Source organism: Chionomys nivalis, chromosome 21 (assembly GCF_950005125.1).
Source record: "Chionomys nivalis chromosome 21, mChiNiv1.1, whole genome shotgun sequence".
Taxonomy (NCBI): Eukaryota; Metazoa; Chordata; class Mammalia; order Rodentia; family Cricetidae; genus Chionomys; species Chionomys nivalis.
This window is the reverse complement of record NC_080106.1, coordinates 28,808,548-28,880,636: the sequence shown is the minus strand read 5'-3', so window position 1 is coordinate 28,880,636 and position 72,089 is coordinate 28,808,548.

Genomic DNA, 72,089 nt, shown 5'->3' with positions numbered 1-72,089 from the left:
ATATAGATAAATTGCTACTTAATAGTTCTAGGCAGAAATCATTCAAGAAAAAGATATCTGATCCTTGAAGGTAACTCAGCTTGCCTCTCAGCAATAGATTGTTAGGATTCAGAATTTTAAAGTGTCAGTTCCTGTCTCTTTACTTTGCCTCTCTCTCTGCTCCCTTCTTTGCACTTCCTACTGTATATCCCTTTCCTCCTTTTTCTAATGTATGACAAAATGTCCTTCATATTTACTTCCAAACCAAAAGCTGTGAGGGAACAAAACTTGCATTAAAAGATTTTGAAATGGATAGCAACATTACTACTTTAGCTAAAAAATATATGTAGTAATTAAATAATATTAGCAATATGTGATGTGATCCTTGCCATGCGGGTTTGGGGGACAGAAATGGAATTACCTAAATATTCAGTAACACCATGAGAGAAATGAGTCTATAAGTGAGTCAGTGGTAACAGTTAACATAGTAAACTCCAGCATTACGCCATAGTCATGATCACACTAAGATTAATTCTAAAAAATGCCTATGTTAAACAAGTGATAAAGTATCAATAACAATGTATTAGATATATATTCAAACTCAATATATGTGTACTCTTTCCACTCATAAATGCTGTTGGACATTACTATTAGAATTTTGGTTGGATCTCAGGATTTTTTTTAAATAAGAATTTAGACTTTTAACATTTACAACATCTGCCTTGTGTTCATACCTTACTGGTTTTCAGCAACACAATGATGCATAGGGTAAAAAAAAATAATAACAGTCTAGGCAAGAGATGTGAACTGTAAGTCATGTGTGATGATGCACTCTTGCAACATTAGAACATACAAGTAGGAGGCAAATAATGCCAATAGGGTTAGGACATCTTAGTCTATATGGTTATTTCCAGACCACACATGGCTGTGGAGTGAGATCCTGTTCCAGAATGAGAAGAGGAGTGGGGAGAAATGTGAATTGTAATGGTCTTGGTCTAAGTTCTGCATTCAAGTTAGACATGTAAAAGTAAATAAAAACATTACAGGGATTACCCTGTAATGTATATGCATATGACACACACTTATATGTACATATATACACTTATAATGAATGGATTTGTTAGGTTGTTGACACAGTAGGTGCTAGGTTTTACAGCAATAGTTAACTGCAAACGAGACAGATAAGAAACTCAATGTTTCAGAAGTCCCAGGGCAGCTCTAAAATCCTTGGAAGTGCTTGAAGAGTTGAGGTGTTGAACCTACACTGAAATACTGAAGTTGTCATGTGAAGTCACCAGAAGAGTGTAGCCTGTAATTGACACACTGTCTCTCTCAGGAAAGAGGGAAAAGCAGCATGGATGCCGTCCTTTGGAAGGTACAACTCAGTCATCTTGGGAGGAGCACACACACACACACACACACACACACATACACACACAACACACCTTCTCTCTCTCTCTCTCACACACACACATACACACTCACATATACACACACATACACTAACACACTCGCTTACACACACATACTCACAAATACACACAGGCTACATCAGTCCTAAATGTCTCTTAATTCTGTCAAGTAGACAACAAGACATACTAGCACTGGTATAAGGGGCTAAAATACTTCAATAACACTTTGATTCCTCTTGGACATCTTGAACATGATCAAGTAGCAGATACATTTGGAAACTCAAGAGTGGATTCAGACTATCCTTAGGTTGGGTCCTGAGCCATCCTTTTTTGTTGCTTCTTAGAAACAGAAGACAGAAAATGAGAAACCAAAAAACCAAATATTGGATGTAAGAGAGAACTCTAGGCTCCACTTTTAGTACCTGATTGTTTGAGTCTGGAGTGGAGCACATGCCTTTTTTTTTTTTTTAACACAGGCTTATGAAGTCATAATGACAGACTTTATCAAGAAGCCACAGTGTGAGAAACTACAATACATGTCATGGCTTAAGAGCAGGCAAATGATTCTCAGGAATATTTCATTATACATATGCCCACCTCTAGGCAGTCACACTTTAACTACAGTGTTTTTTTTTTTTTTTTTTTTTATTTTTCGAGACAGAGTTTCTCCGTAGTTTTTGGTTCCTGTCCTGGAACTAGCTCTTGTAGACCAGGCTGGCCTTGAACTCACAGCAGTCCGCCTGCCTCCGCCTCCTGAGTGCTGGGATTAAAGGCGTGGGCCTCAGTGTTTTTATATTACTTTTCTTGGGTGTTTTCAGACTTGAATTATTATGACTTTTTATTGCACGTATATGTTCTCTAGTGCAAAAAGGGATGCATTTTATTTATTTTTATATCTATGCTTTTTAAAGCACTCTTAAGACAACACACATCATCAGTCACCAATAAATAGGTGATGAAAGAAAGTAATGTTTAATATCTCTTCTGATGATTTTTCAAAGAGACCAGAGGTAATAGACAAAGCCAGAAACCTGATTCAATCAGCATGAGGGCCAACAAGATAGCTACGATCCATTGGCTGTGTTATATATCAGAGATACATGTTCAGATGATATGGTAAAATATCAAAACACTTTGTAAAGAACCAATGAAACTGAGTAACAAGAAACATTTTAGTGTTTGTTTTCACTTCTTAATTTCTGAAGGTTGCCCTTCATCGGATTGTATCTGTGCAAAGTCCCTATAAACAATAGACTTAAATGTAAGTTAAGGGAAGGAGGATATCAAGTTTGCAGTAAATAGGTGTTTGGACATAAGGCAGACATCCAAAAGAGGCAGATGAATACACTTGCATGCATGTTTTCAGGGCTGTTTAGTATTATATAATCAGGATTTTTTCTCAAAGCTAAATTTTAGAAAGATTTTAGAAAGACTTGAAATATATTCATTTTCATAGTTTTAAATTTAAAATTAATCAGAAGGTGGTAAATATTGGAAAATCTATGGCTATGATCTTTGCTTCACATTCATATACGTAGACAATAAGAAAGAATTGGAGAAGCGCCATGGTTACTTTTGATGTGTCTGGGGATACGGTTAGTTGATTTAGTCCCTTTGGCTACTATTTTTAAAAAAAATGTTCAAGATTACCTGTTCTAAAATGCTGCCTGACAGGGAGTTTTGTGAGATTTACATACATGACAAGTGTTCCACACCACTTATTCTGTGAGTGCTTCTTAGAACGCTGCATTTATAAAGCACGTGGTACAAGCATCCTTGTTGCAGAATAGGGGTTAAGGGAAGACGCTTGCTTTATATTAGACACTGGAAGGCTGTCATCAGATATAGCTGTAAGAGAAGATGCTGTGGAGAAAAGCAGAGTAGTTTTTCACATAGAAGGGAGAGGCCTGATTTTGCTTGATGTCCTGAACTGTTTAGCCATAAGGGATCTTTGGGCCTTAGCTCATCGGGTTTGAGTCAGTAAGGAGAAAGGAGCATGAGGGTCAGAGTTAAGTATTTCAGTTTAAATTTCAGATTCCAGAGCCGGGTGGTGGTGGCCCACACCTTTCATCCCAGCACTTGGGAGGCAAAGGCAGGCGGATCTCTGTGAGTTCGAGTCCAGCCTGTTCTACAAGAGCTAGTTCCAGGACAGGCTCCAAAACCACAGAGAAACCCTGTCTCGAAAAACCAAAATAAATAAATAAAAATAAATAAATAAATAAATAAATTTCAGATTCCCCATTTAAGAGCTCTTCTGGTGAGCAAAGGTTTACCATTTTTGTGCTAAAGAACTAGCTGAAGTGCTTGCATGAAGGAAACAGGCCGATTTATAAGTATACACTGTATCAGATGGAGCCACCTAGAGTTTGTATGATCGTATCAGATTGACTCCCTCTAGTTCTAGATGGGCTTATCCATCTATGCTTGCTATCTTGTTTCCCAGATCTGGGCAGATTATGTAAACTCTCTGCCTCAACAGTCTCTTATGCAAAGGGATAATGGTGGTATTAGGTACACTGGTCCAAAAAAAAAAATGTCATATGTTATTGGTGACAGAGTGATTGACAGAAATGTTGGAATTTATGTTTTTATTTGGCAGCAATATTCCACTGCAATCTTGCAATCTTACCTGTTTAAAAGCACAACAGCAAACAAAAAGCCAAAAAATATATAGATGATAGATAGATGATAGAAAGATAGATAGATAGATAGATAGATAGATAGATAGATAGATGATAGATAGACAGACAGATAGAACAAAACCTTAAAATTACCACCACTGATAGCACCAAATCAAAACCATGGTATTTAATTCTGAAGTATTTAGAGTTAATATCAAGGCCAAAAGCCAATATTCAAGGCCAATATTAGTTTCCTCACCTTCATAAATGTGTATTTTATGGATTTTGTTTTTGCTTTACTTTATTTCAGTGAAGGGACATTAACCTTTCCCCAGAGCCTGGCAGAGAATCTGATTATTTTTTTTCCTCCAGAGTAATTTCTAGTGTTATCATGATCCATTCAGCAAACAGTGTTTGGCCACTTCAGAGGCATTTTTCCACTTCCATGTAAATGGTATGATTAGAAGTGAAAGGTAATCTTGAGTGCTGCCATGTTATGACATTAAAATAAAATAGTAATTCAATTGTTAGCCACCCCTCACAAATAACTATTCAATCCACTTGTGTTTAATACCTCAGTGTCCTTGCATGCCTTTCCCTTTTGAAACACAAAGCGGTATTGATTTCTCTTGATAACCAACTAAAAGTACTTTGAGCACTTTTATCATTTCATTAACTGGGAGCAAATAAGGAAAACAACAGGCAAAAAAATGAGAAACAAGTCGATGGGTTATTTTTATCCTTTTCCACACACAGTTCAAGCGTAAAACAGAGTAACTTTTTAAATAAACTTGAATGCTTTTGTGTTTGAAGATGTCTGGGTCATCATTATGAAAGGTAACAAGTCAGAGGGAACAATTGTGGGTGTAAATAGAGAGTCCCCTGCACATTTATTTGATAGGACTGCTGTAACAGAATACCTTAGACTGGAAAGCTTAAGCAGAATAATTTTTTGCTCATATTTCTGGATCCAAAGCAAAGATATCTACAAAATGGGATCCAGGTTGGATATTGCTGTCCTCTCCCCATGAGCTCAAATGCACTTCCCACTGGTTGTATGGTTCCTTGTGTCGCTTCTTCACATGGAGATACTAATCTGCTGAAATAGATTTCCTCCTTTAACAACATTCCGTAAACTTTATTAATTCCTAAATAACCATTCAGTCCATGAAAACATCTAGCATCTAGATGCCAAACACATGTATTTTAAGGTGTAGGATTGAAAAAAGACATGATTCAGTCCCAAGCCCTAGTATTAAAGCCAGTTTTGACTGGTCATGGAAATATCAGAAAATAATGGCATTGACCATTGGGAGTCTAATTTGTCAATCATAAAGGGAAAAACCGACTAGAACCATAGTTTAATACATTTTATGGATGGAAAACACAGGTCCTTATACTATCTGTATTTGATTTGACCAGAAAGAGGCATGTATTCCAGTGAATGATTCTGAAACCAGGCTCACAATTCCATTTTCTCTAAAAAGAAGGAATGAAAACACTAGCTATGAAGTGAATTCTAATTGATTATTTTTCTCCAGAAACAAATGGGCCCCGACCAGTGCACCACCACAGAGGAATGGTCCTGTGGGCATCTATAATACTGATTTGAAAGCCTTTTGGACTGATCCATGAAGCCTCTGTCATTGTTCTCACAGGAGCTGTGAGGACTTTATTTGTCCATTTTGACACGGATGAAAAAGATCCCGAGGTGACTGCTTCTTAAGCACTGAAGCTTGCCGGAAGCTGTTTCATCCGACCAAAACCTGATGTGCACCTGGCTGGTAAAGACCTCCATTTTCTGATGCTCATCAGTCTTTGCTCCAGTACACTTTCCAGATACTCCCACTAAGAATCCTTCTCACCCTCTTGGTGTCACTGATATCATACTTTGCCTTCCCAGCTTTGAGGTAAGAGTTTAAAAATATGATGTTCATATGTACAGTGCTTGAAGCTTGTGGGGCAGTGATGTGACTCATATCATGTCTATGACTAAGAGTTAGGACCAGGTGGTGGGTGATATGTTTGTATAAAAGAGGATGTAGCCATCCAGAAATATCTTTCCTGTCTAGTGAAAGAATAATGTAGTCCTAAATTTTCAAACTCTCTCAACAAAATCCCCCAGTAAGACAGCACCCTGGACCATTATTTCTAAACCACAGGAAATATTTTAAAACTTTGTATTGACTCTTGAAGAGTTTTGTACAGTGTTTTGATCATATTTCCCTTCCCCTAGCTCCACTCTTTTGTGTTGTTTTTTGTGAATGATAAGCTTCACATATACACCAGTGAACTTGCCAGTTTCATGACGGATGGTAGAAAGTAAGAGAAACCAGGGTCTAAAACAAACACCAGACTTACTTACAACCGGCTTACTTATAGCCGGCTGTGTATGTTCATATCAGTGTACTTCACCATATAAGTCCTATGTAGCCAGGTAGATTTTGCAGACACATCAAGCTGAAAAATACAACCCATTCATGTGATAGAACTGGTGGTAAATGAGTTCTAATTTCAGCATAGAGAAAGGCATTATTTTAATTGTTGTTCAGCATTCTGTTATGATATTCTACTAGATTTCTTGTTTATAAATTTCCATGAAACATTCATTCCCATGTAGACAGAGACTCCTCTTTCATTTCCTGGCTACCCAGACCTTAAATAACCACACAGAAACTACATTAATTAAAACACTGATTGGCTTATTAGTTTATGCATATTTCTAGCTAGCTGTTACATTTTAAATTAATCCTTGTCTACTAATCTATGTATTGCCACATGGTTGTGACCTACTGGTAAGGTTCCATCTAAAGTTCAGCATTTGTTTCCTGTGGTGGCTACATGGCTTCTCTCTGACTCTGTCTTCTCTCTTCTAGCCTTCAACTTCATTTTCCTGCCTAGCTCTGTTCTTCCCTGCTATAGGACCAAAGCAGCTTTATTAATTAACAAAACACATTCACAACATACAGAGGAAAATCCCATATCATTCCCAGCTAAAAAAAATATTGTGAGACATGATAATTTATATTCTGATAGGAATATCACACATAATCATTCTTAACCCTCCTGCATTCACTCAAGGAATTCTCTAAGAGCTGTGTCTTTCTTATTCATCCAGACAAAGTTCACTGAAACATTCCACTCTGTATTGTAACTGTTATCTTTCACTCAGACAACACAGCATCAGACTTTAGACAAATGATATTTACATGTTTTCTAGATGGCTTTTATTTCTTGTTTCTAATCATTTATAATAGATACATTAGTATTTTACTCGGCGACCCAGAGAGTAAATTTAGTTTAGCAGTAACACTAATTTTGTTTGCTAATTTTTTAACTGATATGAACTCCTTGGCATATGCAAAACTCAGGGATTTTACATACATACATACATGCACACACACACATATGTGCATGTATGTATGTATGTCTGTTTTTTTGAAACAGTTTCTCTGAACAACTTTGGTTCCTGTTCTGAAACTAGCTCTTTTTGACTAGACCTGCCTTAAACTTAAAGAGATGCACCTGCCGCTTCCTTCCAAGTTCTGGGATTAAAGGCCTGCACCACCACCACCTGGCTATTTCTCTTAAGATAGTAAACAGTGCCGGGTGTGGTACCACATGTGTTTGATCCCAGGACTGGGGGAGCAGAGGCAGACTGATCTTTATGAGTTCTAGGCCAGCCTTGTTCTAGGCCAGAGTTAGTTCTAGGACAACTGGAAACCCTTGTCTCGAAAAAACAAATAGAGAATAAACATTGACATTATATATATATATATATATATGTATATCCTTAATAAGTATGACCTTATTTTTTTCTTATAAACCAAATCAAAGTGAATAATATAACTGGAAGAATATCAAGTCTCTCAAAGATGTCTGGGTTCTAATCCCCGCAACCTTAAATATGCCATGTTATGTTATACTTTGTTAAGCTGTTCTATTCTATATTATGTGACAAAATGTGATATTATGCTATGCTATATGGTAAAGAGATGTAGTGAGAACTAACGCTACAGTTCAAGTGAAGTTCAAATAAATATAATATTCTGAATCATTCAATAAATAAATAAATAAATGACAAGTTTTCTGGGTCTGGGGTAAGTACTTACTAATAAAAGTATATTAACTGTAAAATAAAGGATAACCATGCTACAATCCACAGACCCAGAGAGGCTAGGTGAAAAGGGAAGCTCAAGCAGGGATATATTGATCTCCCTGGGAAGGAGAAATAAAAGAGACCTTCTGGGTGGACTGGGGTGGGGGGCATAAGAATTTGGATTGGGCTTGGGATGGAGGAGAGGAGAGTGCTAAGATATGACTGTAAAGGAGGGACTTTTGAGGTCAGGTAGAAGCCTGATACAAGGCAAACTCCCAGGAGTCTACAAGAATGGCCCCAACTATCTGGCAATAGTGAATGCATAGCCTGAAATGGCCATCCCCTGTGATCTGTTTGGTAACTACCCCAGAATTGTCATCAGAGAGTCTTCATCCAGTGACTGAGGAGATAGATTCAGAGACCCATAGTCAAACATTTGGACAAGCTCCTGGAAGCCTGTTGAGAAAAGGGAGGAAGGATTGTAGGAGCCAGGGGGTGGGTGTCAGACTTATTACTGGAAAACCCACAGAAAAAGCTAGCCTGGCTCATGGGAACTCAGGGTCTGAAAACACAACCAAGGTTTCTGTATGGGATCTACCAGGGCCCTCTCTCTATGATAGTTGTGTAGTTTGGTTGATTTGTGGGACTACAGACAATGGGAGAAGGGCTGACTCGGGTGCTTTGGTGGGCTCTTGGGAACCCATTGCTCTTGCTGGATTGCCTTACCCAGCCTGAATAAAGGGTAAGGTGTTTGGTCTTAAGGCATCTTGATATGCAATGCTTGCCTAATGCCTATGGGAGGCCTGCTCCTTTCTGACATGATGAAAGGGGTGGTAGATTGAGTGTGGTGGTTAAGGAAGCTGGGGAGTAGGAATGGGAAGAGAGGAGGGGAGCGGAGGAGGAAAGGGTCGTAAAATAAATAAATTAATTTAATAAAAATAGTAACAACAAAAAGTCACATTTTACTCATTGTATAAATTAAATGCAGAAGATTAATTATCCCTGAAACTTCTCTGTAATACAATTAAGTTGTTGCTTGGATTTGTTTTTTGTTTTTTTTTTGTTTTGTTTTTCTTTTTTTTAAATTATTATTGAAAAAATTTCTGCCTCCTCCCCGCCTCCCATTTCCCTCCCTCTCCTCCTACTCCTCTCCCCCTCCCCCATTCCTTTCCCACTCCCTCTCCAGTCCAAAGAGCAGTCAGGATTCCCTGCCCTGTGGGAAGTCCAAGGTCCTCCCAAGGGTCTAGGAAGGTGAGCATCCAAATAGGCTAGGCTCCCACAAAGTCAGTACATGCAGTAGGATCAAAACCCAGTGCCATTGTCCCTGGCTTCTCATCAGCCTTCATTGTCTGCCATGTTCAGAGAGTCTGGTTTTATCCCATGCTTTTTCAGTCCCAGTCCAGCTGGCCTCTTTTCCAACGTCAGGGATCTGATTCAGGCTCAGGCATGTCAGGCAAATGCTCTACCACTGAGTAACACCACCATTCCAAGTATGACTTCCTTCAACATGGAAGATTGAACCATTTCCTAATCTACAGTTAGATCACTGGGGATATGGAAAGGAACATACTTAAACCAAAACTTTACTTAAATGTAAACCTCTACAGTAATGAAATATTTATTGAATTGTGTTATTATTCAGTATCTGCATCTATGTTCCGGGATATTTGCATGCTATATTGCTTTAAATTATTTTGTTGTATGTAAAAGAGTTCATTTGGAAATTTCAAAGGTCCACATTTGATTGGCAGTAGTGACCAGATGGAAAATCTAAACAAATGTGTGCAAGGAAAAATGGAGATTATGAGAAACTTGACAACATGTACTTTTGAAAGAAACAAAATCTATTCACCTGAAACTGAACTTCACTGTGTAAGAATGTTGACCTAGTGTCCACAGATCTGGCCAAATCAGAGAATACTAGATTTTTTAATGAAATGCAAATTTGAATATGAAGGCTAATTCAATTTCTAAACACACTGGATGCATCAAAGACCGTGTCTATCCTGGTAACTCTGCATAATAAAGCAATCCCAAATTGACTACTTTCCAACACTAAGCTTTCATTTAGTCTGTTCGCTTATTTGTTTGCCTTTGAGATAGTAACTGAGGCAGTGTTCAGTGAAGTCAGTTCCTTTACCTTCTACTCAGGCTCAAATAAAGTGAGCACAACCCTGGGTGATAGAATTGGTTAAAGTTGTGGCGACTCTGCTACTCACAAAGCTATAGATATAAATATCTGTTGATCTATCTATGCTTTTTACATTGTTTAAAAGTCAAAGTGGCGATTAAGTAATTGAATCATTCATTAAAATACTTACCCCACAAGTGTAAGCCAGATTTGACAGTGAGGGGGTCTGAACCTCCAGTTATGGGGTCACGGAGACAGGCAGATCCTTTGAGTTCACTGGCTAAGACCTCGATTCAAATCAGCAAATTCTGGGTTCAGTAAGAAACCCTGTCTTGGGAATGGGATTTTACAGAAGGCAAAAGGACTGGCAGTATAAAGCCAATTACCTCAGTTTGGTCCCTGTTTCTCACATAAAGGTATGGGCTAAAGACAGACCCCCAAAGCATTCCTCTAATCTCACATGGCTGTTTGGGTACAATTTCACTGAGACATGCATGTGCATGCACACATACAATAATAATAGAAGGAACTAGAAGGAGATTCTGTTTGGAAAATAATGTGATGAGTTACCAAAGAGGATACCCCAAACTGACCTGACCTATGGACACTCTCTCTCTCTCTCTCTCTCTCTCTCTCTCTCTCTCTCTCTCTCTCTCTCTCCTCTCTCTCTGTGACAAAATAAAAATTTAAACAAATGATATAAAGAAATGCCAATAAGACAAAAATAGAAAAACAAAGCATAGCAAAAAGGTCGCAGAAAGACGTGGAGTCTGATTTAGGTTTGCCAGCTGCTTCTGAGCATGGAACATGTCCTGGAGTGTGGTTGATAAACCAGTGACACTCCATTGAACAAAATTGATTTTCATATTCCACGAAGGTATCAATTGCAAATCAACTCTCCATTAGGCTGGAAAGCTGTGTTCACTTCTCCATCTTAGCAGTTGTTTTTTGTCTGATTTGAACTTGCGTATGCAGTATATTTGTGTACACAGTGCATTTGTATATCATGGTCACTGTGAGTTCATATGTGTGTCAGTGGTGTTGGATCCGGAAAAAGCTGTTGATCTTAGAATTGTGTAGTTCAAAAGGATGGCAGAGTGAGGGATACGATTGAATATTCTTAGTGGGGTTGGCACTAAGATATTCAACTCTATATCTTACTGTAGTGCAGCTGCATGCTGTGCACAAATCAATGGGATTACAGGTATTCTTTCTTAAGAAAGCATACAGCATTCAGATGGACTTTTTTTTTCTTTTTGAGGCTCCAGAAATACAATAGTGACAAATCAGAGTCAAGTGTTAATGGAATTCATATAACAAACTTATGAAAAAGCTACAATGGGTTCCTGATGGAAGGCTGTCCCAACAGAAATGGCTTTCCTACTTTTGATATTGTTGCTTTGCTTACACATTCTTACCATATAAAACACACAGGTATTCTTTTATAAGTATCAGTTATTGATGGCAATGTAACTAATTAATATACATTTTTAAATAAAAAATAATCAGGACAAAAAGTAAATGAAATCACATAAGAATCTTAAGAGGAAAATCTTTATGAAAGACCCAAGAAAACTGACTTATTATACTGTGGATTATTACTTTACAGGAGGGATGTTTGATGGTAACTTCTTTTTCTCAAGATCTATTTCTTTGTTGTGATGTTCTATACATAAAAAAACTGCTCCATGACATTTTTATGCCATGATTCGGAAGAAAAATCCCATGAAAATTGTAATGAGTATGACAGTTTATATGATAAACAATGCGGTTATTAAGCATTTGAAACTGATATGTGGGAGGACAATAAAAGAGCTTGGAACTTTGGGCTAGAAAATTCATAGAATGCTGTGAAAAGGTTTTAATGGGTCATTCGTGTGGGATTTTGAGAGTCCAGAATGCCAAGGTAATTGGTATTTTTGGCTCATGATGTTTCAGAGGGTAATACCAACACCCCAAGGAAGTTGGCCAGATGTCATTTGTGCTTTATTTTGGGAAAGAATCTGGATGAATTCAGCCCATGTCCTGGAAATGTGAGTAAGGCTGTATTTAGAGGAAATGGATCAAATTGTTGACAGAAATTTTAGGGCAGAACAGCTTCCACACTGCCATGGTTAGTGATCATTTTTAAATCAAGGTTTATATGAGGAAGAACCCCATGAGAAACAAAAGCATGAACAATGTTCCATTTGGAGGGAAAGAAAGGAATTTAAGGTTACAGACAAGGCCGGTACTGAGAAACCAGTTGTACTTGTTAAAGAGATTACAATTACAGAGAAACTTCTTGCTCTGCACTTAGATGAAAGGAAAGGTGCCCTAGGTGTAAGAATCCATTCACTAAAATCTCTTGTCTAATGAAATTCCAAATCCATAAGAACTGAGATAGCCTAAAATAAAAACTCCACTGGAGGGATTCCTCTGCTTGAAAACAACCACCTGAAGAAACGTTTTCCAAGGGTCAGGTTGGAAGAGATCCAGAAATCAGCGCAACCATGGTCCAAGAGACCAGTCAACATTCCAAGCTACAAATTGAACTTGAGATCATTGTTCACACAGTACTGGTCACATAGATATGATGGGTCTGAGTGGGGGTTCCACAGAAGCTAGGGCAGAGGTTCTAGTAGCCTGAGACTGGACAGTTTATAGAGAGCAGGTTCAGATTCCTGCAAATAACCCTAGAATGACCACTGTAGGAAAATGGGGCAATGAACTCTCTACTTTTAATGAGATAGATCCCAGAGCACTGGATAATCCAGGACCATGAGAAGCACACCAAGGAGAACTGCATGCATAGAGTGGTGTCTTAACAGGTAAGCTGTGTGTGTGCTACAGGAAGATAATTGGAGGGGTGAGACTATCAAGCCCTTCTCTACCCAGATGATATCAGCACAGTTATCTGATGCCTACAAGGACCTTCAGGGTTTAGTGTTTGTCATGCTGAGTTTCAGTTCTTCCTTTATTCTGTCCCTTGCTCTGACTCATTACTTTGTCTTTGAATGATTATCGTTTTCTATAGAATTGTATGTTGGAAGTATATAACTGATGTTTTATGTTATAGGGACTCACAGCTACGAGATAGCCTGTCTCAGTAACAACACTGCACTTAGACTTTTGAACAGTGTTTGTACTATTAAATACTACACGGATTTTTAAGGTGGGACTGTATCCATGAATCTGTACAAGGAGCAGAAAGTTATGACTTAAATATGGTAGGTTAGGAAGTAAATTTACAAGAGGAAAATTTGTGATGGTTAGCATGAATTATCATCTTGCCAAGAGCCAGTATCATCTAGAAGACAAACCTTAGGCACATCTGTTAAATACTTTTTTGATTTGTATTAACCAAAATCAGCATTTACTTTCTTAAGTTGCTTTTGTTGAGCATTTTGCTATAACAATAAGAAAGTTGTCCCGTTATCTCTAGCAAGTCATATAATAATATGCCACTAAATAGAAATTAGGATAATAATATATATGTATATACATAAAAATTAATATTACTATCGTAGCATATTGATTATATTTGCTTTATATTATTATTATATATCACTGAATGTGTAGATTCCCTAACTTTTGAAATAATACAAATTATCAACTTTCTGGACAGTCTCATTTATACCCTCAAATTAAATTATTTTCAAGAATCATCAAGAAATAAAATTAAGTATTCATTGTAATAGAATAGCAAAAGGGATAAAAAGTACTTGACACCTTACTTCTGTTTCTGATTCTATTATGTGGAATAGTATTAAGAGTATTGGTATTAGCTCTTCTTTGAAGGTCAACACTGAAACCATTTGGCTCTTTTTGGGGGTGGGTGGAAGACTTTTAATGACTGCTTATATTTCCTTAGGTTTGATTGGTCTATTTAAATTGCTTATCTGGTCTTGATTTAATTTTGGTAGATGGTACCTTTCACAAAAATTTGTCCATTTCTTTTAGATTTTCAAATTTTGTCGAGTACAGGCTTTGTCCTAATGATTGTCTGGATTTCCTCATTGTCTGTTGCTATGTCCCCTTTTTATCTCTGATTTTGATAATTTAGATATTCTTTTTCTGCCTTTTATTTGGTTTGGATAAAGTTTTGTTTATCTTGTTGATTTTCTCAAAGGACCAACTCTTTGCTTCATTGATTCATTATATTGTTCTCTTTGTTTCTATGTTATTGATTTCAGCCTCCAGTTTGATTATTTCCTGCTGTCTTTTCCTCCTATGTGTGTTTGCTTCTTTTTGTTCTAGAGTTTTCAGGTGTACTGTTAAGTTGCCAGTATGAGATTTCTCTAAATTCTTTATGTAGGCACTTGGTACTGTAACTTTCCTCTCTGCACTGCTTTAATAGTGTCCCATAATTTTGAGTATGTTGTACATTCACTTTCATTGAATTCTTTTTTTTTTTATTTTTTTTTAAGTGGTGGCGCACGCCTTTAATCCCAGCACTCAGGAGGCAGAGACAGGCGGATCTCTGTGAGTTCGAGGCCAGCCTGGTCTACAAGAGCTAGTTCCAGGACAGGAACCAAAAAAAGCTACGGAGAAACCCTGTCTCGAAAAAAGAAAAAAAAAAAAAAACAAAACAAAAAAAAAACAAAAAACAAAAACTTTCATTGAATTCTAAAAATTCTCTATTTTTCCCTTGATCTATTGATAATTCGTTTGGGAGATGTTCATTTCATGAGTTTATAGGTTTTCTGTAATTTGTATTGTTGTTTAACTCTAACTTTAACTCATGGTGATCTGATAATAGGCATATGATTCTTCCAATTACTTTGTATCCTTTGAGATTTGCTTTGTGACTGAGTATGTGGTTGTGGTCAGTTTTAGAGAATGTTCCATGAGGTACTTAGGAGATGGTATTTTCTTTTGTGTTTGGTTAAAATTCTCTGCAGATGTCTGTTAGATGCATTTGTGTCATAACATCTTTTAGTTCCCTTATTTCTCTGTTTAGTTTCTGTCGGGCAGACTTTTCATCGGTGAGAGTAGGGTGTTGAAATCTCCCACTATTAATGAGTGGGATTTGATGGGTGATATAAATTTTAGTAATGTTTCTTTTACAAATGTGGGTGTCCACATTTGTAATTTGGGGCATAGATTTCTTCATCTTGATGAATTTTTCCTTTGATAAATTTGAAATGTTCTTCTTCATTGCTCTTGCTTAATTTTATTTTGACATCTATTTTGTTAAGTATTAGAATAGTAACACCAGCTTGGTCCTTATGTCCATTTGATTGCAAAATATTTTCATGACCCCTATTGTTTCTGAGGTAATGTCTGTCTTCAAAATTGAGGTGTGGGTTTTTTTTTTATATGCAGCAGAAGAATGAATCCTGTTTTCATATACATTCTGTTAGCTTGTGTCTTTGTATTGGTAATTTAGTCCATCAATGTTAAAAAGATATTATACTAGTGATTGTTAACTTCTGTTATTTTTTGATGTTTGTGGCAGTGTGTGTGTGTGTGTGTGTGTGTGTGTGAGAGAGAGAGAGAGAGAGAGAGAGAGAGAGAGAGAGAGAGAAAGAGAGAGAGAGTATTTTCATTTTTTCCATTTTGCTTGTGTGAGATTATCTATTTTCTGTGTTTTTTGTGGGCATAGGTAACTTCCTTGTGTAGGAGTTTTCCTTCTAGGACTTCCTGAAAGGCTGGATTTGTTGATAGGTATTTTTTTAATTTGGCTTTGTCAGGAAATGTATTTTTTTCTATCCATGGTAATTGAAGTTTTACTAGGTATAGAAGTCTAGACTGCCATCTGGCACCTCTTAGAGGCTGCAAAATGTTTGTTTGGGCCTTTCTGGATTTTAGAGTCTCCATTTTACAGTGTGCAGATTTCCTGGATGTTTTGTGTAAGGAATTTTTTTATATTTAACATTTTCTTTGACTGATGAATCTATTTTCTCCATTGTATCTTCAACATTTGAGATAATCTCTTCCATCTCTAGAATCCTGTTGGTGATGTTTGTGCCCCTAGTTCCTGTTTGCTTATTCAGTTTTTCCATTTTCAAAATCCACTTTGTTTGTGTTTTCTTTTTTGCTTCTATTTCAATGTTCAGGTCTTGAACCACCTACTTCCCCTGTTTGATTGTTTTCCTTTTCTTTATTTAAGAGATTTATTCATTTCTTTCAATTTGTTTGTCTTTTTCTATATTTCTTTAATGGAACTTTTTATTTCCTCTTTAAGGACTTCTATCATCTTCATAGAAGTTATTTTTACAGTCATTTTGTTTGTGCTTCATCTGTGTTTTAATGGTGAGGTCTTGCTCTTTTAGGATCAGTCGTTTCTGGTGATGCCATATTGCCCTTTCTATTAGTAAATGTGTTCTTAGACCTTCATTTACACATTGGGATTTGGGGTGGTTATAGTTGGGCGTTGATTCTTTTGTTTGTCTTTTGGATGGGTGCTTTATTCCCTTATTATTTATTTTCTTTGTTGTCTTCTGGCCTGAATGCCCAAAGGGTTCTGGTGATTGGAAGATCTTTAGGTGAAATAGAGTGTCTCAGCTGAGGTTTGAGGGGGTATGGGTGTTTTGATCCAAAATATCCTCCTGTTTTCCAACTGGTGTGGGCTGAACCTGTGCCTGTGGAGTCTGTTGGAGTTGCGGAGAAAGCACTGACCAGGGGATGGACATTGAAGTGGGTGAGTGAGGTGGCAGAGTTGTCTTGGGAAAACAGAATCCACTGGATGGCAGGAGTAGTAGTTCAGCCTGCAAGCAGACACTATGCATCTATGCATTTCAGAAACAGGACTCAGAGACCCTTGAGCTAGAAAAAAAAAAAAAAAAAAAAAAACATGATTTACTCCTCCCTGAGGCTTCATTGCCATGTAATGCAAGCTTCTCAAAGATGGAGGCAGCCAACAGTTCTTTTCATCTCTGAAGCCTATGAAACTATCAAGAGCCAGCATGGCATGATAACCATAAGGGTGCAGTAGTGATATGCATACCTTAGTGGTGCCAATACGTATCTAACAAGATTTAAGTCGCATTCTACAAAAGGGAGACCATGCCCCTGGTACTGGAAACCTAGTTAAGTACTCAGTAAAGCAAACTCAGGGTTATTGGAAGAGAATCTACAACCACGGATTGACTAAATCAGCATAATCTCCAGCAACAATTTAAAACCATTTGTCCTTAAACCCACTGATAAATGCAGTTGCCACCTTTCACCAAGGATATTTGATTTTGCAATAGGTGAAGAAGACCACAAAAGAAAACAACAACGAATTGAAATACATAGTTGTGGAACCCAGTTCCAATGGCCACATCTACAAAATACTCTCACCTCTAAGGCTCAGGGAACACTGTAGAATAAAGGTGAAAAGAGCCAGAGACTTGGGTACTTTCCAGTAATATCACATCTCCTAGAAGAAGCTACACACATAAAGTCTAATTAACATGTCTGGCTAAATGCGAGCCTATAAGGACGACAGCAATGATTACTCCCACCTGGACAGAGAAAAGATTCGGATCTTTTCTCTGATCCAAATCTTTTCTCTGAGAAGAACTTCAATCTCACACAAAGAACACTAGGTAATGAAGAAAAGCTGGGAAGAGTAGAGGTAACCTTCCCCAAGGAAGAGCACATAAGTTGGTTGTCAAATGCCTAATTGTCAGCCCTAAAAATATACATACAGTAGCATTACAAGAGCTGAATATGTGTGTGTGCATGTGTATGTGTGCATGAATGTATGTATATGTGTATGTTTATATATACTAACATGCTTTAAATAACAATTAGTTTTTATTTTAAATAAAGCAGAATTTGAATGAGAGAGGGTAGGGCTATGGGAGGATTTGGGGAGAGCCAAGCAAAGGGAGAATGTTGTAATCAAATTATGGTCTCAGAATTTTAAAAATTAAAGAAATCAACCAAGTAAAAATGCTTTTACAAGTAAGACTCCACATTAATAATGAAGAAGGGAAAGTGAAGAAAGAATTATTAGGTGTTCTCAAGCAATTATAGTCTCTGACTAGGGATTCTTTTACATCTCACTTCAGTTTAGCTGGTAAGTCTTAAATTATTTAATTGTGTCTCTATGAAGTGAATAAGGGAAAGGAAAATATGAATAGAGAACCAAAAATTATATATATATATATATATGTGTGTGTGTGTGTGTGTGTGTGTGTATGTACTTGCAGTCAAGTATATATGTACAAATCCTTAGCACTTGTACTGAGAAATTATCAAGGCAAAACCTAAATTTCTATGTCATTTTAATTTAATAATTTTTAATATTTTTAATTTATATAAAATCAGTTCCATCACTTTCTTCCTTCCAGCTCATTCCACCTCCTCTCAGAAATATTCCCCATGTTACCCTCACTCTCAAGATGATAGTCCTTTCATTTTTGATTTATTGTTACACATATGTGTAATACACACATACTCTCACACACACACATGATCACTTTGCATTGTATGCTAAACAAAGGACTCATCCCCTCTTGTGTAAGACTTGAGTCTAATTAGACAGCTTATGATTGCCACCCATATTTGAGTGACACTTTTTGGATTTTATTGTTATCTTGCCATGCTTATGTCATGGTTCACAGTTGTTATGGATGGGTAGTATTGTTTAATTGCTATATTTCCTATTGTGGTATGAATGAGAATGACTCCCATTGACTCATATATTTGAGTGATTGATCCCTTGTGGTGGAAATTTCTTGGGAAAGATTAGGAGGTGTGGCTCTGTTGGAGCAGGTATGTCACCGAGGGTGGGCTTTGTGCTTTCAAAATCTGATGCTAGACTCATTTTCATTCTCTCTCTCTCTCTCCCTCTCTCTCTCTCTCTCTCTCTCTTTCTCTCTCTTTCTTTCTCTCTCTCTCCGTCTTACTGATAAGATGGAAATGCTCAACTACTGCCCCAGTACCATGCCTCCAGGATAACATACTTCTCACCATAATGATGGTTATGGATTCACCTTCTGAAACTATAAGCAAGTCCCCAAGTAAATGCTTTTTTCTATAAGTTGCCTTGGCCATGGTGTATCTTCATAACAACTGAAGAGTAAATAAGACATTCCACTAGTAGCTTGTGTAGTATTTTCTGAACAATGAATGCTACACTATAGGAAAGAAGACTTTATGTTAGTTTCAACTTGAGTCACCTGAGTCTTGTGTCCTAACTATGTGATGTCTTTATCAATGGGCACTTACTCTCAACTGCTGAGATACCAGCAAGGGTTCAATATATTGTTTAGAGAGTAAATTGTGTTACCTTGGCCAATTCTTTAAAATAATGTTTCTCATGTCCATTACTGGGGTTTTTGTTAATCTATGGTTCCTATGGAACTTGATAGCATCCCTGATGGGTAAAAATATTTGTTTGTTTAACTTTAACTTTTATTTTTGTTGTTGGCATGCATGTCTGTGCACCAGATGTGTGACTGAGTTCCAAAAGATGACATCAGATTCCCTGAGAGTGGAGTTAAACATGATTTTGGACTACCATGTTAGTGCTGGCAATCAAACCCAAGTCATCTGAAAGAGGAAACAGTGTTTTTAACTACTGAAATAGCTCCCGAGTTCCATGTACACATGCAAATTTTACCTCCTCTATGAAACAGCAACTGCCAAAATTCAGCAGGGAGCATAAGAGTCCCACGAGTCACTCCCAATTTCTAGACTGACTCTTGAAAAGTCAAGTCTTGTACAAGCCAGTGCAGACAAGTGTAGCTAGCTCCTAGAAGTAGGGATTGCAATGTCTGTGTCACATTTGGACGTTAGCAATCTAAGAGACCTCCTTGTCTTTTAGACCTTATATTCTTTCTCCTCCTCCTAGTGTGATATTCCCTGAATTCTGGAGGGAATAGTACAAATATCCTATTTAAATTTTAACCACATAACCACTCCCTTATTCTTAGCTAAGAGTCTCTGCAATTACCTCTGTCCCTAGCATAGAGAACATTTTCTCTCTAAGTCTGGGAATAGCAATTTTCTCTGTGGATAAAAAGAAGCAGACATTTAGAAGGACCTTTGATGTCATGCTAGTTTAGGTAAACAGCAGTCATCAGTTTTTGACAAGGTTTATTCTCTCAGACACTTATTTTTCTTTCGGAATGGGCTTCAAATTACAATCCAATTACAGATTAGAAGGTGGACTACCCTGCCTGGTAGTTTGGTATTGTAATTGATATGGTTCATCACTGGATAAAGCTAATGACTTTCGCTCCGTAGAAGTCTGTGCAGCATCTTCCAGCATTCTGGAAACAAGATATCAAGGAGGAAACTTTCACCTCTGTTCTGGCTTGTTTTCTTTATATCTTGCAACTGAGGTGTCTAGTATCATAAGCATTAGAATTTATCAGTTAGTTATTGTAAGCAACTAAGAGGAATGAAAAGAAATGATATTAGTTGGAGACCTATGGGGACTTCCTTATCTAGAGCTTGTGGTAACATAACCCATATCTAGCATTGGGACTTCTGTGTAATGCCTAATTGTTTCTATAGGCAGCATTACACAACTAAGCAATTCTATCTCCTTTCTAACTCTTTTCATAACTTATGTGGTTTCCTTGCTTGATTTTTTAAGCTATGTTTTAAATTTATTTCTTTAATTTTTTTGAGAGTATAATTACCTCATTTACCATTTTCCTTTTCCCATTCAAACCCTCCCATATACACCTCCTGTACTCTTTTTATGTGAACACATATCCTGAAGGAAACTGCAGGAACCAGGAAAACAAAAAGAGACCATTGTTCGGTTGAGGGACTTGAGGGGCAATAGGCAAAGAATAACAGGATACTAGTGATCTGAGGGGATAAGTAGGAAAAATAGAAGCCCTAAAAAGATAAGATGAAGAATTGAAAATAAATTAGGCTTTTAAATTTGCTTTAAAAATGTAGGTTTCCGTGTTTGTTTTTTAAATATCTTTCATTTTTGTTAACCACCTCCATGACCCTGGTGGCTCACCCATCTCCTCAGAGACATTCTCACCTATCCTTGCTGCACCCCATATTCCTGCATCTTTCATGTCACCTATGGTCTACTAACTCTCTTTACCTAAGGCATCCTCCTTAAATGATCTCTTTCTCATTTAATGGTTGCTGTATGTATTTTAATTTAAACATTTAGATTGTAGAGTCATGCAGCACTTATCTTTCTGAATCTGATTACATTTTGATTGTCTTTCTTAGTCAGCATAATGTTTCCAGTTTTCTCAATTTACCTTAAAATTGCAGAGCTTATTTTTCTTTATATGTGAATAAGTTCTTTTCTGTATATATACCACATGTTCGTTATCCATTCACTGGTTAATAGGCTGTTTCCATTTCCTAGATCTTGCGGACAGAACAGTGAGGATGTATCTCCATAGCAGAAGAGGTATCCTTTGAGTATATCCCAGAGGGGTAAGGTGAAGATAGCTGTGCATTTTAATAGTTATAATGTTAGATTTTTGAAGAACATCCACACTGATTTCACGAGTGTCTGTACCAATTTTGTAGCTCCACGACAGTAGTCATTTGTGCTGTCATTTGATTTTTTGGTCCTAAGCATTCTAAGTACAGGAAGGTGGAGTCTCAAGCAATTTTAATTTTATTTTCATGATGGTTAATGCGTTGGCCACTCTTTACTGTGTTTATTAGCTATTGTATTTTCTCTTTGGTGAATAAGCCTGAATAGGGCAACAGATTCCTAAGAGATTATTATGTGAATAATATTCCTTTATTTGCATTAATTTATTCATGTATTCCACTGAGAGAAAAGTGCACTCCATAATTTTTATTTTCTAAATATATCAATGATTTACAAGTCATTTTCTTAGGTCTAATCACGATTTGAAGAAATAAATAGCAGTCAAGTTAGATATTGAGATGTACCAGAGGTGACATTAAGCATATTCTGTGAAACACATTTTGTTTTAAGGAAATGGCCGTATTCACCTAGAGCAGGAAAGACTGGTTACACAGCTGTAGTGGTCTTCAGATACCTTGAAAAGCTGTCAGTGAAATGCCAATATATATATTTTTCTCTGCTTTAGCAAGGAAGCAGTGATCAATGGTTGACAATTTTAGGAAAGATTCTTGGCATAGGAGCTTAACACAATCAGCAGTGGAGAAATAAAAGATAATGATAACAGAAAAGGAGGATACCTTTAAGACTTAAGAGACTGTGTCTATGGTAGAAAAAACAAAGGAAATCTTGCTATAGACATCAGAGCCACTGGTAGAAGTTAAATCTAGGATAATGAGTGCCAGTGTTTGAGGCACAAGAAAATGTTCTTACAGAAACACATAATATCTCTTTCTTTTGTTTTAATCAGACCTTTCTACTATGAGACACAAACCTCAGGACTGGGAAAACTTTGCCAACAAAACAACACTACTTCATGACACACAAATGGTAAGAACATATAAGGCTAACTTTGCGTAACAAATGTGCCAAGAATGAGCAACATTCCCTAGAGACATTTTTTTCTTTTTAAAGATAAGAATACACTTAGCTTGTGAAGATGTTTAGAAGAGCATTACAGGTTGATGGGAGAGCAAGTGTAGCTACTTGATGGTAGATAAAGGCTAACTGCAGGTGAATGGCAGAAAGGTACGCAGTAAACCTAGAGCATAGCTTTAAAGGAATGTTGGGAGCTTAAGGGTGAGGCTCTGAAAAGGGAAGTCTGAAAATATGACAAAGAACCAGATCGTTGTGTGCACAATGGCTTGCACATCATTGTTCTAAAGCAACAGGTGCTCATTGAAAAGAAATTTCTAGGGCAATTGTAAATTCAGATTATTGTTTTGAAAATATTGTTCCAGCTGTGCATGAGAAAGAATAAACTTAAGAAGCAAAATAGAAATAATTATAGGTCACATGTAATTTTCCATTACTATTCATTAACATACTTCATGTTGAATTATTTATTTAAAAATATAATTGAGGTAACAATGTAGGTAGTTTTTGTAAATTACAACATGAACAAAAATAGAGTATTTTTTTTTCTGTAAGAGTTTTACAGGTTTTATGTTTATGTAATGGTGCCACACTTCCTTTTCCATCCAGTTAGTAACCAAAGATAACATACAGTTGTTCTAGTGGTTTACTTAAAAACTAGGTTTCATTTAGTTAATGCTATAATATTAGGTAGTCAGAATCCCTTCTTTTTATAGATCAGCAGAATATATTTTATTTCAAGATCAGATGAAATATCAATCTACTTTAGCAATATTTTAAGTGTATATTTTTATTTTAGTTTGAAAGTCAAATGCTTATTTATTTTAATATAATTCATTGAAACTTAATAACCCAATTTTAATTCATTATTTTCCTTCCAGATTTTTTCACTCCAAAGTTTACTTTTCTGGTAGAAATCTTGTTTGAGCAATATTGAAAATGTGTGTAGAATTTAACATAAAAAATATAAGAACATTGGATTTTATTTTTAAATTAAGGTGTGGACAGTCAGTGGTGTTATCTTTCTTTTAGATAGCTATATAGATCAGCATGTTTTAACAAATCACATAGTTATCCAAGTTTCTTATCTTCTTGCTTAGCCAGAAACAAGTACTTGTTAAGGTCCAGTTAATTTTTATGAGTTATTCCAATGCCAGTCCATGACACCAGGCCTTGTCTTCAACATAGAAAAGAACTTATTGCCCTACTTACTTTCTGGTACTATTGGAGAGACATGAAATTGAAACCTTTTGAAGTGCAAACTTCCTGTAATCTATGAGGGTGACCCAAGTGAGGACCACTGGTAATAGAGGATAAGAAGACTGAACTAGGCATCTTTTGTGGGCTTCCAGTGGTGGTACTGGGTTGCACTCTGTTGAACTGTTCGCAGAAGAGGTCTCACGGAGATCCCCAAACAACCCAGGCTGGTGCGAGGATAGAAGGTCCCTCTCTGACATTGGAACCTCATTGTCAAGGACAAAATTCATAGAGAACGCTAAATGTAGTGGTTGAACTGGTGCCTACATGGAGCCTTCAGCTATACAGTTCAGTCTTTTTGGTCTGGGAAGATACTCTGTAGGCTATGGAAAAAAGAAATCTAGATGTGACCCCAGCCATAAAACGATAGACCTACAATCTGTCCTACCTTCAAAATGTACTGGGGTAATGCAGGCACAGAACTTCTGGGAACAGTCAAACAATGTTTGTTTTAACTTGAAGCCCAGTGCACAAGAGGTGGCCCCTGCACTACACTTCCAGGATAGCCAGGAACTAGATACTGGGTAGCCCTGAGACCTAGGATAGAATCAAACATACTTGGAAAAAAATTAATTGAATGATTCCTAATAATATTCTGATGTACTCGTAAGTCTGAAATTTGTTCAGTTGTCATAGAGAGGCTTCCTTTAGCAGCAGACGGGAGCAGATACAGAGACTCACAGGCAGGCATTATTCAGAGAGAGAGTCTAAATTGGAGGACTCCATCCGTTTTTTTCTCCTCAGGGAATCATACAGAAGAGGGAAAGAAAAGAATGTAGGAGTCAGAGGGAATGGAGGAAACTAGGAGAACATAACTCGCTGAATCAACTAAGCAGGACTCATATGGACTCACAGAGATTGAAGCAGTAATCACTGGCCCTTCATGGGTTTTCCCTAGGTCCTCCAATTATATGCTATGACTGTTAACATGATAGTTTTGTGTGAATCTTAGCAGTGGAAATGGGTGTATTGCTGACATTTTTACCTGCTCTTGTGCTCTTGGAACTCTCTTCCTTCTTCTCCTGAGTCACCTTGTCCAGTCTTGATATGAGGGCTATTGCCTTGCCTTATTGTATTGTATCCTTTTATTTTATTTTATTTTATTTTATTTTATTTTCTGTTTGGCTTTTCTCTTTTGGAGGTCTGGTTTTTTTTTTTTTTTTTTTTTTTTTTTTCTGAAGAAGAAGGGGGAATAGATCCAGGGGGAAAGGTTGGTGTGTGTGTGTGTGTGTGTGTGTGTGTGTGTGTGTGTGTGTGTGAAGGAGAAGGGCTGGGAGGAATGTTGGGGGGTTATGGTCAGTTGGGAAGTATTGTACAAGAAAAGAGTCTGTTTCCAATGAAAATTTAAAAAAGAGAGCACGAGCAAGGAACTCAGGACCGCGAGAGGTGCACCCACACACTGAGACAATGGGGATGTTCTATCGGGAACTCACCAAGGCCAGCTGGACTGTGTCTAAAAAAAGCATGGGATAAAACCGGACTCGCTGAACGTGGCGGACAATGAGGGCTGCTGAGAAGTCAAGAGCAATGGCACTGGGTTTTGAGTCTACTGCACGTACTGGCTTTGTGGGAGCCTAGGCTGTTTGGATGCTCACCTTACTAGACCTGGAAGGAGGTGGGAGATCCTTGGACATCCCACAAGGCAGGGAAGCCTGACTGCTCTTCGGGCTGCTGAGGGAGGGGTAGTTGATTGGGGGAGAGGGAGGGAAATGGGAGTTGGTGGCGGGGAGGAGGCAGAAATCTTTAATAAATAAATAAATAAGAAAAAACTTGGAAACTTATGTAAAACATGAGGTTGTTGCTGTTAATATTTGTAACTCCAATATGTGATCCTTGAGGAGAATGTTCTAGAGGGCAATGCTCTGTCACAATATCACAATGCTGTTTAAATACATGCTCATAGGACTTCCAATTCACATTTTGTATAGTAGCTTTTTCTCATTTTCTAACTAAATATTTTTACAGGTTAAATATTTCTTTATCTTTATAGGTCATGTCTACTTGCTGTTAATTGGCAGTGTATGTCAAGCTCCATGAGTGTCCCCTGACTATCTGGGACAGTTTTGAACATCTAGTCATCAGAGAAACTTCTGGTAGTATATGGAATTTAACTAACACAGACACCCCTAGTTGGTTAATGTACAGAGAAGAAAATATTGTGTAGTGCTCACTCCTAAATTGGACCTTCATATTTCACTGCTATCCCCAAGATTCAGGGATCTTTGTGGATGATGGGACAGGATAAGGAGATGTTCAATAACTTTGAGGACACATTTGTTTTGCAGAAACAGTAAGACAGAGACACTTATGAACTCACAGTAACCATGACAGCAAAATCCCTGTGTAAGCTCCAGTCAGACAGATTCTCAGAATCAAAGGGGAGGAGTAAGTACATAAGCCCAACATGAGATGAGGAGCCACTAAATATGTAACTGCTACTAGAAAAAGAGAATTAGGTGGTTGGGTTTTTTTTTTTTTTTGCATTTTGGTGTGTATTTTTATGATGTGACTGCTGGTAGTCTAACCACACCTTAGAGCTGAGCAACTCAAATTAGACTCAATGAGGAAGTAAGCAATAAATAAATAAATAACCTCAAATTGGTTGGAAAAGAATGGAACAGTAGATAGGATGGTGAAGAGAGACGTTGTGAGGAGGAGGTATAAACATGTTCAAAATACATGGGATAAAATTCCATATATTAATAATAAGAAATAAACAGAATATTAATAAACACAGCAAAACATTTAAACTTAAAAACTGCAATAAAAATAAACAACGTAGAATTTAGACTCCTAATGTTATTATTATATTTCTACATTTCTTGTATGTTTCATTATTACTGTTTTTAACATACAAAGAAAACATTCAACTTTCTAGAATTAATCAAAAGAATCTAGGAATATATTAAGAACATGTTTTTTAAATCTCAAATTAAGCTACTGTGGGGCCCAGGTCATTACTCTCTGACTCTAACAATAAGTTGATTGAAAAGCTGAAAACATTACTTCCTAGGAAGATAATCCTTTGAGGAAAACTTACCATTTGTGAAACATTCACTCAATAGAAACAAATCTTCATTACTCAGAAATTAGGCTATGGATATTTATGATATATTTGTAACAGGATGAACTAAAGAAAAATAAAATCATCTCAACTTTTATTGAAAAAACTAAAGGAAATTTTTACATATGGAGTGTTTTGTTACTTTTTTGGGTGTCTGAGTCCAACTTCAATAAGGATACCACTTACCAGCATGGGAGCACGTGCGCGCGAGAAAGAGAGAGAGAGAGAGAGAGAGAGAGAGAGAGAGAGAGAAAGCAGGATGGAGAGGAGGCAGGAGATCCACTTGCTTTGGTGGAAAGGGAGATGTTGGGAGTGGGCACGGTTTGTCTCTTAAAAGGACAGGGTACCTGGGTGACAGACCAGGCTAGCAGATTACAACATTCGTGTCTTTTTCTTAAATAAAATAGAGGAGAGTTAGCCATAGCAGGCTGAAGGAATTGGGATGGCAGATTCTCAAGACTGCTTCCTACTTATTTGTGGGTGTTGAAGTTTTTCTTGGAAGACTGAGATAGCTGGGTGCTGGTCACATCTTGGGATAGCTGGTCACTTTACTCTTATCCAGATTTGTGGTGTGGAACTGTCTAGTGTCTCTTGGACATGACAAGGTGTTGGCAGAGAAGAGGACAAAGTTAAGTTTAGGAAGAAAAAATAATTTCAGGTCCAGAGAATTGATAGGGGTAAGTCTAACCTGTTTAAGGTGGATCCTTTAATTTGGCTCCCTGGAACTCACAAGAAGTTCTTGAGTTTGTGAAAACATAAGTTTTAGACACATACATTCTATAAACACTGGCATATTTATGCCAGTATGACAGTGACAGATTTTTTTTTTTTCGAGACAGGGTTTCTCTGTGGTTTTGGAGCCTGTCCTGGAACTAGCTCTTGTAGACCAAGCTGGTCTCGAACTCACAGAGATCTGCCTGCCTCTGCCTCCCAAGTGCTGGGATTAAAGGTGTGCGCCACCACCGCCCTGCAGTGACAGATGTTTTTGTACAATGAACAGTATCCTTAAAACTATGAAAGGCAGTATGAGAGAGAGAGAAATTCGATAACTTGCATTTGTCCTTAGATCTTTATAACTTGTAAGTACACATTTTAATAACATGCATTTGTATAACTTAAAACACCTTTTCTTTAGAGCATATTGTGGCGGTTTGTCAGGAATTTCGGGATCCACCTACCCCTGGACCCAGCAATACCAGTCTTGGGAATATACCCAAGAAATGCCCTATCATACAACAAAAGTATATGCTCAACTATGTTCATAGCAGCATTGTTTGTAATAGCCAGAACCTGGAAACAACCTAGATGCCCTTCAATGGAAGAATGGATGAAGAAAGTATGGAATATATACACATTAGAGTACTACTCAGCAGTAAAAAACAATGACTTCCTGAATTTTGCAGGCAAATGGACGGAAATAGAAAACACTATCCTGAGTGAGGTGAGCCAGACCCAAAAAGAGGAACATGGGATGTACTCACTCATATTTGGTTTCTAGCCATGAATAGGGGACATTGAGCCTATTATGCGTGATCCTAGAGAAGCTAATTAAGAAGGTGAACCCTAAGAAAAACATTTAGGCGATGAAAGGAGACAGAGACAAAGACCCACATTGGAGCACCGGACTGAAATCTCAAGGTCCAAATCAAGAGCAGGAGACAGAGCACGAGCAAGGAACTCAGGACCGCGAGGGGTGCACCCAAACACTGAGACAATGGGGATGTTCTATCAGGAACTCACCAAGGCCAGCTGGCCCAGGTCTGAAAAAGCATGGGATAAAACCGGACTTGCTGAACATAACGGACAATGAGGACTACTGAGAACTCAAGAACAATGGGAAACTAGACCCGGATGGAGGTGGGTGGTCCTTGGACTTTCCACAGGGCAGGGAACCCGGATTACTCTTAGAGATGATGAGGGAGGGGGACTTGATTGGGGAAGAGTAGGGAAATGGGAGGTGGTGGCAGGGAGAAGGCAGAAATCTTTAATAAATAAGTAAATAAATAAATAAATAAATAAATAAAAGGAGGTTATACTGAAATTTGTTTTGTGAAGTTGTTCTTTTAAACTGAGAAAACCTCTCAGCTGTCAAACTGTATCAGAGACCTCTGAGAAGGATAAAATTTTACTTGAGAAGGTATTGATTTAAAAGATGACAGGGAACTTATTTGATTGTCTACCTAGAGCCTTTCCTCAGGGTCCTCCATGGTCATCGAGGGTCATATTTGGTTTCGTTATGTAGTACCAGGCCTGCGAGGTTTTAGAAGATCTTGTGGATTAGAGTATCCATAAGAAGACAAAGCTTCCCCAGCCTGAGCAGCTAGGCAGCTGATTCCATTTGATTGTCCACATTTGGAGATCTTCAGTTTAGATGAAAGGCAGTTTCTCAAAGTGGTTAGTGCTTTCACAGATTGAAGTGAATTGTGGATGGATGTTGTTCTGTTCCTATCTGTCTTCTTTGGAAGAAATAGAGTGTTGCTGCTAGGAGTCAACCTGTCTCTCTGTTATAAAAGTCTTTTAATAATTAAGCATTTAAATGCCAATTTCCCCAGATCTCTGAGGAGTTTGGGCTGTTTATTAGGTAAAGATATGTTATAAATACAGCATAGTATCTGCCTGGAGAGCTGAGTCCAAGCTTGACTGTACTGGTTTTTAACTCAACAGGTGAGATTTATACTTGTGAAAGACAAAGAAGAAAGACTGTTTGCAATAGAAACTTCGCAGTAGAACTGGCAATAGTGGAGAACAGCTTAATGTATTTTAAAGTAGGGTCAGATTGCATATACAGTATTTTTATAAGAGACTTAAAAGTGATAGGTCATGTAGCTGGCTAGGGGTAGGACTTCACGTGGAGAACCTGCTGGCCATACTCTGTGGCTAAGGGAGGAACCTTCCTAGTCTATGGCTCCTTCCTTTGTTAAGCGTAAAGAAAATGACAGCAGTCATGGTTAGTCACATGGTGTAGCTCTTTAAATTTAACCATCTGCTGGTAGAAGTTAGAAATGTCAGCCTGTTTCCCACAGGTGAGGCAAAAAATAAACAACTGGCTCAGGCCATTATTAATTTGTCCACAAGATAATGGAGGCTGAGAAAAGGTAGTCACCTGGGAGTCACTAGGCTGAAAGGGAACAGTGTCCTGAACAGGATCCACAGATCGAAGGGAACCTGGGCCCCAAAATCGAATGCACTGCTCAGTGAGTGCAGTGCCAGGGGGAGAAGCCCAGAAAGGGCTGAGGGGGAAGCCTGTTCTCTTTCAAGTTCACCAGTTTTATGCCTAGTCATGGCCTCTCTTCCTATCTGTCTGCCTATCAGGGTATCTTTCTAATTTCCAGTTCCTTAGTTTAACCTATAGTTCTTACATATTTCAAAGGCCCGATAGAAATACTATATTGCATATAAGGGAGGAGCTGACACAAGGCAATATTGAAAGTTTTGCTGACTTCCTTAGCAAATCAAGTATAACCTAATATACAAGACAAATATAATTTTATATTGATTACAGGGAAATCTATTGCTGAGAACTACAGAAATTTATTAGGTTAAGTTGTACATCTATAAAATGAGCTTGGCTAAAATTTTACAGAGAGAAATATATAATCATAGAATTCTGTGTTTGAAAATATTTTGTGCTATATTAGTACAAGTGAAATTCACTAAATCAGTGAATTAGATGAGTGTGACTCACTCAGAAAGCTATGCATATCTCAACAAGCCAGAAATATGGAAGTATAAAGAGAATGGAGGGAGATTCTGTGGTTTCTATTTTCTTGATACTGTGTGGAAGAGAATTTGAATCAATGTAGTCAGGAGCTTGTGCTGAGAACATAGGGGGAGTAAACAAGAAAGAGTGTGAGGGAGCAATCTAAGGGGATTTCCTGGATTTTGTATCCAAAGATGTAATTCAAGTGGAATTTATGCATGCCACATTTCAATCTGGCGTAATCCCCACATATATAGGTAATTCAAACATTGTAAATTAATTATGTCCCATCTAGTACACTTAGTTGGCACTGGTGTCTAAAAGAAATTTTTTAATGATTAAAAGTGGGCTTTATTCCCTCAGTAGTTTTTAACTATTGGTTGGATTAACTTAGAAAATGAAAACAAAATACTTGCCAGCTTTCCATCTCTTTATCTACATCTATCTTTGAATTAAATTACAAATCATGAATATTTATATTAATCTATTATCTATGTAGGTACCTATCATCACTACCCATCTATCATGTTTCATCTATTTTTTCTAAATGTATTATTGTTCGAAAATATCTCTACAGTTATTAAAAACAAACACTGTTTATCAAAGTACCTGTGGGCTTACTATAAAAACTTTATGTTTACTTGGTTTGCTTCTTATCTTTATTGGACAAGACATTTTAGTGTCGTGGGCTTGATTTCATGTTCACAGACAACTCTTGAGCTGGCTTCCTCAGATGGCCCTCCAAAGACAAGTAGTAAAATGCCAATTATGGTTTATTTTAAAGGACCATAGAAATAAAACTGCATTGAGGAACATTCAAAGATGCCAGTGAGTTCATTTTATGTTGGCTCTCTACTACTGGGAATGAGGCGTATGCTTAACAGTAGTTTGTTTTCCTAGTAAGACTCAATTAGAAAAAAAACAAATTTTTATTAGCAAGTAGTTATCAACCAAAGATAGGTTTTGGGTTAGGGATGGGGGCCTGTCTCAACTTCTCTTCTCAGCCCTAGTACCCCATCTAGTACAGAATCATGTAGGCCATGTGCATGCTGCCACAGTCTCTGAGAGCTCATATGTACATCGGTCCAGCTATATTTAGAAGATCTTGCTTCCTTTGTGTTGTTTATCTCCTCAGTTTCTTACACTCTTTTTGCCTCCTTTTTTATTTTTTTATTTTTTTTTGCAGTTTCCTGAGCCTGTAAAGGGTATATTTGATAAAGACAACCCATTTAGAGCTAAATATTTCAAATTCTCTTATTTCCTGCTTATTACCTGGCTATAGATCTCTATATTTACTCCCTTCCAATCTAAGATGTTTTTCTGATGATGGATAAGAAGGTATTGACCTATGAGTATAGCAGAATATCATGAGGAGTCATTTTATCACTACATTTCTTTGGTTTTACCCTACGTCCCTGGCATTTACTGTCTCGGGTTCTTTATTAAAAAGCAATGTCATAAATGGGTTATATCAAACTATAAGACCCTATTGCTGAAAACTATACCACTCATTGAACACAGAGAAGTCAAGCCGATGCCCACCTAGACCCTTTAGTCCTGTGGATTAGTGTTCATGGTACAGGAGAGTACTCACATTTTCCCTAAAGAGAAATGCAAACACCAACCCAGCTAAAAAACCTTCAACCTACAGTGCTAAGAGGCCTGTAAGCTAAGCTTCTATAGTAGTGGTACAGTGCTTTGGGGAGTAAGTACCAACATATGATTTGATTTAAAGCCTACTCCACATGATAGAATCCATCCATGTTGCTTATGAGACAGTCTCTTATTGGCCTAAAATTCACAAATAAGCAAGACTGACTGGTCAGTAAGTCCCAAGAAGTCACCTTTCTGCTTTTGCAGTTGCTTTCCCACATGGGTTCTGGAGACTGAGCTCAAGTCCTCATGTTTGCAAGGCAAGAACACTACTTATTATTAAGTCATCTCAACAACTCTTATAGGAGTCATTGATTAAAGTAGTAACTAAGGTAAGGATCAGAAAAAAATCCTATGGGAAAACATTTAAGAAAAGCAGTGCCTCAGGGATATATATGATATTTAGCTCCTTGTGGGCACTTCTGTCTGGCTTATAAAAAGGTTTCAAGGAGAATGTTCTGGGACACAGAGTGCTATATCTCTATTATTTGGATGCCATGGGTATAGTAAATTTCAAGAAATACAGTCAACATGTACAAGATGTCCATTATATATTACACTGAATTTTTGACTCTTTACTATGTTTCATAACTGATTGCTTTCTTATTGTCCCATAAGATTTGAGCAAGCACTAGGACACTGTAGCCTTACACTCTTTTTTACATCTCAAACGTATTTATTTTAATTGCTGTTCCCATGTTGTTCAAGCTTGGAACTTTTAAATCGAGTACACACTAAACCTGTCTCTCACAGATATCATGCTGTATTAATCTCAACTATTTTACATAAGTTTAAGACCAACCTGAGTAAGAGCATAAAAACCATGATTTTTTTCTTGATTTTGGTTTTAAAACAATAACAAAACCCATGTAGCATCTCATTCAAAATACTATTCAATGTAGATTATACTCAAGTTCATTTGCTTACAAATCTTGACCTTTCAACAAAATTTTTGCTTTTCCTTTCAGTGTCTTCCTTTGAAAACGCTGAAGGTTTTTTTTTATGTTTATTAGTGAGGACACAGCATGCCTGATTTGTGTCATGCCTGTCAGTAATAAGATACACCATCCCGTCAAGAGGCCAAGAAGCTGTCCAAAAAGCCTTTAGAGTCTGTCTTTTCTTGTTTTCTTCATTTCAATATTTAAAAATTTGAAATCTCTTTTTTTTTTCTCTGAGACCCTGAATAAATTAAATACATGTTTTGGATTTACATTCAATGTGGTAGTTGTACATATTTAGAGCACAATCTTTTATTTTCTTTGTTTTTACCTGATTTAGTTTTTGAGATTATGATATAATTACATTGTTTTTCCCTTCTCTTTCTTCCCTTCAACCCTTTTATTACCTACACTTGCTTGAAGGCAGAAGTCACAAAATAATCCCACACCAGTTCAGAATTATGAATAATAAAGGGTTATTTATTTAGGGGAAACTTACAGATCACAGTCCTAGATAGCAGTCTTCTGCACAAATGGGAACAGAGTCTAGCAGCTGGAAGCAAGAGCAAGAAGCAAGAAAACAAGCACATAATTTACAGCTGCATTTACAATATAAGAGAACATGCCCAAGTCAGTTGGTATCTTAAATGCTATTGCCTGAAGGAGCAGAATGATCTCCCACAGCATCTCCCCCCCTTTTGCTTAAATAAGAGAGTTCCAAAGCCAATACAAAACTATATACACTAGGAACAGATATCAAGTATAATTAGAATTACAACCAGCATAAACTATATTAAACGAAGAATGTATGCTAAATGTTTTAACAAACATCCTATTCTAAAGAGTCTAAGTCTTATACTGGAAATGACTTGGCTAGATCATAAGAGGACAGAAACCATGAACATTGTAAGTGGCTGAGATATGAACATTCATAGCCCTAAGGCCAGTTGTGCCAAGAAGAAAAGAAACTCCAAGTGGAATGTCTTTGGTGCTCAGCATTCTCTCGGGAATAGATTGGTGCTGTCAGGAGCAATCATGTCTCATGTCAATAGAACCCTAAGTTATTTAAATGCCATGTTCTACAGATCCTTGAAGTGGTTAAAGATTGCCTATGTAGACAGAATACAATCTCTATGTATCTAAAGAACCTAACTGATCTGACTGTATGTACAACAAACATGAACAACTATTGACCTACAATTTTTAATACCTATATAACTTAAAGGCTACAACTTCATGTCAGAATATTAAATAATCTGTAAATAAATGTGCAACAAATGAAGACAATGACCTCAAAAATGTAACAATGTATAAGTATCTTGGTCCGAGGTAGGAATAAAATATAATTCAATATGAAAATATATCCTAAACCTTGTTATCAATATACAAAAGGTCCTAAACAGAGGAAGTAGCATGCATATATACAATCTGACAGAATAACTTTGCATAGGCGTACAAATATTGTAAACAGAAAAAACAAATATTATTTGAACTTGTATCAATATGCAAAAACTATACCAATGTAAATTATCCTTAAATAATAACTGACAAGTACTCACTCTATTATCCACTATTATTATCCCATTTTTAAAAAAATACAAACATAGCTTTCACCCCAACCCTATATCTAATACAAGTAATAATCAACAACCCCTACATAGTGTTCCCAACCATGAGGACAAACTTTTTCGGGATAGGGGACATGTTACATTATACTTCCTACTTACTCAAGTATATTATATACATTCTTGGGTCTTTGACGGGGTTGAAGGCTAGAGAGTTGTAGTTACTTTCCTCTCATGACTTGGCCAAGTTATTTATTATACATGACTTAAACTCATTAGGATAGTATAATTATTGAAACATTTACCACACATTTGTTGATAGATATATTTGTTATTATTGTATATAATTTTGTTTTAGGCTTAGAACTCTCTTATTTAAACAAAAGGTGGAGATATTGTACAAATTCCTAATGCCAGTAGCCTTTAAGTAACCCGTCCACTTTGACGTGGCCTCTTAAACTATTTATGTTGATGTAAAGTACCACATTTGGCCACTTTTCTGGCTGTGGGATCTGGTTGCTTTCCCCATTCCAGCAGAGGATTGCTATCTGTGAGTCTACCCCTAAATAAATAACCCTCTATTATTCTCAATTCTGAGCTAGTGTGTGATTTCTTTTAAGTGTCCTTTTTCACTTGCTCTCTTCCAAATTCCTGTATTTTTATTAATTATTGTTACATGCATATTTGTATGTGTACATACATATATGTGTCCAAATATAACTTGCTCAATATGTACAATGTTACTAAGAAACATACTGCCTTTTAGTGGGCTGCCATATGCATAGAAATATTATTAAATACATAAATGAAATCTCCTCATCCTGTAAAATGTCACTTATATGTATTTTTTTAAAGCTGACTGTTTAATATTGGATATTTCTTTTAATATTTACCATTCATAATTTAAAAGATGTGTTTCTTACCATTTTCTAGGAGAAAATTAAGGCAGAAATCAATTCTTGAAGTGTTATTGAGAACATGGCTTCAATCCCTCTTCCCAATATGTGTTTTATTTAAGATCTAGGTTTTTTTTTCCTGAGAGATTTTTTTTTTTTTTTTTTTTTTTTTTTTTAGCTTTTGATGTTGATTCCTCAGACAAACAAACTCAGGTAATTTAGCCTGGCTAGCCTTAAACTCAATGAGACCTTTTTCCATAGCCTCACGAATGCTGGAATTAGAGGCATAACCACCATGCATAATTAAGTTTCTTAATTGAATTTTTACATGAAAATTAAAATGCTTTCTATCACAGATAAGTTTTTTGTATCTAATGAAAAATGATAGATATTGTGATATTATTTGGAAAGCCTTTAATACTTTACAGTTTATCTGAAATATTTATGTAACTGTGACACAATATCACAGTCAAACTAAGAAGACCATCGAGACTCATGCATACATTCAAAAAAGGATAGTTTCAATATTTATCATGAAAATTCACACTTTGTATCTTATTTCAGAAACTTATGTAGTTTGTAAAACAGTTTTCCTTCAGATAAAGTTTCTATTTTATACTTAGTAAGCCATATTTGAGTGAATAAAACATTGTACTTCTTCCTAGGGATTAAACAAGGGTAGAATTAGTACTTAAAATACTTTTTTTTTCTGCTTGTATCTCACACCCCTGTTTCTATAATAAATATTTTCAAGAGCAAACTATATTTTAATAAAAATTTTGTCTTAAAAATGCATTACTGAATAGAAAAGTACTCCAAAGAGTATATACTTCAGAATAATACTGATTTTGAAAAACCTAAATGAAATTAATATTACAACAAAAAGTTTAATAATTTATTTCATGTATCATTTGGTGATTTTTTTTACTTTTTATTGATTCTTTGTAGATTTCATATCATGCATTCTGATACCACTTATCTTCTTGTTTTCTCCCATACATCCTCTGACCTTTCAACTTCTCCCCAAATCAAAACTGTATGTAAAAGAATAATCAAAAACGAAGCAAAACCAAACCAAACAAAACTAAAGACTGAAGTGGGATTCCCCTCTGTATGCTGTGAATATCTTTTATTACCATTTTTTTTTAATAAAGAAGATGCTTTGGCCTATGGCATGGCAGAATATAGGTAGGCCAGCAAACTAACTGAATGCCTGGAGAAAGAAAGTGAAATCAGATAGATGGCATGCAGCTGCTGAAGGAGGATGCCAGAATCTTATCAGTAAGCCACAGCCTTGTGGTGATACACAGATTAGTAGAAACGGACTAATTTAAGATGTAAGATATAGTTAGGAATATGCTTGAGCCAATGACAAAATGTTTGTATGATTTCCTGGGTCTGGGTGGCCAGGAAATGAAAGCACAGTCTCCGTTCACAAAAGACAACAACCACAGCAAAGTAAAAGAAGAATCTTGCCATAGAGACTGTAGTGTGGCCTGTTGAGGCACATAGTTTACACTTTAATCCTTTCATTTTTTCTTACAACTGTTCATTGCCCCAAGTCTTTGGTCTGGTTTGAGACCTCTGGTTTCCACCTGTAATGGACTCTCACTGGGGATCCTCTTGGATGTTTTCTTATTGTCCTGCGTCAAGGAGATCCTACTGTTTTGAATTTGTAGGTTCCTCCCCTTAACAGGCTCCAACAGTTCATAGATGAGGCAGATGTTGGGGTGGGCCAACTCATAGCTCTGGTTATGGTCCTGGGTAATAGCTGGTCAGCTAGCTAGCTTTCCTTCAATGCCACTACCCAGGTGAGCTCTCCAGGCCTGCCTCAGCTAGTTTACTCAATGCAATCTGCAGCAAGGAGTGGGCCAGTTCTCCTGGTCTTGGGCCTTCAGAACCAGGTCATTCACACTCTCACCACCAGGGAGAGCTCTTCTATTTTGCCAGGTGAGGTGCAGGGCCCTCTCTCCCAGATTGCTGTAGGCAGCATATGAGGGGAGAGGGCAGGTTCAACTCTCCTGCTATCATGCAACTCAGAGCTCACCTGCACCCCTCACAACAGGGTCAGCTCTAATGGGCTGCCCAGGCAGGTGCCTGCAGGGTCTTCTTTCCTTTGTGCTTCACCTAGTGAGATGTAGGGGTAGTTCTTTCACTCTCTGACCCCAGTGCCAACTCTCTTGTTTGCAGCAGGTAGGAAGGGCAGAAGCAGGAGGGCATCTTTCCCACACCCATGCCACCACATCAGCCATGGTAGGACTACTGAGATAGATTATTTAATGATTATCACAATTATTTTAGTTGAGAAAGTAAATTTTGAAATCAGGCTTGCAAAGAAAATATGTTGATTCAGATCCTAAGAAAAACAGCCAGCGTGACAAAAGCTGAGGGCAGACAGCCACTATTCCCCCAGTTCTTAAATATGAATTCTATTATTGGAGACTAGATAGGATCGTATGCATGGATATCAAAAAGGGAATAATTTACCAAAGCAGGTGAATTTTTATGAAGATTCAACTTCTGCATTCTCCAAGAGCTTTATCTGAGAAAACATCATGTGCAAAAAAGCTCCAGAAAATAAGAATTACAGTAATCCAGGCTTGAAAAATCAGAAGCACTTATGTGCACAGGGAAACCTTTTGTTCTGATCTGTACCCTTTCTCTTCCTGGGCTTATTTCAGGATAGAACATGCACAACAATAATAGCTTCAACCAGAACAAAGAATCCCAAAGGAGATTAAAAATTAGAAATTTATTAAGTATGAGTCCACACATATTTTGCTAGTTTCAATGAGAACAAATTATTATAAAGACAAGTATCTCAGTCACTTGATACTACCCATAAAGGAGATATGTTATTTATTCAGTAGTTTAACAGCAGTGAGCCACCAAATGGCTGCTACATTCCTGTATAGTTTGAAAATAAATTTTTCCACATATTTTATGCCAATATATTTTCATCCTGAAATGCTCAGGTGTGTTTGTGTGTCTTTGTGTGTGTGTTGTGTGTGTGAGAGATAGACACACACACACACACACAGAGAGAGAGAGAGAGAGAGAGAGAGAGAGAGATTGAGATTCTGTAGTTGTATATAGGAAGCTAGGGTGGCAGGCCATGGGTTTATTTGGATGCTTTGAATGTATTAATTTTCACAATCATGTAATCCCATTTTTGAGCCAAATAATATGAATTGGAATTAAAATATCTGTGTCTATTATAATGTTAACTCTTTTTCTTTAGTTAGGAATTCTACCATCTGACTGTATTTGTTTCCTATCAGAGTGAAAGTCTTGAACTACATAATACTAGTTTCCTTTAACACATATCATTTTATAGTCCCTTTATTAATCTTTAAATGCTGGTACCATTTATAACAGATTCTTCTTGGATAATTTAAAATAAATCTTGTCTCCTGGTAGCATGGGCATAACCTCCTCTCATACACACTCTTAGTTTCACCTTTTATTACCTTGGCCAAAAGGACATCAACATACATCATGTAAGCACAGACATGAAGGACAGAAGGACATCAACATACATCATGTAAGCACAGACATGAAGGACAGAAGGACATCAACATACATTATGCAAGCACAGACATGAAGGACAGAAGAATATCAACATACATCATGTAAGCACAGACATGAAGGACAGAAGGACATCAACATACATCATGTAAGCACAGACATGAAGGACAGAAGGACATCAACATACATCATGTAAGCACAGACATGAAGGACAGAAGGACATCAACATACATCATGTAAGCACAGACACGAAGGCCAGAAGGACATCAACATACATCATGTAAGCACAGACATGAAGGATCCTTCAGGAAACGTTGTTGTGGAGCTACAGTGTAGGAAATCCAATTAAGCACAATAGAATCTTACACACAAGATAACCAAGGCAGAGAAGCTGATAGGTAGGAGCCGCTATTAACACAAGATGTGATTCCTAGGCAGGGGCCATCATTATCTAATAATATCCTAAGAAATAATCCATTGCTATTTTATGACAGTATATTTCAGGTCAGTTTATCACAATCCAACAGAAGGCTGACACACTTTTGAAAAAAAGGTTCACACAAATGAAACACAAAAATACTTATGAAATGAAATAATCAAATGAAAATATTTCCTATAAGCAAAGATTTTTGACTTCTTAGAGCTGACTTTGCTGGACAAAATTTATCACTGAGGGTGACTTAAGATTTCACAACCCACACATAATTTCTATTCCATTTTCTCTGCTTGTAGTTGTGTTTCAAGAAGTAAATTCTCAACCTCCTGCTCCAGCCTCCAAGCCTCTCCTCTGCCAGCAGATCTCTCTATCTGGAACTGTATATTCAAATGAACTCTTTCTTCTTTTAGTTGGCTTATTCCTGATATTTTATCACAGCAATAGAGTAGCTGTGGTAGCTTGAATGTATTTGACTTCTATAATCTTATAGGGAAGTGGCATGATTAGGAGGCTTTTTTGTAGGAGGTATGGCCTTTTTGGAGGAAGTGTGTCATTGTGGGGCTGGAATTTGAGGTTTTCTATGCTCAGGATGTTGCTGCCCAGGGGGTAGGTTAGCTTTCTATTGCCTGAGAGATATAGCACTCTCAGATTCTGGTCTAGGAAGTCCTTTTTTTTAATGTGTTGTTTTCACTTGTTAATCAATAAAGAAACTGCTATGCCTGATAAAGCAGAACTTAAGTAGGTGGAGAAGACAGAACTGAATTCTAGGAGGAAGAAAGCAGAGTCAGAGAGAGCCACCATGGAGCTGCCAGGTCAGACATGCTGAATCTTTCCCTGTAAGCCACGACGTCATGGTGACATACAGAATAACAGAAATGGGTTAAATCAAGATGGGAGAGTCAGCCAATAAGAGGCTAAAGCTAATGGGCCAAACAGTAATTTAATTAGCACAGTTTCTGTGTAGTTATTTCAGGTGTAAGCTAGCTAGGCAGCCAGGACAAACAAAGGGACCCTCTTCATGCAACAAGATTCAACATTGCATATCTGCTTGAAAGCTGCCATGCTCTCCACTATGATGATAATGACTGAACCTCTGAAACTATAAGCAAGCTATCCCATTTAAATGTTTTCTTTATAAGAGTTAGCACGGTCATGAATAAAAACTATAAGCAGTGAAACCCCAAGACTAAAACAATAACCTAATGATTCTTATTTGATTTCTACAATGTGAGAACAGAAAGAAACCCTTAAATTCTTGTTTATGTTTATGCTGTTAGCACTTAGTGAAGTATCAACTGTGCATTGCATTGTATGTCATCTATAACAAATGACCCTCAAACATGATGGACGATATACTTATCAGTAAGTCATAGCTGTTTCTACTTAGAGATTGTAGCATAAGTTGTCTGGATCCTCTGTTCTAGAGTCTCTCTGATAGCATGGAACCATCATGTAGGGAGTGTTGTGGGTTTTATTAGACATTCATGTAGCACAATTAATAAAAACTCAGAGACAGATATTGGGGTACAACCTGAAGACCAGAAAAGAGTAGAAGCCTGTCACTGGCTCTCACCTCTATCTCAGGCTGAAAATGGTGATCCCGCCTCCAGGAAACCTCAGAATGATTTTGAGCCTGAGAGCTCTCTCATCCCACTTTATAATCCTCTCTACTTTTGGCATTAAGGGTGTGCACCTCTACTGCTTGGTTTCTATGGCAAACTGGTGTAGCTACTGGGATTAAAGGTATATATCATTGTTGCCTGGTTTGTAAGCCTGGCCAGTGTTGTGGCTTTTTACTTTTTGATCCTTATGTAAGCTTTATTTATTAAAATACAGATGAAATGCCACTATATATTCAAGTGGAATAAGATATGAATTTAAAATCTTTTAAGTTATCATTGGAAAGATTCAATATTTTGCAGACTTTGAGTATATGACAATGATTCCTTGCCATGTGAGATTCTCCAAAATGACAAATTTATTGAACAAATCAAGGAAGAATAGGTAAAACACTAATTAGCCCAAGCATAAGATGGATTCTTCACTATTTTGTAACCTAAATTTGGAAAAGGTGCCACATGATATTTATTGTAGATTTCCAAGGGTACCATAGCAAATATACAGGACATTAATACCAAGAAAGAGAAATCCCTGAGAGTCATTGTTGAAACTGGATTTCACACTCCCAAGTGTCAATGCTGAATATATTTGAAGAGATATTGAATGTTATATGTAAGACTGCATTTACTCATCAGAGAAGATGCCAGGTTGTGCTACATGGTAGGGCCTTTAGCTTGGAATAACAGCTGTCCTTGTTTCTGAAGCATGAAATAAAATTAGTAGTAGATTGGTTTGAAAAGAAAATAAAAGCATGCACTTGAGCATGCTAATCCCATAGTTATCATGGTATACTTAAGATTCAGATAGTATTCATAGAACCTGGTTACTTTTACTAGGCTCATCAGATAGAATGTCTTGTGATTATGGTGACCAAGTTATAAGGATGATTCATTTTCCATATCTAGATTCAAAAAAGAAAGAAGGAATAAAAATATTGAATTGTATATATATTATTTTTGATATATATACATATATATCCCACACGTGAAACAGTGAAGGACAAATGAATATATGGATTAGTAGAAATATCTCTCCTTACCTCAAACAAAATGGTCTCGCTTACAAAGTTTGTTGAGCCATCTGTCCAAGAGCTTTGAAGTGACCCAGACAGCCTAGTAGGTAAGAGTACTAGATACAGATGCAAAGACAAGCAGAAGTACAATTGCGCTCACAGTGGCCCCTATCTCCACAACTGTTCAGGTTAATTGCTCTTTGGGGAAAATTGACCAACTAACTACTTTGAAACAAAACTACTCTAAAACCAATCTCCTCAAATGAAAAAGAAGTCCTCTGACACAAAGGCATTTCTGAGAGTCAACCGCAGAGGAAAATCTAATGATCTGTAAACCTTCACAGCTGTTGACAGTTGTGCTTGGCTATTATCGGAGAGCAGAATGAGAGAAAGTGTGATATTTAAAATGAGTTTACAGAAGATGAGTATAGTGCATTTAGCCATTTAAATGTCACTTTGGCAAGACGTTTTTACCATTTTCATTGGATATAGATAGGCAACGATTCAGACTTTTAGCTATATTCAAATCATGACTACAATGCTTAGAAGCTATGGGAACTGTATTGAGTCTCTTAGCATTCATGATCATAAGAGTTTCCATCTGTCATACTGGGATGTAAGTAGTGACAGATTTCTGTTGGCCACTCAAATATCCTTTCTGCGAAATATTTTTACTCCACGAAATGTTGATTTATCACAGCCCCTTTAATGTGAATCTTAGAAACCTATGCATTGCCTCTTTTCTTGGTGGCTGATACTTCAAGATCATACAATTCATAACGATACAACATAGCCACATGACCAAAAATCATTTCCTTAAAAAGTAACGCGCTGTACATCAAGACATCAAAATTATTCTTTCAATGTCTCTAAAATTAACCAATTACTTGTATGGATTGAATGCATGTCTAACGAAAGAGTAGCAATTGTTCTATTATAGTGAGTCATTTGTCTAACATACCAAACACATTTTTTGAGGAATAGGAATTGTGTGAGTGTGTGTGTGGGGAGGGTGTTAATGTAATGTTCTTATTCTAAATTTTTTGTATACATTGTCTTCATGGTATCTACCGTTTTTTTTTCCATTTTGTATCTTCACTATGGCAGCATTCTATTTTGTTTTATTTTATTAAATACATAGTAATCATATTTATTCTCTGAAAATTGCACATGCACACAAACACACACAACACACACAGACACTGTGTTTTGATATCATGTACATTCCACTACCTCCTTCAGGAATCCCTAACATTTCTTCTTTCCTACTTAATTTTCTGTATTGTTATTATTATTGATCTGCTTATTCTAATTAATATTTTCCAGTTGTGCAACAGTGTGGGGCTATCCAGTGGGTCATGTCAAAACTATCAAAATCCACTTCTGCAAACGAATCTCCTTCCTGCCGCAACCATAAATTATAAATAGCTCCTTAGTTTTCACTAGGACCCCAACAGGTTCCCCCCATTCCTCTAAAAGTTGAACTGTCTTGATTTGGCTTAGGTCTTGTGTAGTCATACCATGTAAACGGCCATGCCATTTGCATATGACAGCAGTTCATAGCACTCTACTCTACACCCGCACTGCGATGATGCTCTCTGAACCTCGGGTAGAGGTAGGTTGACAAAGATGGCCTATCTAGAGCTGAGCAATCACAACAACTTACTTGTAGTCCCTTGACCAGTTTGAGTCTTAACTACTACCCACGATAAAGAGGAATTTCTACAGCTAAGGTTCAGTGTATCACAAATATGTGAGTATCAGCATAAATATGTGAAACAATACTAGTATGATCCCTCCACCCCCGCCCCGGACCTATGGTCTCCTAGTCAAGGCCTTTGTCCAAGTTTACTGTACCAGCCATGAAATTTTTCCTGAGGAACAGGCCTCAAATCCAATCAGGAGCAGTTGGTACCTTTATAATCATTGTGATATCACTGGACCAGCAGGTATGAATTTCTTTGATTGCCAGCATTGTCGGATTCATCCACAGAGGACTGGATAAAGAAAATGTGTTATATATACGATTGAGTTTTATTCAGCCTTATATAGGAAAGAAAGTATGTCATTTACACAAACGTAGATATAATTAAAAATAATAACAAGGAAATTAAGTCAGTCTTAGCAAAACAAATATAGCATGTTTCCCTAATTTATGGCTCCAAGATTTTAAACAGAATATAAAAATTATGCATTTAAAAATGAAATGAAAGTGGAAGACAGGATTTAGTTAGAGGGGCATAAACATCAGGATAAAGGGAAGTATGGAGACTATGCGGGGAATATGGATATAGTGTACATTATTACTATGAACAATAAATATAAAGTAATAAAAATGGAGTCAAATTTTATTAGAAAAAATTCTCACTTTTCTAATCTATGTATTAGATTTCATTAAGTACTATACACACTGAGGCTTCATTTACCCTGTTGTCTTCTATTCCAGAGACAGATTGGGGGAGGGAGGGAGAAAGTAAGGAGGACGAAAGAAAGGGGTGGAGCCTAAAACTCTGGTTACTGAATGTCTAAGAATTAATAAGTCTTGATCATCGCTGCTATTGCTAATATTCTGAGTGCACCATTATTCGCCCTCTATTACTGTGGTTGCTTTAGTTTCCAGACTGCAAGCTTATCTTTGGAGTTCTGGTTTCCTATCTTCTCTAATTGACCTATTTCGAAATTCTAACATATAAGACAATAAAAAAAATGTTGGCAACCTGAAAAGGAGGAATTGGAACTATGTTAATAATCTGAAACAAAAAATGTCACAGGCTGAAATTCAGGTGGAAGCACCGTTAGCCTTCCTTCATTAAAATCTTAGCATAATGATTAAAAATAATTCCAATCCTTATTACAAACTCCGTAGTTTAATGGGATCCCTGACACATCAAGCTGGAGCCATGAACAATGGTTTCACATTAGATTCTAAGTTCTGGAGGAGGAGGAGGGTGAGCACTCAGGCCTGATAGTTCACTTGCTTTTCAGGTGTGCTAGTTACAGCACTCTCTCTTCTTAGGAAGCATGTCCCAGTTGGATGATACAGCCATGTTTTGCATATCCAATAGCCAACATAGAAATATTTGCAGCTGAGAAAGACAACACGTCACAGAAATGCAATGGTCTCTGGGGCTTGTTTTGGCAGAGACAATAAGAAACTGCACATAAGCAACTCTCCAAGCCAACAATGTGCTCATTCCTTTTTTTTTATTGATAATTATCTTTTCCATATCTGAATAAGCTTACACTCCTGAAGGTGTAAAAATATGCCCTGGAGGTATAGCTAGCAAAAATTAACACTCCACCGCACATACTAATTAGAATTTAATTAGGGAATTAAAAAAATGCCGAGCACATGTTTTTGCAAGTGCATAATCACTGACTTATTGCTTGTAGGTTTTCTACATATTTTTCATTGTAAATATCCAATTATAATTGTCATTTAGGTCAGACCGTAAAACTCAAAGTCTCACTCAGAATAATGAGAATTTGTTTCCTTAAGCGTAATGTCCTCTAGGATAGATTTTATATCTTTTAATTTACAGTGCGGTCTATGCAGTTTCTTCCTCTGGCATTGAATTTAGGTAGTGCTTTCCTCAAGAAATAATGTATTAGTTTTCAGCAAAGCCGCATGTCTTGTGTTTACAACCAGGACATATGGGGGGAAAGTGACAATCACAGTCCTGTTCTTGCTCCAGAGAGGTTTCTCACAAACAATGTCTGTAAAGTCACCGCTTCCTTTTCATACAAGCTGCTGCCTGTGGGCCTCCAACTCGCACCAAACTGTTGGGGTGATTTATAGCAGATTTGTTTTGACCTGTCCCTGATAATGTTCAAATTAAAGTCACAGCTGGAAAAGAAAATAGTATGTGTCATGGATGTCTCATTGAAGGTGCAGAAACTGTTCCGAGTTTGATTTGTGACCACAGCCACAAGCTTTTAAAAGCTGCCCAGTTGATGTGGGATGATGCCTAGTGCTGATTTCTTAATCACACCACCATTATGGAAATAATAGGTTTTTGCTGTAATAAGCAATACTCCCACTTGGACAGGATTTCAGGGCCCTTTTACAGCCACTTGTAATGACCACTGAACTGTTTGGTCTAATGAGTGAGAAGACTCCAACATCTTTATTCAAAAGTCACTAATGATAATTGCCACCTATCACCTCATTCTCCAGAGCCCAGAACATACCTCCACAGAATCCCATTAGCAACACGGCGGGGCCACAGTCCCATCTTCCTTGTATCTCATAATTAGGTCTAATTTATATCTGATCCAAGGATGACTGTTGTAATTTGTGTGAAATTCATCTCTTCAGTTGTGTCTCAATTTCATTCGAGTCTACATTTTTTTCTTAAATATTCTATTGAAAAACTAATAAATATGACCAGTGACAAAATGGTTAGCAAAAATCAATAATGGTGTTTATGTATACACTATAGAGTTAAGAGTAAAGAATAGAGAGTAGAGTTGACCTAACAGAAGTAGTTTTTCATATCTCAGCAGATGTTAAGCCTCCAGGAGTGAGTTTCAATGAGACTGGGTGCTTAGGCACTAAAATTAGAGAGAATAGGGTATAATAGGTAGATAGTTGGTTGAAGAGTGTGTATTAGCATTTGTGAGGATTATTTTAGTTCAGCATTCCAGTGCAACTCTCTCTCTCTCTCTCTCTCTCTCTCTCTCTCTCTCTCACACACACACACACACACACACACACACACAAACCAGCTTTTATTACAAAGTGATAGGTTAAATAAAACCTAAAATTATGATAATTATACCATTACTACTACTACTACCAATAATAAAAGTTAATAATAATAATAGACATTATTATATCCCTCTTACATACTTTTACATTCTATGCAGAATAGAAGGTTTTCACAGTTCTTAACATCAGTGCATATCTGGGATTCCTTTAAAAAGACATCAATAAATCGATGAAGATGCTTAGTGGGGTGTTTGGATCTTGATAAGTACTTATCAATAAATAGCAAAAGATGCTTTAATCTTCCACACATTCCTAGTTTTAGCCACAATAAAGAAAGTGGTTGATCCAGAATCCAAGAAGTGAGAATGGCCTGTAAACAGGAAGCACTGTTTGCTGGAGACACTAAGAGTGTTTATCCACTCTTTCTTATTTATCTTCACTAAAAATGATGAAGAAAGATTATATTTCTATTTAGGAGTTAAATAAAGTATATAGGCAGGTGGTGGTGGCACATGCTTTTAATCCCAGCACTTGGGTGGCAGAGGCAGAGGCAGAGGTAGGTGGATCTCTATGAGTCTGAGGCCAGCTTGCTCTTGGTCTATGAGAGCTAGATAGGACAGGCTCCAAAACTACAGAAAAACCCTGTCTCAAAAAAAAAAATAATCGATCGATCAATAAACTAAAGTATATAAAGGAAAATCAATCTTAGAATTAATAAATGTTAAATAGAGCGAGACAAAATACACCATCTAAAAATACTAAGCCTTATCTGAAGAAGTCATGAAATACAATCAGGTTAAGCCAAATGTTTAAGGAATGACTCAGCATGAATATAGGGAAGCAATAAGATATTTGCGAGCTAAAGCTGTCATTTGTCAAAAGACATCAGAAATAAGAATGCCTCACTTGAAGATATAAACAGAGAAACTAAAACTGACATAGAGGTGTAGGAAATTAATCTTTCGAGTATATTTGATATTGACCAGACACAAATTAAACACATCCATTTTTTATATTTTTAATATAACAAAAGAAAAAGTGAATTTGTAAATCACTTAATGATGTAAAAGGAGCCACATAATAGCATGAGTTATTATGGCAAGAATATCTCAAGCAAAAACAGCTCTATTTTTATAACCGAAGACTATTTCAATAGGACATAGACCACATACTCAATATTTCAAGTTTAGAATCACAGACTCACTTTGAAATCAGTCTCATAATGGTCTTTATTATAACTCTCAAATCTTTATTACCACAAGAAAAAATTTTCTGGCTGTGTCTACATTTTCTACCTCCAATCTGGAGTAATTTAACATTGATATTCTTTAATTTTCACTTTACATTCATAGAAAAAATTTTAAAAATGACATTATTTTACCTCTTTCTTTCAAGAGATGGAGTCTATTTCCCCACAATTAAAATATAGCATTGTAGCGAATAATCACATAGGAATTATTTTTAATGAAACTGTTATATTTATTATTATTTTGTATGTGTGTGACTCTGTGTCTTGACATTTTATCAGGTGATAAAAATGTGGATACATTTCTCAACCTCTGCCCTTATAAATTTTCTGGGACTGGACAAAGTGAATTAGGATTTTAAGCCAGGTACCTATACTTGCTGAGCAATGTCTCCTATGTTTCTTGTGGGAATTATGAGCTCCCATACCAAGGAAACCTACAAGGATCCTTGGTTCTCTTTGATATTGTGCTTTTTATATGAAGAAATAAAGCACATTGCAAGTAGGATAACAGTCAGAGAGGTCCCAATTACATGATTTCCTCCCTTCTAGCTCATTCATTCATGCCTTGACTCCAGGAAGCCATCTGGTCAACAAATGTGACAACATAGTATCAAGCCATGATGACCCCGGTTGAAAGCTGCCCAGCTATTATCAACTGAAGTGCAAACCTACAGAATCCCAAGCTGTATAAATGAAATCTACCTTTAGTTCCCGATTCTGAGATATCTATAATTTTAAATTTGTGGAGCCAATGCTAACCAATAAAATTAGACCATACTAAACATTCGACTTTTATTTATTTGATTCAGAATCAATAGTATTGTGATATTTAAGGATATTTAAGCAAGTTTTATAGAGGCTTCGTAGTAGAACAAGTGTCTGTTTTAAACAAATAATGTACTCAAAGGATTGAAATTCTCAAAGACATGAAAGGGTATAGAATAAAATTCCCTCTCCAGAAGTTCAGCTTTCATACCTAGTTGAAAATTCTGTTACCAGATTCTGAAGTGTCCTTCCTAAGATATTTAAACCTTAGAGAAGAGATTTCTGTGTGTTATATGTACTCTGATTTTCATTTTGCTCCTTAAAAACAATCTGAATGTCTAAAACCCTTTGCCATTTTCAAGTCCTGGATCAAGAGATGCTCATTAAATCCGGTTTACCCTGATCTCACTACTTAATTTATATCAGTCTCCCAACGCGCTTCTAATCCTCTTATGTGGCTTTATTTATTTTACCACCACAATATCACTTTCTTTTCATTTAGCCTTGTTCATTTCTTTTTGTTGTTGTAAGTTGGGTACTTTATTTCCTTTGACAGAGATTATATAGGCAAATTTAGCGTGGAACTCACTGTGTAGCCCAGGCTGCCCTTAAACTTTTGATGTTCCTGCTCTAGTCTTCAGTGTTCTTGGACTAAATGTGTTCACAACACTGGAACAAAATATCACGTTCTGGTCCACTGTGAGCATTATTTGTTGGAGGTGATATTTTCTCAGGTGATATTAGCTCTTGTGGTCATTATGTTTTAGGTAAATTTACGCAATTAAAGATATATATTTCAAGCACTTAGCATATTGTGTACACGTTGGGCACTCAATCAATTCTTGATTAATTGCAAAATTCTCAGAAATACTTCACAGAGAAAAATGAAAAACAATCATTGGCATCATGTTTGAGGAAAATGCTTGATAATGATCTAATTATTCAAGTATTTACAGAGAGCTGAGTAATGTGTCTTGATTATATAAAGTATAAGATTATTGAGCATAAACTATCTGAGCTCTTTTACTTATTAAAAAGAATCTATCAGAGCTGATAAAAACATCACAAGTATACAAGTTAGATATATAAAGAGATATAAATAAGCATTGAGAACAATGCTGCAGAAGAGACTATATACTAATATCTTAGAGAATTGGAAAAAATGAATTACCATGAAGCATAGCAACAAATTGTTCATGGTACAGAAAAGAAAATGATAAATTCTGCTGAAACACTGAGAAACTTTCCATCAATGAAGGGCAGCTTTGAAGGCTAGAGGAATACAGGTGAATGGAAGATAGGCAAAGAAGAACAGAGGCAATGCCACAGAAATGAAGTCGCTGTGAACAGGTCACCAAAGGTCCTAAAACCTAACCGTTTAACTTGTGTTTGATAACCACCCAAGTTTTGTAAAGTGAAGTGCTCCACATAACTTGTGAAATGTGATCAATTAATAGTAATTTTTGGTAGTTAGAGTGATCTTCAGTGACTACAAACATACTATCCCCACAAGATGAAATGTGTATATATATGATACTTCATTTATATCATATATTTTGTCATAATCTGCCAACTTTGGAGAGTATTAATAGTGTGATGGATATAATTTTATTTTAGAAAATAAGTATTTCTGAAGGCAGGCATGATAAATCTGATTTTTACTGTCTTTGTAATAAAAGTTGACTTCAAGTTTTGTTTTTTATTTTATTATTATTTTAGTGTGTGTTTGTGCGCACATGTACACGCGGTTATACTACATACACATGTGCAAAGATACCATAGGCCATCAACAGATGAGTTCCTCAACTGCCTTTTTACCTTACTTTTTGAGACCCTATCTTTTTCTGGACTTGAAGCTCACCAACTGTCTGCTTTGGCTGGCCTGTGTGCCCAGGGATATCCCTCTTTCTACTATTACATACCCTGAATACATTATTTTACATAGAGTGTAAGGGCCTGAAGGTCTTCAAGGATGTGAGGCCAGTGCATTCCTGGTTGAACTTTGTGCTCAGTTCCAGTATTAAGATTGAATTCTGAGTGAAAATATCTGACCATGACTCAGGCTGAAATCTCCTTTCCCTTTTATTGCTGATGGTGATTACATTTAATTTTCCTGAAAGAAGAACAGTGATTTGGGGGTATATTCAGAAAAGGTGCTGATGCATCTGATGTGCAAACTCATGTCCTGGTTATGAACCACCAACACTGGATCTATTTACCCTTTCTATAAAATAAAAGATAGATAGGAACATAACTGTCCACAGATGACCTTCTTTTCCACTTTGAATGATTTTGTTGTCAAAATGTTTTACAGATTCTTCTAACACTATATTCTTTATTAGAAAGAGAAAAGGGCCAGGTGATAGTGGCACATGCCATTATTCCCAGAACTCAGGAGGCGGAAACAGGTGGATCTCTGTGAGTTTGAGGCCCTGGTCAACAAAGCAAGTTCCAAAACAGGCTCCAAAGCTACAGAGAAACCCTGTCTCAAAAAAAAAATATTTAAAAAAAATAAAAAATAAAAAAAAAAACAGAGAGAGAGAGAGAGAGAGCAGGAAGGATTGTTGGAAATTAAAGGATTGAGCATTTCTCAAATGCAATGAAAACCAAGTTCTGTTTATATGAATTTAACTGCCCTAACTCCGATTGTAAGTAGGTGGTGGGTCTAGAGTTGGATAAAATGAGCATTATTTTTGAAGGACAGAACAATTAATAGGATTTGAAAAGAAAGGTGTTGTTCCACTGGATGTTAAGCAAAGGGATTGGATTGTTAAGAAAGTTTGACATTAAATATAGTATATTAAATGTTTCAGAGAAAATCAGTCATTTTTGTTGCTTTACCGTACTGCACATGCCTAAATTGAATCATTATAAGTGGAGTTGAAGAGGCGTGGCCAGTCCATGAACCATACAGCAACCATCAAATATTGAGGTGTAGTACCATTTTCATCAACCTCAACAAATGATGCTGACTTTCAATATACCTCACTTTTCTTTCGTCTGAGTCCTTCAGAGCTTTACCAAAAATACATTCTTTTCCAAATGGTCTTTTGATTATTACATTGCTATACTTGTGCAAATACTAATGCATTCAATATATACATCATTATTGTTAAAGAGTAATTTTTCATTTTATTTACATACCACATGTGTCCTTTAATTTTCTAATTGACTTGCATTGGTTTGTTTATAGTTTTGGTCCACTGCAAATAACACCCTTACAAAACCTTAAATAGCAGCTGTGTGAGATGTTTTTATGTCCCTTCAGCCAGTACCCAAGACTGTAACTTCTGAATTTAATTGTCAGACAGTTTAAGACTGCTCCAAAATGATTATACATGTTGCTATAATCCTCAACAGCATTATTTAAATATAGTATTTTATTGTTTATTATTTGTTTGAGAGTGCCATACATAGATACAGTGTATTTTGATCAAATTTTGTTCCTACGTCTCTTCTGTATTTCTCTCAAATCCATTTCCTACACACTGTACTCCCTGCCAATTTCATGTCTTCTTCTTCTTCTTCTTTTTTTTTAACCCAAGAAGTCAAATGTGTGTGGTCCATAAACTCAAGGATGTGCAAGTATCCAGGAAAGCCCTGATGAACTACAGGGGCCACACTGTCATAAAAAAAATTGAGTTTTCCTATTCTAGAAGCTGTCAAATGTCAGTAGCTTATCAGTGAGGCAGGGTGACCATGAGATTTCCCCTCCTTTCTGGAATGTGGACTGATTAGGACTTATGCACACCAAGCCACCACAGATGAGTTTGTAAGTGTGGTGCTCCTGGCCTGTCTAAAAAAGGTTTTTCGGTCCACCCTTCTCAGAATGATGACTCCTATATTTTTTTCTGTCTCCTTGCAGAATGGCCTTTGAATCCTGGCGCATGCTGTGATATATACCACATTGATGAATGAGCCCTCTTTGATAGACATTTATTCTCTGCATTTTGACTTGTTATCTCATCCCTACTATAATAAACATCCTCACCAACCTTTGGATCACACTCAAATTTTTGTATATGATATCAGATATATGATGGTGTCATACTATTTAATTTTTATTTCTTCTATGATTCTTTATTTTGAATATACTTAATAACATCTGAAGAGTTAAACAGACCAGAAAATTGTAGACATGGCAAGGAGGGTGATGGTAAGATTACGTGGATGTCTGAAGGATAGAATTACAGGTCAATGACACATAATTTGCCAGAAATCAAGAGACAAATAAGGACTCTTTTTTGAAAGGTACAAGGTAGTATAGATATGTCCTCATCTTTATTTCAAACTAAGATTCCCTAGAATTTTGACAAAATAATTTATAATAAATTATAATGTGGTAATTATGGAGGACTTCATAAATTTATAAAATAGTAAATCATTCAGCTAATAAACAAGGAAAATAACACAGTAACTAATAGGAAAAATACAATTCCAAGTTACAATTTCAAATTTTGACATTACTTTGCCATGCAATATATTGTTATTTACAAAGTTTGATTCATTTTCCGCCTTTCAAGTGCTCTTATGTAGAGAAATAAGATTTAAAGTCACTGACCATGAATTTAAGTGATAAAAAAAACATACTGTTTCTCAACTGCGCATGCTGAACTGTACAAATGCTGAGGATGATTTATTTGTTTTGAAATATTTATGGATTCCATAGCATAAGTATTTAAATATATACGGATGAGTAATTACTATAGAAAATGAACCATGTTGAAATGGAAAATATAAAATATGTAATATGTAATGAGTAATATTGTATAAAAGTTCTCAAAAATCATTTTAAATATTAATTTGCATTATTTTCTTTATGTATATATGTGGTGTATGTTTGTGTTGTTTTGTGTGTCTGTGTGAGTATATGCCACAAGTAAACAGATGACTGAAAAGGTCAAAGTGTGTGTCAGAACCTCTGCAGCTGGAGTTAGAAGCTTTTGTGGTCTTCCCAGTGCTGGGTTCCAGTTCACCTGGGAACTGAATGCAGGTCTTCTTCTAGAAGAAGGGTAAATGCTCTGAACCCATACATCTTTCAGGCCCCAAGAATTATAGTTTTAAAATATGTTTAAAGTTAATGTCAGAAATAAAATTCTTTATTGGAATATGTTTTATAATTGGTGATATTCTACTTATGCCTCCACTTCCAGAAATCAGAAAATCAGTTTGCATGCTTAGTTACAGCCATGAGTTAGCAACTATGATTAGTATTCTCTCTACTGCTTTTATCTGACTTCGTTGTTTATTATGACTATTTCACTATTATAGGAATTGATGTGACAAAAGACGTTTATATGAAAATTGAATTCTGATGTGATATAAAATTTTAGAATATTTTAAATTAATATACATGTATGTGTTTTTTTAATGGAAACATGGTGGTAAGTTAATTAAATTCAGTTTTCCTATAATAAAAAGTTTCAAGAAGAAAAAAAATCTGACCTTATACATTGTGCTTTGGATTGTATTAAATCACCTGAAGAAGTCAACCCACTAGTCATGAAATTCAAACTCTACCTTCCGTAAGGTTTCCAGGGGAGTCAGTTAATAGCACTTAAATGAGTTTGCCCCAAATAAGTAAAATTTTACTAATAGCTGAGAATTTCCCCAATGTCACACTTTACATCATCAGAACTGAAAAAAATCCATATTTGAATCTATGGTTGATTACATAGAACACTCTGATGTTATTTAGCTCACACAGAATTTCTGTGCCTATAGCTTTTAAGTAGAGGGTGTTTGAAGCCCCCTTCCTTGATTGTCCCCATTAATAAGCTTTCCTGAAGTTTCATAAAGCTTCCATGAAGAATAAGAAACTGTTGATTCCTTACAGACTAATGTGGTTTAACAAATCAAGACCCCCTGAAAGGTCTCCATGAACTCCCAAAAATACTTTGCCCAACAAAAAACAGAAAACAATTTAGAGAAAACCATGCCCAAATTCCCAAATATTGTTTACAAATACTTGTTTTCGTTTAAAGGGAGATACAATATAGAAATAAATATTTTGCATTGGCATAGATCTTGGTCTATTCATACAAATTTTAGGTTAATTTTTTATACTATTTCTGCTTTTGTTTAATGTATTGTATTTGTACAGCTCATTTAATGTTAGGGTTTCTAGATGTACAAAGAACTATTTCAGATAAATAGATATTCTTCATGTCTTTCAAAGACATACAAAATATGGCATTTAAAATGTTTTAAAAACTTTGCCTTTTCTCAACAATAAGACCTGTCTGCTTCTGGCAAAACCAATTACTTCAAAGAGGTTAATAGACATAAAAAAAAACTTATTATAAAATTTGCCTTCAATATAATGAGGCTAGCTATTTTGGCAAGAAACTGCTCCTGTCTAGATTGCTGAATGGTAGGCTGTATAAACTGGACATACAGGAACCACAAAAAAATGACTACTAAAGTTGCCTAAAAAGGTGAGATGGTCCCTCTAGTTTCCTGCTTCATAAAAGTGTCTTCTAGACATTCTAAAGGACACACAAAAAAGTGTCTAACAAACTGCCAGTATAGGCAAAACTGTCTTTAAAATTTCCTGCTTCATAAAATGTCTTCTAAATACTATGGGCCTGTAGGCTAAAAATGGATGCCCCATGTTACAAAAAACCGTTTGATGACTGTCCAGACATCAAGATATCTCTGTCAATTCTAGAGTTTTAAAAGTTGCTTACAATGCACTTCCTGCTTACTTGAGTAATATTATATCCTTCTGGAGTCTTTGGTAGAGTTAAAAATTATTTATAATTATAAAACATAGATTAGATATGGAACTTTAGACTCACAAAGATGAGATATATTAGCATATTTTCCTTAATTTGCCAAATATAAAAGAGTTAAATATTATAATTGTAATTCTTGCTTAATAGCTATTTTGTTGTATGTAATCTTGCTATGTTAATGTTAAATCCTCCTTTTAAGTAGACAAAAAAAAAAGAGGAGGTGATGTGGTATTCCTCTCTGTATGCTTTGAATATATTTTATTGCCATTGGTTAATAAAGAAGCTGCTTTTTTCAATGGCTTAACAAAGAAAATCTGAGCAGAAATGTATAGACAGAGTAGGTGGAGTAGAGGAGATGCCGTGTAGCTGTTTGAAGGAGACAGACTCCCTGGAACCTTACTGATAAACCATGAGCCTCATGGTAAAATACAAAATAATAGGAATGGGTTAATTTAAGGTGTAAGAGTCAGTTAATAAAAAGCTTGAGATAATAGGACAAGTCGTGTTTTAATTAATATAGTTTCTGTAAGATTATTTTGAGTCTGAGCAGCTAGGAATGAACAAGCAGCTTCTGCCTATATGCCTTTATTATTTTCAAACCCCTGCAATTTATGGAAAAAACATCATCTGTAGAGGTGTTTTCTTTTCTTTACTTTTCTTATTTGACTTCGTTTTTTAATGATGATAATTCCAGACTAAATCATCATAGACATCAAGAATATTACCTATGATTAGACAAAATTATCTGACATTGAGTCAGTTTTAAAAGAAATTGTTCAATAAATCATGTAATTAACTATGTGCTGTTTGGAAAGTACAAAAAAAAAAAAAAGAGAGGAGTTTATCGTAAAGGTAGGTGACCCAAAAAATGGACCAAAACTCAAACTTAAAATATTTTAGTTAATGAGCATTTCTGGGATACTGCTAAATAGAAAACTAGAAGAATTATTTTTGGGAACAACTTGAAAATTTTTTGGCAGTTGACCTATATATTATTAGGTGTGTGTGTCTGCATGTGTGTGCGTGTATGTGTGAGAGAGTGAATGAGGGCAAATGCATAACAATGCATGCATGTGGAGATCACAGGACAAACTTGGGTGTTATTCTTCACCTTGTACCTTCTTTAAGACAGAATCTCTCCCCTCTCTCTACTACTTTTATATTTATCATATATATATATATATATATATATATATATATATATATAATTTTATACAATATATTCTGAACCTTGTTTTTCCTCTCGTAAGTTCTTCCAGATACTCTCCACCTAAAGAAACTTTCTTCTGTTGACAAAAGCTTGAAATAGACCTCTAGATATTTTGTCATGGCATCTTCTAGACTAGCTGACCCTTGGGCTGCTAGGGCTTTTCCTTTCTTTTGTACTATCTTACATTAGGAGAACTGATCGAATGTACTCTACTGAATCCAGGGCTATGTAGATCCTCTGTATTTCACCTCATGTGTAATACTTATGAGATAAGGACTATTAGCCAGCGAGCCATCACCTCAGTTTCTAACTACTTTATATAGCTATATTTCTAGAACCCTACAATGGGTATCTACAGAATAACCAACACATAATTTCCTTTAGTTTGCCCTTTTCCTTCCTCCCTTAGGGAAATATTGCAGCATCTGACATCACTAGCCTTTGAATGGGTACTTTTTCATTCTACCCAGTTTGTTGTTTTGGTACCAAATTAACATATCTAAACTCACATCAATATAACCAAAAAGCTATAGTTTTGTATAGACTTTCATAGTTGAAAAAAAATGTCACTGTCTGCTTCATTGTGCTTGACCCACTTAAAACTTCCTCTACTGTCACTACACATTTTAAAAACAACCTGAACTCATATATTCCTTACTACCACTCGGTAGGAGAAAATATTAGTCTTCTCCAGCTCTTAAGATCTCTATTTATTTGAGGCTGTTTTTACCAGAGCAATTATTCTGAAATCATTCTGGGGCATTTGTTTTCTACATAGGACTCAGGATAGCCCACACATTCATTCATCATACATGTAATTTATTATAATCCTTAATCAGTATACAGTCTTTTGTCAGTTATTGTAATGTATCTTGCTAGGGTGAATTATAGTTATTTGGTTAGTTTCCAGTTCAAGATTTGAAGACAATGTCATCACTTTTGGAAAGACTGGTTGGATGAGAATAACCCACCTGAGTCCAACTGCATGTTTAGCTGTGGTATTGTTAAATGAAGAAGAAATGAAATGTGTATTTTTCAATGGTGTCTCTAATTAAAGACATAAGCAAATGTGGATAGCACTTTTGTTCTTGGAATTTAATTCTGAGATGAATGTGATTATTGTTGGGTTCTAGCTTCTAGACTTGGAGTGTATGGCACTGTTGTTCATGGGAATCTCCTTAACAAGTGAAGTGGCATGGACAACAAACTCTGCTAGGCAGCCAGCTTGTCTTGTAGAGGACTATAAGAAACGTCATCACTTCAGCTCCCTTGGAGATTCAGGAATCAAAAGTGAAGGAATTATATGTCCAAGGTGAGGATTTGCTTTGTTGTCATTGTTGTCTTGTGGGTTGGGAACGTCTAATGCCTGGGTTTTGTGCGTGCATTTCAAGCACTCTACTATTAAGGTCTATGGTCTTCTTAATTTGTATTTTTCACTTTGTGGCAGCATCTTACTAAATTTCCTAGGTTGGTCTGGAACTTTATATTCTCTCGCCTCAGCCACCTAAGTAGCTGGAATTGTAGACCTCGGTCAAGTGATGCAGCCGAAGAAATCTTTAGAAATACTGTCTTAAATATGACTTACATAGAAAAAAAATAAACAGAGAGGTTCATTTTAATTAGGTGACAATATGTCGATTCCCTAGAGAGCTTTGGAAATAATTAAAGCCTTGGCTACAGGTTTACCTGTCAGTTTGAACTCCTAAGTGTTTAACCAGATTTGACATGAACCAAGCTGAAACTTTTGGAAGGACCTTTTAAAATACCACAATTTCAAACCTCAGTCCTATAAAAAATGTAATACAAAGAAGTTATATTTTTCCTACTGAACTTTGCATGGCATTTTATACCAATCTCACAATCTCACAGGCACAGAGTCCCTCTAATAAGCCTTGTGAGTTTGGACCTAGACAGCTACTGCCTCTGCTGACAAGTCTTTCTTTATTTGCTTGGTTATTTGGACAGGAGGTTCTGAGATCAAACATGGCTCTACAACATGACTTTAATTATTCCATAATGTTTTCTTCTTTTATTTATTTATTTATTTTTGCTGTTAGAAACTGATTGTTAATATATTAGCCAAGGAACGTGTTGTTATATGTAGAGCATACAGATGTACAACCTGATTTCCTGTTGATTTAAATCAAATTCTTTTCCATTGGTAGTACTTTCAGTTAGGGCTGGCCTGAGGCACAATTGTGAAGTAGGTTAAGCTACTTTTAGCTTCTTCCAGATTTCTGGAAGGGCCTGTATAAGAAAAGGTATTAGACTAAGGATGATTCAGACCTAAAAAAAGAGGCTGTTTTCTTATTCTCAAGATAAAATATAAGGGAAATGACCTTAAATGTCACATACATTATCTCTTATATAGTATAATGCTTACAAGTATTATTTATTGAGAAGAATTTGGATATCAAAGTGTTAGAGAAGCCAAACGTATGATGTAACTTTTGGAGCCTTGGGTAATCGCTTTGATGGTGTGGTTTTAGTTCAAGGGATTCAAATCAGTAATCATGGTTATTTTCCAAGGAGAATGAGCACCGCCATGTTTTGGACATGGTCAGAGGCTGGCAGATGGCCTTATATGAGGCAGGTGTGATCCTGAGAGTAGGAACAGAATCGAAGGGGACTCTAAAGTCTTGTGTGATTACACAGATTTGGAGAATTTCTAGGTAAGTTTTGAAAGAAAAACTTCAACCTTTCTAGAAAGACAGTGAAATGAGACATAATTTTCTGTCTGGAAGTAACAGCAATAAATCTAAAAGGTACTTACATGACCAGAACATAGGTCACCTATCTGAGTGACAGGTAGATTATTCGTGGAAGGCAAAAATGAGAGTTCAAATTTAAGGCCAGATTATAATTGATGAATATTTTATACCGATCCTCAGAGTATTCATTTTATCGAAAGCTGAGAATTGAAACAAGACCAAAGGAGAGAATTGACAAAGTTTTATTTTACATAAGTTAAATGTATGTACCAGTAGAAACTAGGGTCGGGCTTGACCGGAGGATTTGAGATGATGTGTGTGTGTGAATGTGTAGCAGAGAAGATTTAAACTAAAAAATTAAAATAAAACTCTGCATTCTAGGCATATTTACAGATTTAAAAACTTATCAAGAATTCTTTGCCTAATGTTAGTGTCTTCAGAAACATCAAAGGTGGGGCAGAGTTAAGTGACCTATTATTTATCAGGTTATCCTAATCTAATAGCTAGACCTGTGAGCAACTGGAACTGAATCCTACAGGGAAACCGTGAAACAGTGTTTGATGTCAACACTGAGGTTAAAGGAGGGGCATTTGGCAATCACTAGGGAATGCTTACTTGATTACATTTCATCACTTACCTTATTAAGAACCCTCTATTTCTCAGGTGTTAAAAAATAAGAGTGGGAAAAGGCTGGAGGGTATGAAAAAGTTATGCAGCTATGCAGTCAGAGTATCTCCGTGTCTAAAACATAGCATAGTCAACCATGATCTTCCAGTATTCACATGGACTTTGTTTACTTTCAAACCATGTTCTTAGTCCAAATGTCATGAATGCACACATCTCTATGAAATTTTGCTTCTCATATTGTTTTAAAAATAAGAACATTTTAATTTGTTTTTAGAAGATTGAAATGAAAGCTAAAATAATATTTTTCTATATGCAGCCCATGGCCAGGATGCATTTGCTTGTAAAAGTATAGTCAAACTCTTCTATAGATCCTTTTTAACATAGGGAAATGTGTCCAGTACCTATTAGAGTTGCATATTATATTTTTCTGCACAAATCAAGATATTTACAGTATTAGCTTTTATGTTGGCAAATATTGTCCCTATTTAGCCAAATTCCTTGAGTTTTGTTTACGAATAAAGTTAAAACCGTCCCATCTCCCACCTCAAACACAAAGTATCCTATACATTCTGTAAAATTTGAATTAAATTTTTAGAGATAGGTTCTGAATTATTTTCACCCCCACAAAACTGAACTTGAAAGATCAAAAATATAGACAACAGGTTATAGTGATTTATTAGGAAAATATTTTTAAAAAGCAAGTAAGAGTAAAGGTGGGGATTAAATTAGTAAACATTTCATAACCATAACATGTTTTGATACCTCCTGCACATCATAAAGTGTGTGTTCCTTGAGTGCAGGCCACACATCAGAGCTGTGATGGTTGAGAGTCAGTCTCTATACCTAAGCCTGTTGTGTTACTTTGTATTTTGTTTGACTCTTAATTTCACTTGATAAAACAATGTTTCACAACTAATAGTGAATTTTAAAAACAATAGATAAAGCCTCTACTATATGTCTTCCTGTTGACATAAAGCTGAGCAATTTTAATTTTTCTGACTATGCTTCTCCTTCCTTTCTGCTATGAACAGAACAACAGTTGCTTGCTTTGTGAGTTTGTTCATCTAATGATAAAGAGATATATAATCATAAATTTATAATTATAATTATAAAATTATAAAAAGATCTTAGAAGAAAGTATTGTCTGGATTGTTTTGTGTGTGTGTTTATATTTCTGTGCACAAGCAGGTGTGTGTGTGTGTGTGTGTGTGTGTAAATTACAGTGAAAATGTATGAAGAAACAGAGTGAGAAAAAGAATGGAAAAATATATTTTTTTAAATAATGACTATCCCAACACTATAATTCCAGGTAGTAAGATTAATAACTAGCTCTCTCTCCTTACAGGTCATTCCTTTTGGCAATCATGTCAAACACTGAGTACGAAAACAACCTAGATCAATGAAAGAATGCAGCGAAAAATCTTTTATCAGAGAACTATCAGGGACAGCTGTTAACAGAATAAGGTGAGAGGGGTTGCCTTTATGCAGCGCAATTCCACTTGAACATCTCTTTTTGTGTGTGGATAACATACTCAGACTTATAAAACCAAAATAATATTTAATAAATTGGATGAGCTTTACAAGTAACCCACAAAGGTTACCCGCATATGTTTCTCTATTTTTACTTTTAAATTATTTTATTTATCTTTATGTGTGTAAGAATTGCACCAATATGTACATATATATGTATATCCATCCATGGTATGCAGTGCCTGAGCATGCCAGAAAGCTTTGTGTGTCCCGGAACTAGAGTGACAAGTGATTGTAGGTTGACATGTGAGGGTCAGGAGTTGAACTCTGGTTCTCCAGAAGAGCAGCAAGTACTGCTAGTCTCTGAATCATCTCCTCCAACCATATATATGTGCATATATATACACATATACATACATACATATACATGTGCATATATATATAGGTAGTATGTTAGTTATATTCTTTTGTACAAATAAATTTCCCTATATAGTCTGTTAGATTCCATTTAATACTATGTTATATTTACTTTTCCTCTACAATGAATGTTTTGCACCCTCCACCCCAGAGATATCAATAGTCTTGTTTCCCGTTCTTTTCCAATGCCAAAATTTTATTTTTATTTAACCAATGAGTCATCATTAAGGAAATATTCTATTTTTAGCATTAAAATTTTATTCTGGAAGCAAATATTATTAATGGCCTCAGGACATCATGTGTCATTAACAAAAATTTTTTTTGGCAGGGTCATTCACATTCACAGCATATAATAAACAAAGTAGTATGCAGAGATGGAAATCTCCAATAAAGTAATATTTTATGCTCCTGAAATTATTTTCACACATACACACAATCACACACACACATAGACACACACACACACACGAAGATTCCAATAAGGATTGTTTTATTAGTTACTTAGATTTATCACTTAATTTTCTGTATGTGAGATAGCCATATTTTTTCTAATGAGAAAGATATAGGACAATGTATTTAGAATAGATAATCAGTGCAGGAAACTCCCTTCATGATCAGAATAGATATTTTTGTTGTTGTTGTTTATTCTTCACATTTATTTGTTTTTCATCTCACATATAGACAGACACACACACACAGGCATACACACAGTGATAACCATTGTGTAGTTAGTGAGTGATATTCCTTCTGTATATTTTCTCTTTCTCCCCGTTTCTGTCTTCTCACCCTCCCCCACCCTGTGTGTGTGTGTTTGTTTATCCATCCATTATTTTGTCTTTAAATTACATAGTCAAATGAGGGTCACTTCTCAATTGTTGTTCTCCCCTGATGTCAAGGTACTCATTCTTATTAGGATCATAACAGCAGTGGAAATATGAGTTAAAATACCCTCAATACCTCGTCTTGATTTTCTCACTTTGTCTTATGAGATGATTTGTGAACTGGAATATGTTTCCTAATAACATCCTATGAAACATATGGAATCAGTCAGATTTTATAGGAAAAATGAATAAGGCACAGAGAGTTAAATAACTCTCCTAATATCACTCAGTGATAAAGTCGTTCAGTGGTATTTATACACTCAGAGACTCATTGTTCTCCTTCTTTATGCTTCATTTGTTTAACAAATATTTGCTTGAGTACAGTGATCATTCTGGCTGTGGGGATGTGCCAGTGAAGATATAAAATATGACAAAAGTTTATTTTTTTTCATGGAGCTTTTGTCCTGGTATGAATATACAAGCAAGAAAATCAGACACACGCAGGTAAATGTAGGCAAATGTTTACTGTTATGCTTATATATAAAAGGTTACGTGGCCGGGCGGTGGTGGCGCATGCCTTTAATCCCAGCACTCAGGAGGCAGAGGCAAGCAGATCTCTGTGAGTTCGAGACCAGCCTGGTCTACAAGAGCTAGTTCCAGGACAGGCTCCAAAGCCACAGAGAAACCCTATCTCGAAAAACCAACCAACCAAACAAACAAACAAAAAAAAGGTTATGTGTACACATATAGATATGCATATGTCAAATATCCATAATGGAACATATATCTGAGAACAGAAAATAGTATAAAAACCTTAAGACGATACATGGTTAATTATATGAAGAGTATGAAGGAATGAATTGACCCTAAGGTTCTCTGGTACATATTGAAAAAAAAGAGAGGCCTGGAGATGGTGGCACACGCCTTTAATCCCAGCACTCGGGAGGCAGAGACAGGCAGATCTCTGGGAGTTCGAGGCCAGCCTGGTCTACAAGAGCTAGTTCCGGGAAGGGCACCAAAGCTACAGAGAAACCCTGTCTCGAAAAATCAAAAAAAAAAAAAAAAAAAAAAAAAAAAAAAAAAAAAAGAAAAGAAAAGAGAAAAAAGAGAGAAAAAAACTACTTATGATCATTACAAATATAACTTTCACTGAGCTTTAGAAAGTGTCTCTATTTTTATTTCATCATATGTCAGAAAAAAAATTGTCTCAAATTTCCTCTATGCACTTAACTACGGCAACCTTGGCTCTACCCTGGACAGCACCGTTCTTTCTCCTTATCTTGCCCTGACTTTCTGTTTCTTCCTACAATTTATCCACTTTTGCTAATTTTTCATCAGACAGAAATTCTTTATACTGTGCACAAACATGTGGCTATAACAATTTTAATGATTTAAATCTCACATTCAAGTCATGATGGAAGCCTCGCAAAAATAAAATAAAAGGACAAGTTTTTGAAACTGTTCTCTAAGTCTAAGGCTTAGTTATGTTTCTACCATCTAACTGGTCTTAGTTCTCCTTCGATGCTGCAAATATGCTAATATCTGTCACAGATATATTGTGTATGTTTGCAGAAAAGTAGCTGTATGTTCAACGGAGATGGAGAAAATATTTTGATAGATACCAGCTTTCTCAACCTAATTACATAGACATAGCTAATTTTACCCATCAGCTATGCCTAAGTTCATTCCTATTTCTAACACTTTTGCAAACTTAAATTTAAAGTATTTTTGACACACTTCCTTCCCTTTCCCAAATCATGCATTAATATCTGGCCTGCTAAAAATAGGGAATAAATGAAGCCTATTTTAAAATCCTTTCTATTAAAAATAAAACATCCACGCATTATTATCACTATTGATTTTAAACACCTACTATGTGCTAGGAAATGGCATTTCTTACACTTTATGTCAAATCCATTCTTTACAATATTAATTATATTTCATTATCTAAAAGACAAGAGCTAATAGATTAAAATACAGTGTATTGAGACACTTTGATCAAGTTTTTAAATTTAGATACAGTCACTTCCTTTTTTTAAACAAACTGATCTATCTAAAAAATGGGTCAGCCAATTGTTGACTTCATTCTTTTAAAAACTAACTTCATAAAAATATCTTATTTATTTATCCACCTTTGTTTCATGGCCAAATTGGGAACCGAGCATGACGAAGAAACTGAAAGAATGGTGGAATGGTGGGAGAGATGGGAAGTACCCTGGAGAAGACGGAAATTTATTTCTTGTGGTGCTAATTACAACCTAGACCTTTGTACAATGTAAAGATGTGTCATCCTGATTGGTTCAATAAAAGATGAACAATCAATAGCTAGATAGGATTTTCAAGCGTACAAGAGGTTAAGAAGAAGGGGGTGTTGCCAGCCAGATGAAGAGGAAACAGCATAGACATTACAGAATGAAGGCAATAAAGACAAGAGACAAAAAAAAATAGATTGATAAAAATTGATTTATTTAAGTTGTAAGAGCTAGTTAATAATAATCCTATGATATAATCAAGCTTTGTTTTCAATTAATAATTCTCCATGTTGTGATTTGGGGGCTGGCAGGGAGGACAGAAAAATATCCACTTACAAATGGCACCCAACATCTGACTACATATGTCAACATAAAACCTGAGAAGGCTTTAAAATTGTCCTAAATACTGAAAAATAAAAATAAAAACTTAACTTTATGTCAGCATAAGCATATGTATGCTAATTTTAGCTTAAATGAATAAATCATTTTGCTATGTGCTGTTGACTCCATTTCTTCTGTCATGATTGCAGGGTTTGTGCTGTTCTTTTGATGACAGAATATGAAAGGAGTCTTCCAGCACCAGGGTGTGTTCAGGGTTTTTCACAGTGGGCTACAGCATCATCTGCCTGTTTCTTGAGCTTCCCTCCTACCACACTTTGTGTTGTGGGATTACTAAACTTATTAATAATGGAAAAATATGCACAAAACGATTACGATACTTTAAAACCATTTCCCCATCTTTCTGAAGCAGATTTTTCAGAAATTAAAAAGCATGTGTTTTATATATTTTTTTTAACTTATTTATTTTTATTCTTTTTTAATTAAAATTTCCACCTGCTCCCCATTTCCCATTTCCCTCCCCTCCTCCCAAATATTGCCCTCCCCTATGTATATTTTAAGGCAAAATATTTCTTTCTTAGTACACATTGCCTCTGAGAAGTGGACGGCCCATTGCATCTTAAAAGTCTACATGATCTGAAATCTGCCAGACTGCTCTATTGGAAAGATTTTTTGGTTTGAGAAAATATTTCTTTCTCCAAATATCCACTATTTCCATGACAAAATGAATGCTTCTTAATTGCTTATTTGTATGAGTGTTAAAAATCCAGAAATCATCAAGGATGTCTAAATTAAAATTGGACAGTTATACTGTGATGTGAACTCTGTTTCAGGCTATTAATTTCATATCATGAGACTTGAAAATGTTGTAAGTTGCTGTTCTATCAAAGGCAGTAATAAAAATAAAAGTATGAGAGGTTTAGAAACATTTACATTAGGCATTATAAAAATTTTTGTAAGTTCAAATTGGTGGAAGACTTCTTTCTTGACTGTGAAATAGAACTGAGCTCTATTATTAAATTAGATATCAAACAATATTCTTTCTTCAATGATGTGATAGTTCTTGCTCTGCTCTGGTTGACTCCTATCAAATCATGTATTCATTATATGCAGCATGTTGCCTGGCATATTACTGAATTACATAAAAATACCAGTTCTATACGAATTGTCCTTTGTTTCTCAGATAAGGTCTTATTCTGTAGCCCAGAATTTATGGACTGTTAGGGTCTCTTGTTTCTAGCTCTAGAATACTAGTAATACAGGTTAGGGTTAAAATGAGAGGTTAAGAACTTTTTTTTATTAAGGAATATATATTTTCCATTCATCCAAAAAGGGCAGGAAGCTGGATACTTATCTATCGCATATGGGATTTTATAGTATCATTGCATACCCTTATTCACTATGTCAACACAACACTCAAATAATAAGCAGTGAGTCTCTTCTCAGGCATATTCTGTTCACCTCTTTTCTGCTCTCTTTCCATAGGTCCCAGAGTCAAGTCTTCATGCTCATATTTGTTGTAAAGATAAAGAGAGGAATGATTAAACCCTTGTTTCCCACTTCTGAAATCATGCATTACTGATAATTTGGTGGATACCCCATTTACTGTCCTCCAGTCTCACTTTTAGAATATTTCACAAAGTTATTATATATATGTGTATATATATTCATATATATATATATATGTGTGTGTGTGTATGTATGTGTGTGTTGTATGTGTTTTTGTCCTGAATATATATATTCAGACAATATACAGTTGAAAAGTTAGTCTGGAAAGTAGTCTCAGTGTTTAAAGGCACATACTGGGTTTATAGAAGACCCAACTCAGGTTGTGAGCACTTACATGAGGTGGCTCACAACAGTCCTAACTACACTTCTAAAGGATCTGGAACCTTTATCTGACCCCTTTGCCTGTACTACACATAAACTCATGCAGACTCACATGCACATACTCAGACATATAAATTAATAAATATGCCCTAAAAAATAAAATTGAAAGTGAGGTGCTATCCTGCATACTTTCGGTTTTTCTCTGTAACTATCAACCACTTTGCTTCACACATCACTGATTATTACACGAATCTATTCAGTCATTGATATTCCGATGTTTATATAATCTGTTAATGAAATATGATACATAGAAAGATATATATTTTTCACAGACATCTCAAAATTTCTGGTCTGGAGATGTAGGACATTCAGAAAATCATGTTTTCAGTTCAATTGTGCCTTTGAGTTAATATTCAGTGTTATTTGCCTCAGTGAAATAATTTTATAAGAGTTCTTTTATCAAATAATTTATTATAGATGAATTGTCATTAGTTTTATATTCAGGCTATAACTATATTTTATAGAACTCCAATATTACCAACATTATTGAATAATAACATAGAGAATAAATTTATGTTTTAACAATTAAACCATATTTTTGAAATATAAAGGTGTCTATGAAAATAGATGTTTACTTCATTGAATTAGTATGAAATTCAAACTCCATAGTTTTAAGTAGCTTTAATAACTCAGTAATGTAGTACTTTATATTCTTACATACTGTAATATCATATACTAGCCAAGAAAGTGCCAGATACACAAACCTGAATTGAGAATGAATAGTAAATAGAAAGAAAAGCTATCAGAAAATGGTTTAAAAGACCAAAAAACCTATAAGGAACATGTAAAAATATGATTCTAGTCAGGATAGGTTGCATAGTTTACTATCCAATTAATTATTCTCAAAATATTTAATGATGAGCAAAATATCCTAAAATTTCTCACATGAAGTTAGCCTTGACTTTTCTCAGCCTCATTTGTAGAATTCTACTGAGGCTCATGCCATGTTAAAGGAAACGTGCAGGTGAAAATGAATAAATCACCTGATTTCCATCTTCCCATATAGATGGGTATGGTTAGCGCATCTATCTCTCGTGTATATTTTTAACCCCAGAGTTCATTTTTACCCTTGAAAAATCATTGACCAGTAGTAATATGGATGAAAGCAAGACAAGGAAACAAATGCAGGCAAGCTTTAGTAGGAGAGAAGCATGTGAGGCCTTTGATACGAGCAAAACAATGAGATCTCAACCTCAACCTCTAGATTCCTAACAACCTGGAAGCAGCTACATCTGTAGTAAAGTAATCCCCACCTCTGCCAGTCCAGCTTCAAAGGTTAAACCCATTTAGGCTATTCCAAGCAGACAACCCGGATGAGCAAGTTTCTGTCCTGCAACTTTCCCTGGCATTGATAGTCTAACAACTGTAAGTCTTATTGTGGGTCTGTTTACTAAAATAAATTTGAGTGCTAATTGAAAGCACAAATTCAGAGGAAAGCTATGTTCAGACAAACAGAAATTGTTTTAAGATAAAAATATCAGTTACTTATTTTGTCCTAAAATGAGTCACTAAAAAATATTTCTTAGCTTTTATTTTTAGAGATATTTAACTCTAAATAATTGAGCAAACCTTCCCTGAATGCATTCATCAATTGATTTCTTTATTAAACTCTATTTATATAGAAAATATTACTATATAAATGTAGCCCTAGTGATGGATATGAGATAAATCATAGACTAAAGACATTTCTTTTGATAAATGGCAAATATTATCACATTATGTTATTAATGACAAATTATAAGTGATAAATATTATCACATCTTTTTATTAAAACTTATAGAAATGTAAAAGAGAAAACCATGAGAACAAAACTGTAGTTCTTTCCCTATTAATCTTTTAATCCTTTTTGAAAATACCCAGAGAGCTCCTGTGACATCTCTTGTTTTCTTCCATAAGTACACTAACATAGATCTTTACAAATCTTAGAAGCAATATCTGACATCTCAAACAGGTCAGAGAACATATTTATTCTTCCCAAATAAATGATAGTAAAGATTTTTGTTAGAGAAAAAAAGAGATGGTGAGATGGGGTCATCAAAAAGGTGAAATGCACAAAAGACTCCAAATAGATCAAAAAAATGTGCCTGTGCTTGAACGGTGCCTCCATCCCCCTTGTATGCTCAGAGTACAATGAACAGTAATTTGAACATAATTTGATGGAGCATAGTGAGAGAGGATCTTACAAAAAGATCAAGATACATATCAGTCTCAGTTCCAAAGAGAGATGACAAAAGGAAGATGATAGTAAGAAATATTTGGGATATTCAGACTTAATTAGTGAAACGAAGAGTGACCACATCACTTGACCTCTTAGCCTTTAAAAAGTAGAGGTCAGCTTGATGAATTAACTTTCTACCACTGTAGCAAAATGCCTTCGATAACTAACTTAAATGGCAAACTATATGTGTTGGCTTTCAATTTTATCCTGCCTATGTCCTATGGCTCCATCCCTTTGTGCATCTGATTGATGACTCTAGCGGCAAGTTCCAGGGAAAACAAAGGTGGAAAAATCTGGTCAACCATGAGCAGGAAGCCCAAGAGAATGTCCCAGGGCCCACCAGTTCACCTTGAAGACGAATGATTAATAAACTAAAGACCTGCTGGCCTCCACCTCCTAGATGTTCTTCTACCTTCCAAAGCAATGCTCAAAAACCATACTTTCAACATAGAAACCTTGGAGAATGATTTGGCATCTAAACTGCAACACTTGTTGGAAGAACCACATGTTTTGGCTAAAGTTTTCAGAGTAGTTAATAACACAGGACTTGTAGCAACTTTCTGGGATTTTTTTACGCAATATTATTTATTTTAGGCTTGGCTTAAACACTGTGTAGATGAGTATGATCTTGAACTTCTGAACATCCCAAATCCACCTCCACATTGTTAGAATTACAGGCACACACTGCCATACATTTTTTTTTTGCAGTGTTGTGGATCAAATCCAGAACTTCATGGATGATAGTGAACTATTTTACAAATTGAGCTATGGTGGCCCTTGTAATATTTTATATCTAAACATTTGATAACTTGAAGCAAAGTTAGTTTATTAGGTTTAAAATATACTAATGGATCAATACTTTAATAATTTTCAACATATAATTTCATATTCTGGGAAGCATAAAAGACAAGTTTATAGCCAAAACAGGTAGCATAAAGTCCCCTTTTTGGACAGCAATGTTAGTAACAGTCATTGTAGATTGAGCGCCACATGGTAATTTTACCTTTCATAAACATAAGGTTTACTACTATCCTTCCATGTTCCCGGATTACACAATGTTTACTAACAAAGATTCTGAAACCAGAAACTAGAATGAGAAAGCATCCCCATAGATTAATGGCATTTTCCTTGGCAGTACTGTTGAACAAAACACTTTCTCCTACTCTAATTAAAAGAGTTAAATAGAAAGTGTTAGTTTAACTCTTCCGAGAACCCACCCCAGAGTAGATAAAATGAGAAAGGGATACATTACTGATCATTCCCTAGAGAAAGATAAAACAACTCAGAAAAAATCATGAGAGATTTTTCATAAAAGAAAAAAGCAAGATGAAACTGTGCCCTACTATTATTATAGAGAGTCGTACAGGCTGTGATGGTGGAGCCAAGTTGAAAAAGAATATTCAAAGCTAATGAGACTTGAGTGCCAGGGTCAGCCTGTAATAATTCCATGTCAGTCTTTCTTATATACCCAGTCTCTGGCCGGAAGAAAGCCACAGGCAGTGATGAAATTGAAGCACTTTCCTGGGCAAAGCAAGAGAACAAAAAAAAGACTCCTCTTTAAGGGGAAAACATAATATCACAATTAAGTGTTATCTGTAGTTACTGTTATTAACTATCTCTTGCAAATGTTGCTAATTTTCTAACTTCTCACTACTCACTGATGTTTTACAGCCTTCATCACAAACACTGAACTCCTCCCAATTGTAACTAACTTGTGCAGTCTTGTGGATGACTGGGTTTAATTTTCCAGCCAATTTTGAGTTCCTACAATAATATTTTGATATTTTTTTTTCTCCTGGTGCATTGAAAGTTGTTGTACACAAAAGCAAGAAAACATTTTATATATTAGTGAAGAAATAACCAATTGGGATAAAAATCTTCTTACCTATAAAGTAACTCCTGTGATCAAGCCTGCCGTTGATAGACACAATCCCGGACATGGCCATCTAAAACCTACACATTGGAAAGGGGGTCTCAGGTTCTCACAAAGTATTTTTCCTGTAAGTTAGATATTGTACCAACTGTCTGGCTTTGATTGTTATTACTTTTAATAGTAAATTGAAATGACTCTCTTCAACTCCTTGTGAATTTCTTTTTATTGCTATTCTTTATCCAGTGCCAAAAGAAATGTGGCACTACATTCATATCGCAAGACTAAAGTTGTCTAAACACCAGAAAGCTTTTTAGACTTAGTATACCAAGTGTTAAAGGAGAATGTTTAGATCTCTCCAAAACCATCACCTTATTTTTTTCTTGAGGAAGAGTGAGGCAGAAAAACAGTGAAAAGGACCCACAGAGACTTGTCTGCTCTGTGAATTGCTGACCCCAAAGACAAGTACACAAGTTTTGTGTTGAACTTTCGAAGCCTTTGGTAACTTTAAA